This window comes from Limanda limanda, chromosome 3 (assembly GCF_963576545.1).
Source record: "Limanda limanda chromosome 3, fLimLim1.1, whole genome shotgun sequence".
NCBI classification, from domain to species: domain Eukaryota; kingdom Metazoa; phylum Chordata; class Actinopteri; order Pleuronectiformes; family Pleuronectidae; genus Limanda; species Limanda limanda.
Genome location: NC_083638.1, coordinates 53597 through 123725, shown reverse-complemented (window position 1 = coordinate 123725; position 70129 = coordinate 53597). Strand labels below are relative to the sequence as shown.

Sequence of the window (70129 nt, the reverse complement as noted above, 5' to 3'; positions counted from 1 at the left end):
GTCGTGCAGCAGAGCAGCCTGGGGGGGGGGCATGGACACTACAGTGACTATGGTCCTATTCACACCTGCTCTCAACATCTGTATCTTAACATCTGTCCTGAGAGATCTGATCCTGGGCAGCGTGTTCACTTCCTGCTCTTTATGCAAATACTCCCCACCATCGTTTGTGTTCATAAGGAACAAATAATGTTTTTACAAAGTTTAGTTTACAGATGTGTCTAATGATAATGTGTGTGTGTGTGTGTGTGTCAGCAGTGGGTGAGAGAGGAATAAACGAATGAAGTAGAAAGACTTCACCAATTCAATATGTGTAGCAACATACCTGCAAAACCTCGATGTCTGTGACGCCTCCTTCATGGCTCAGGATTCTTGCTACTCCTTAAAGTACACACACACACACACACACACACACACACACACACACACACACACACACACACACACACACACACACACACACACACACACACACACACACACACACACACACACACACACAGACACACACACACACACACACACAGACACGCACACGCACACGATGATATGACAATGTGATGTTTCTCTCTCAGACTCTGTTTTCTGATCCGGCCAAGAATACAAACTGTAAAGTGGATCTGTGGTAAGTAAAGGCAGATGTTTTCTTTTCTAAATGTTTTAGACTTTTTTTAATGTCTGAAAAATATTATTTATTTTAAAGATATTGAGATGAAATTGAATGAAATTATAGCAAAAAGTGGATAGACACAGAACAGGAGAAAATGTAAAATTGTAACTTGTCAGCTGTAAGTGTAACTTATTACATCAGCATAGTTTTTCATGAGTCGTTAGTTTCTTTGTTCATGTTTAGTTCATCTGTGAGGAGTAAAGTTAACAGAACCCAGTGTTGAGTTCATCACCAAACATTCTGAAGGTCAGATCATCAGATCTCAGTAGCCTGGTGTCAGATGAAACGTGTTGAGTTATGGAACTTTCACACACACACGCACGCACACACACACACACGAAGAAGAGGTAAGTTTTCCTTTGATGAAGAACAGTGAGTCTCGTCCACTTTTCTCTGTTGCTCGGCAACAATCTCCTGATTCACAAGGATCATTTCAGATCTGATTTGAACTTCTACATGTTTATATTAGTTCTGAGTTGATCTCACGATTCAATCAGAAGTTGTAACTTTATTTACAGTCGATGGTCAGAACAGTGAACTTCAGGTCCAGCACCGGAGCAGCACCGGAAACAGCACCGGAAACAGCACCGGAAACAGGCCGGTTCGGAACGTACCGATGGGGTGGTTGATGTACGGAGTCTGCTCCTTGTCTTTCCGCCGCTGGTCGCGATGTTTCTCCGCAGAGAAGTGAACCGTCTCCAGCAGCAGCAGCGCGTCCGGGTTCATGATCCAAACAGGAAGTCACCACTGCGTTAAGCGCAGCACCAGCGGAAGTAGAGGGGTGCGTTGTTTTGAAGAGTCCGGGGGAAACAGCTGTGTAGTCCAGAAGCTGCTGCTCAGCTGATGTGTCAGATCTCCTCTGGGTTAGACCGGGTTAGACCGGGTTAGATCGGGTTAGATCGGGTTAGACCGGGTTAGATTAGGATCTAGGCTCGACTCCTTTGTTGTACTGGATGTGATCATGTGATGTCGGTGCACGTTGACTCTCCTCTGTGTTGTTAGCCGAGCAGCTAACCTCAGGTCCTGTGCTCTCCAGTGTTCATGTGACAGGTTAGTCTTCCTCCCATGTGACCGGTTAGTCTTCCTCCCATGTGACAGTCTTCCTCAGTGAGCAGTGGATGAGTGCCCCCCCCAGGATGGCGACCTGTGGCCGGAAGGACTCCCCGGAGCTGCCGGACTTCTCTCTGCTGAAGCGGCTGGCCCGGGACCAGCTGATCTACCTGCTGGAACAGGTACCACACACACACACACACACACCTGCTGGAACAGGTACCACACACACACACACACACACACACACACACACACACACACACACACACACACCTGCTGTACACACATCCACACACACACCTGCTGTACACACACCCACACACACACCTGCTGTACACACATCCACACACAACGTGCTCTGTACATAATGATTATATGTTTACACCTCTTTATATATTAGAGACACTCGATCACTCTGAAGTTACCAAGCAGCTCTTTTATTCTGTGTGAAGAACCAATTAGCCACAGCTGTTTGTAATGTTCCCTTATGATATGATATGATATTTAATTATATTATATAGTAAACGTGTCTGTTTGTAATGTTCTGTTCTCATATAATATGATATGATATAACATCATATTCCATTATATTTAATTATATTATATAGTAAACGTGTCTGTTTGTAATGTTCTGTTCTCATATAATATGATATGATATAACATCATATTCCATTATATTTAATTATATTATATAGTAAACGTGTCTGTTTGTAATGTTCTGTTCTCATATAATATGATATGATATAACATCATATTCCATTTTATTTAATTATATTATATAGTAAACGTGTCTGTAATGTTCTGTTCTCATATTATATCATATCCTATATCATATAACATAAACATTAAGCAGACAGAATGGTCCTCACTGTGTGGTGTCTCTCAGCTGCCGGGGAAGAAGGACCTGTTCATCGAGGCCGACCTGATGAGTCCACTGGATCGGATCGCTAACGTTTCAACTCTGAAGGTGAAAGTTGCTTTTTCATGTTGACATGAGGAAAACCACTGCGCCGCCTCAGAGGCTCATTCTAACCTTATATATATATTATATTACAGTCTATGATTCTAACCTAATATATACAATCTATGATCCTAACATCTGCTCTCGTTGGATTTCAGCAACATGAGGTTGACAAACTCTACAAAGTGGAATATAAACCCATTGTCAGCATCTCAGACCAGTGAGTACACACACACACACACACACACACACACACACACACACACACACACACACACACACACACACACACACACACACACACACACACACACACACACACACACACACACACACACACACACACCACACACACACACCACACACACACGATGATATGACAATGTGATGTTTCTCTCTCAGACTCTGTTTTCTGATCCGGCCAAGAATACAAACTGTAAAGTGGATCTGTGGTAAGTAAAGGCAGATTTTTTCTTTTTTAAATGTTTTAGACTTTTTTTAATGTCTGAAAAATATTATTTATTTTAAAGATATTGAGATGAAATTGAATGAAATTATAGCAAAAAGGTGGATAGATGTATATATGGCCAACACAGAAAACTATCTCAGGAGAAAATGTAAAATTGTAACTTGTCAGCTGTAAGTGTAACTTATTACATCAGCATAGTTTTTCATGAATCGTTAGTTTCTTTGTTCATGTTTAGTTCTGTGAGGAGTAAAGTTAACAGAACCCAGTGTTGAGTTCATCACCAAACATTCTGAAGGTCAGATCATCAGATCTCAGTAGCCTGGTGTCAGATGAAACGTGTTGAGTTATGGAACTTTCCTGTTGGCGCTGACTGCTTCTCACTATTCTGTTCCTCTATGATCTCACACTTCCTGCTCTAAAGAGTTTTATTTAGGAAACTGACACAAACCCACTGCTGCGTGTGCTCCGATCCTGAAGCTGCTGGGGTCAGGGTCAGGGTCAGGGTCAGGGTTTATCATTAGGAGTCCGTAGTGGAAACCCTGTATTCTTTGTTCCAGATGTGGCCAATGCAGACAAAGCTGCAGGAAGATTCAGAAGATACAAGATCATCTTCACCCCTCAGAAGGTATTTCCTGCTCTGCTGCTGTGATTGCTTTTGAATTAGTTTCTTGATATTTATATATGGAGCGACCGTGGCTACGGTGGTAGAGCGAATCCTCCACTAACCAGAAGGTCGGTGGTTCGATACCAATCTCCCCCTGTCCGTGTGCCGAGGTGCCCTTGGGCCAGATATTGAACCCTGAATTGCCTCTGATTGCTGTGCCGGCGTATGATTGATGTATGATGGAGGGAGTGCTGCACACGCATGCTCTGATAGAAGATCCATGTTGACCTGCCAACCATCTTGTGTCCTCCAGTTCTTTGCGTGTGAGGCGGTGCTGGAGGAGCAGGGGGTCTTTGGTGGTGAGAACCTTTGTGTCTTCACATTTAGTTCGATAAGCACTGATCAGTCTTAATGAAAAGTTCAGGAAAGTTGTTAATCTTTTTTTTTTTCGTTTTGCAGATGTGACCATTGATGAATGGGCGTTCTACCTTCTTCCACTTGACGATGACATCATCAGTCTGGAGCTGCCAGAATTCTATCGAGACAACTTCCTGGTAGAGACAGAATCTGAAAAAGAACTGAGTTGATTTGTTGATTCTCCTGAAGCTGGAGGAGTTGTGTTTTCAGTCCGTTGTGCAAAGGCCACTTTGACTCGAGGATGAACGGATTACATCTTAACCCTAGAACCCTAACGTAAAGTTAGAAACACCATCACTAACGTCGGGTACATTTTACCCGATGTAATATACCTGATAAAAAATACTTCACATCAAAATATATTAAAGTACAACAATACATGGCAATTTGAAGAACTCTTTTTTAATTTTCCCGATACAACATCTCATAAAACGAAACAAAGGTATCATGGGGGGACCAAATAAAAAGGCTAGAGCCGGGACATGTCCGGTGAAGTTACAGTCTCCCTGCATTATTTACAACTTATATCATATTCAAAAAATATTTTACCCTCTATCACTAACGTCGGGTGAAAATCACCTGCATATTGCACATTGAACAAACCAGGGATGGGAGCAGGGAAACAACCGACCTTCTGTGATGTGAGTGAGCAGACTGAAGCTTCCCAAGGACCCACAACACAGCAGCAACACAATGAAAATCCCATGACCACACTCGCTCGGGGAAAAAACGCCCAACGTTAGTGTTCTAGGGTTAATGATCAGAGGTCAAAGGTCACGGTAATTATCTCAGGAGCACCTCGAGTTAATTTCCTCAAATTCTGCAGAAACGTTCCCTGAGACTGGATGAACTGATGTAGAAGGTCGAGGGTTGCTGTGAGATCACATGTTTTCTACTATAACTCAAAAATGAATTAGCTTTTTAAGACGAAATACATTCAATAACATTTAATGATTTACGTCAAGATCTTCACTAGAATTATTCTGAGTCTGGACAGACATGGATGTAAACTGCAACTTGACTGGTTGGTAGAGGATATGATTGTAATTTTGATCATAAATTAATCTTCTAAAGCAGCCATAATAAACTTTTAAATATTAACAATATATCAAATGACAATATAAAAGGGGTGTGTTGAATAGAGGAACCGACAGAGAATAAACGGACTCTGGCTCCCTTTTCTTTACAGAGATTTAAATTCGTTTTTAATAAGATATATTTAATTTAATAAGTAATATTCTGGATCAACTGTAACTCATCTGCTTTCAGAAAGTAAACCCGGGGAAAAGTCTCTGTACCATCAGACTGCAGTGAGACCCAGTCACAACAGCTTGTGACCATTCAGCAGCTGAAGAGCCACAGATTTGACCTCAGGAGTAAAACAAAAAAAACTAAGCTAAAACAGAGCAACCGCAATTTGTAAAGTAAAAGTAATAGTTTCAACCAAGTACCAGTTAATATGAATGAACAGGTATTCAACTGTTTTTAACTGCTTCTTGATATTAAAAGTAACTGTATACTTGTGTTTTTGTAGCTTGTAGTTAGTAAACGATCCATCTTTCCTCAGGCAGGCGACCAGCGCTGGGTGAGGACCGCCGCCAGCGCTCTGCACCTCCTGCACTCGGTCTACGGCCCTTTCTCAAAGATCTACGGGATTGGAAGATGTTCCAAGGTGCGCTATGATCACAGACTAACAGGTTATCTAAAGATAATGTTCTGATGAAGGATTGAACCCTCATTCGTTGTGTCTCTGGTGCCAGATGACGTACGAGTTGTGGAGGGAGCAGGTAGAAGAGGGAGAGACAAAAACCTGTCAGGCTGAAATAGGAAAAGTGTTTCTTATCGACAGAGGTAAGAAGCTGCGCATCCTCTTCCCAGTGGACATCGTCTCGTTCTGTATTATCTAACGTCATCGGTGTGTTTTGCAGATGTGGACCTGGTCACTCCTCTGTGCTCTCAAGTGGTCTACGAAGGACTCGTGGATGATATATTTAGAATCAAATGTGGTGGGACTCACTCACACTCATTTTACTCCTTTAACTTATTTTCAAATACAGATTTATCCTTTTTATGTCTAACCTTTTTTTAACCTCCTTTTTTTGTTGTTTATGCTATTTGATTTTATATAGTTTGATTTAGTCTGTTGTTTTCAACATCTCTCTACAGTGTGTGAGATGTGCTTTATAAATAAAACTGCCTTGCTTTGCAGGATGTGTGGACTTTGGAGCTGATGTTACTTCCTCTGATAAAAGTTTGAAGGTCATGCTGAACTCTAAGGATAAGGTACGAGCGCCACTGGATCACATCTCTGATCATGTTGAGCAGGATGATTGAAAGTTAAAAGTTCTCTGAACTCGCGTAGGTCTTCAACGAAATCAGAAACGAGCATTTCTCCAACGTCTTTGGTTTTCTAAGTCAGAAGGCCAGAAATCTCCAGACTGCTTATGATGTGAGTAAATGTTCCTTCCCATCATCAGACTTTGTGACTCACCCGAGGAAACTGACTCGTATTCTTCATCCTTCTACAGAAGCGTCGGGGGATGGACATCAAGCAGATGAAGACCTTTGTGTCAGAAGACTTAAAAGGTTTAAAACAGGAGCATCGACTGCTAAGCCTGCGTGAGTATGACTTTCACTGTACATGTGTACTACTGTTACATAATGTTACTGTACATGTGTACTACTGTTACATAATGCTACTGTACATGTGTACTACTGTTACATAATGTTACTGTACACGCATACTTCTACTGTTACATAATGCTACTGTACATGTGTACTACTGTTACATAATGTTACTGTACATGTGTACTACTGTTACATAATGTTACTGTACATGTGTACTTCTACTGTTACATAATGTAACTGTACATGTGTACTACTGTTACATAATGTTACTGTACACGCATACTTCTACTGTTACATAATGCTACTGTACATGTGTACTACTGTTACATAATGTTACTGTACATGTGTACTTCTACTGTTACATAATGCTACTGTACATGTGTACTACTGTTACATAATGCTACTGTACATGTGTACTACTGTTACATAATGTTACTGTACATGCATACTTCTACTGTTACATAATGTTACTGTACATGTGTACTACTGTTACATAATGTTACTGTACATGTGTACTTCTACTGTTACATAATGCTACTGTACATGTGTACTACTGTTACATAATGTTACTGTACATGTGTACTTCTACTGTGTCACATGATTTCACTGTACATGTGTACTTCTACTGTGTCACATCATTTTACTGTACATGTGTACTTCTACTGTGTCACATCATTTCACTGTACATGTGTACTTCTACTGTTACATAATGTTACTGTACATGTGTACTTCTACTGTTACATAATGTTACTGTACATGTGTACTTCTACTGTGTCACATCATTTTACTGTACATGTGTACTTCTACTGTGTCACATCATTTTACTGTACATGTGTACTTCTACTGTTACATAATGTTACTGTACATGTGTACTTCTACTGTGTCACATCATTTTACTGTACATGTGTACCTGTACTGTGTCACATCATTTTACTGTACATGTGTACTTCTAATGTGTTACATCGTTTTACTGTACATGTGTACTTCTACTGTGTTGCATCGTTTTTCTGTACATGTGTACTTCTACTGTGTTACATCGTTTTACTGTACATGTGTACTTCTACAGTGATACATCATTTGACTGTACATGTGTACTTCTACAGTGATACATCATTTGACTGTACATGTGTACTTCTACTGTGTCACATTGTTTTACTGTACATGTGTACTTCTACAGTGATACATCATTTGACTGTACATGTGTACTTCTACTGTGTTACATCGTTTTACTGTACATGTGTACCTGTACTGTGTCACATCATTTGACTGTACATGTGTACTTCTACTGTGTCACATTGTTTTACTGTACATGTGTACTTCTACTGTGTGATGTATTTGAAAGCTGCAGTGCTGAAGTGCACCTTCTCTCTTCCAGATATCGGTGCGAGTGAATCAATCATGAAGAAAAAGACCAAGCAGGATTTCCAGGAGCTGCTGAAAACCGAACACTGTAAGTAAACCCTCAGAGTTTAGTTAAACGTATTCATGATGATTATTCCCACAATATATTATTCGTTGGGTTTTATTTTTGTTTATTCCTTGTTTTCTCTTCCAGCTTTACTTGAAGGATTTGAAATCCGTGAATGTATTTCTTTCATAGAGGAGCATATCAACAGACAGGTGCTTTTACCTAAACACAGAATTGTAAACAGGTTCAAAAATCATTTTAACAATATTTTAGTAAACCTTATTTATTTCATTTTTTAAAGGTCTCCATGATAGAGAGTCTCAGGCTACTTTGTCTTCTATCCATCACAGAAAATGGTGAGTTTTCTTTTGATAAACAAAAAACAAATGTAAATGTAATTATTTCCATGTAGTGTTGATAACTGTGATTTGTTATTTTCTCTCAGGACTCCTGCCAAAAGATTACCGCTCGTTAAAATCACAGTATCTACAGGTGAGCCTCAATAAGAGAAGCTGCTGACAAATGTTTTGAAAATCACCAAAAACTAGACATAGTTTAAGGAAACATCTACATTTCATATTTCATTTGTGGTATTTATACTTCTAGATGTTAATTTCAATTGCATTTTTTTTTTGGAATATCGTCCTTTTGGGGGCGGGGTCATTGTGTCTTTGATTTAATAAAAGTCTTAAGGGTACAGAATCTATTGAGCGAACAGATTTAAATAACTTGACTGTCTGACGGCCGCGCTAAATGACAGTAGCTGCTGTTATTGTTGAGCCTATTTAGTAATGCATATATCATAACCCTCTTTAATGTGTGTTGACCTGCTCCTGAGCAAGTTCAGTAAATACAGGAAGAAAGTTCTCTTTAGAACAAGAAAAGGGAATCAACCCTCAGTTGAAAATAGTTCCCAGCTAATTATTTATTTCTTTAACATTTGATAAAGTGCCCAGCTGTTTTTTCAAACACTTCTGTTTTCAGTCGATGGAATGAGTTTCTTACGGAGAGCCACAGACAGGCCAGAGTCCGACGTCAGAGAGAGGCAGATGAACTCATCTGTTCTGGTCTTTTTATTTATTGACAAAGAGAAAATTATAGAATATGGCCATATGCTTTAAACCTGCCCTGATGTGAAGGCGAACCCCGTGTCAGGAGCCTCCTTTGTGTAACGCTGTGTGTGCTGGACGTCCTCAGAGCTACGGAGTGGAACACCTGCTCACATTCGCCAACCTGCGTCAGGCCGGGCTGCTGGTGGAGCAGCAGCCGGGGGAGACCCTGACTGTCATGGAGAGCAAAGTGGGGAAGCTGGTCAACGACAAAGCTGCAGGTGAAACCGCTTCTTCCTCATCACAGTCACTGCGTCTCTGGCTGCTGGATATGACTGAATGATTTTGTGTAACTCTCCTGATCCTTATCATCCTTTTCTAAATGATTTTTCCCAGGAAAGCTGACTGACGCCTTCTCCTCTCTGGCGAAGAAGAGTAATTTCAGAGCCTTGAGCAAAAAGCTGAACCTGGTAAATCATGATCCTATTTACTAGTTTGACTCCCAAGAATCTTAATTCATACCACTGACGTTTTGTGTTGAACATGCTGTAAATATACCAGATCAGAAACTGGATTCTCATATTTTGTGTGAAGGTGCCCAAGTCAGATGAAGAATATGACCTGCGTGTTCCACGGGACATGGCTTACATCTTCAGCGGAGCCTACGTCCCGATGAGCTGCAAGGTCATCGAGCAGGCGAGTGAATCAGCAGCATGAGCTGTGGCTCAGGGGGTTGAGCGGGTCGTCCACTCACCAGAAGGTCGTCGGTTTGAACCCCGGCTCCTCCAGTCTGCTACACAATTGTTGTGCTGACAGTGTATGAGTGATGGACTAACTGAGACAATAACATGAGGAAAGTGTGTAATGTGTTGTCGTATGCATGTCATGGTAATGCTGTCTCCTCATGTGTGTTGTGTAGGTGCTTGAGCGAGATGGATGGGCGGGGCTTGAAGAAGTCACCAAGCTGCTGAATGGACATGACTTTTCTGTTACAGGTTCATTCACTAGGAGAAATGAGGAGTCAAGTTGATGGAGATATTCAAAATGAATCATTTTTAAATCTGTTGAAGTTGCCTCTCGCTGTTACGTGTTCAGAACTTCAAGTCAAATTTAGACCCATTTGGGCTGTAAAGGAAAAATGAATCAAGAGGAAAATAATCATAGCTTGCATCACTCGTTGTAGTTAAACACAAGGATGTAGTCACCAGTCAGTGCAGAAGAATGGAATGTGTTATCTGATTAACCCGAGGTGACCTGATTTCTCTGGGAAACCTGGATGTAAACGAACAGCAGGACTCAAGTGTTTGAGTGAATGAGTGATGGAGGTTTTCTGTCTCCTCAGGGAGCAACGGAGCAGATTCCAGAGCAAAGACCGATGCTCAGCGCATCGTGCTGGTCATGTTCCTCGGAGGCTGCACCTTCTCTGAGATCTCAGCCTTACGCTTCCTCGGCAGAGAGAGAGGTAAACATGTTCCCTAGCTTCCTCAGAGCGCGACTCGTATATTACTTTGATCAACCTGTCACACACATGGAGGTATTGATGTATATGATGACCAATACGCACCTGTATGAAAACTTTTTAAAATAACATGAATGAGAGAGAAGCATTTAAAGGTTATTTAGTGAAAACACAGAGTCAGATGAACATAAACCATTAAACTACAAATGGACCAACAACCTACAGTGTGTTTGATTATAACAATATAAAATGACACACTGATATATCCACAAGCTTGTGTTGCTTTGGGTGACTCATTTTAAGTAAACATTGTTTTCTGGTTTCAGGTTATAAGTTCATTGTGGTAACAACTGCGATCACCAACAGTTCGAGGCTAATTGAAGCTTTGCTCAACCATGAGTGAGACGTGTCATCATGACGGACAGGAAGCACACGTCTGAGTGACCTCATCGGACAGGAAGCACACGTCTGAGTGACCTCATCGGACAGGAAGCACACGTCTGAGTGACCTCATCGTGCTTCGTGTCCTCCAGCTCCGACAGAGAGAACGTTTCCGCTCTGATTCCGTGAGGACAGATGTAAAGATGTGTCATGTAAATACAGTGAATGTTTTTAACAAAAGTTGAAGCTTGTCCTTTCTGTCTCAATTCCTAAATATATAAAACAGATTGGCTTGTTGTTGTGTCATATGATTAGAATAAAAGACACAATGTCAATTCCAAATCGTGTATAAAGAATTATCTCATGCATATTACAGCATTTCTGTTTTCTGAGTTTGTGACAGAGGTGAGCTACTCACAACCTGTCAGTAGGTGTGTTGTTCCATCACCATATTACATGACATGACACATGATTTATTACATCACATATGACACACACAGGAATTATTACATCACATACATGAAACACACATGAATTATAACATCACACATGATATTACATGACATAAATGACACATGATTTATTACATCACATATGACACACACAGGAATTATTACATCACATATGACCCACACACATGAATTATAACATCACACATGATATTACATGACAAATTACATGATTTATTACATCATGTGATTTTTTACATCACATACATGACACACAGAATTTATTACATGACAAATGACAAATGATTTATGACATCACATACATGACAAACAAACATTATTAAAGTGACGCTTTCAGTTTAAAATGTCACCCGGAAACCGGTGTGAGTTTGTGTGTCACTCACCGAGTCTCTCCGTGAGGGGCGGGTACATGCCATGGTGGAAGACTATGCCACTGATGATGACGTAGCAACAGCTGTGATCCGCAAAAACTTGAAAAACAAATGGCGAAGCTACAAGCCCAAAGCTTCTTTGAAAGCATCTTTAAGCTCAAGCCAAGCGTCTGCTAGGCCAGGTCAGAAACAGAAGGCTAAGCCCAAAGCCCCTGTTGAAGAACATCCTTCGCTTTCTCCAGAACCAAAACTTATCAACAAGAGGCCCCGCCCATGGTACTGCTTCAGGTGCGGCGAGGATGGCCATATCGCGCCTTCCTGTGACAATGAGGCAAATCCTGAGTTGGTTGAAAAGAAGCGCAGAGAGCTAAAGCAAAAACAAGAAGTCTGGGAACAGAATTTAAACTGAATGCAGTTCCTGTCGGGGGACTACCACGAACTGCAGCTGGAAATCACAGTCCCAATCTCAAATCTACAACAGAAGCATCCATTCGATCCCACAAAGCAGAGCCCCAAGCTAAACTTCCTGGAGGGCTCGTAGGACAGAAGTGTATAGCAGATGTTAGTGTATCAGGGGTTGATACTAGGTGTCTCCTGGATTCAGGGTCCCAGGTGACCACAGTAACTGCTTCTTTTTCCAAAACTCACCTGTCAGAGCACCCCATCCAGCCCTTCCAAGCCCTAAATGTAGAAGGTGCTAACGGTCAAAATGTTCCCTATTTAGGTTATGTACCCATCACTCTCAAGTTCCCAAAAGAGTTTGTTGAAGCTGAGCCTGAAGTTTCGACCTTAGCCCTAGTGGTACCAGACCGCTATAGTAATTGTGACTTACCTGTACTCATTGGCACGAATGCACTCGACATTTTATATGCAGAGAATCAGAGTTAGAGTCATGTGATGAATATGAATAATTGAAATCTATTGTCTGCACCACGCGTGTAGATTGGTTTTTGATAGATTGATCAGAATTCTGAACCCTTGGTGGTTCAGTGGCGAGCCAGGCGATGGAGATCGGGATCCACTCCGAAGACCAAAGACACAGATTCACTTGAATACAGATAAGAACGTTCACCATAAAACCTACCCGGGTAGTAGAACTAACACAGGGTTGAAACCAAATCTTCTGATATAGAAGAAAGGACACTTTTCTTTGAACTTTATTTTATTATTTTCTTATTTTATTGAAAGAGCTCTATTGTTGTTTTTGTTCCTAATTCTATGCACTGTTGAATAATAATTGTTTGTGAGGCAATAAATGATCACTGTTCAATTTCCAGTCAGAGTCCGACTTTCTGAACCTAGAGGAATGTGAGTTGCGGCGGGTACATGTGGATGATCTCAGCTGCTGGAGCTCCCCGCCCGGGCGGGACACGGCAGTGAACCTAACGAGCGCTCCCGCTCCCGCAGCCAATCACAGAGCAGAGGGCGCGGATTTGAACAACAGACCAACGGGTGAAGAGAAACTTCGCTGCTCAGAAACTACCGAGTTGTTTTCAACCGATAAACTCAGAGTTTAACCAGAACTCAACTGGAACCAGAACTACCAGAACTACCGAGGTTCACCAGAACTCAACTGGAACCAGAACTACCAGAACTACCGAGGTTCACCAGAACTCAACTGGAACCAGAACTACCAGAACTACCGAGGTTACCCGAGGTTCACCAGAACTACCAGAACTACCGAGCTTCACCAGAGCTCAACTGGAACCAGAACTACCCGAGCTTCACCCACAAGTTCAACCACGACGCGAGCTGAGGTCCACGATGAGAAAGAGGTAAAACCAACTGTCTTCTTACAGGCGGTGTCACGTCATTGTATTAACTCAACCAGGTTAGTTAAACCAGGTTAGTTAAACCACGTTAACTCAACCAGGTTAGTTAAACCACGTTAACTCAACCAGGTTAGTTAAACCACGTTAACTCAACCAGGTTAGTTAAACCACGTTAACTTAACCAGGTTAGTTAAACCACGTTAACTCAACCAGGTTAGTTAAACCACGTTAACTCAACCAGGTTAGTTAAACCACGTTAACTCAACCAGGTTAGTTAAACTCAGAGAGTTGCTCTAACGTCTGTCTGCTCAATCCAAAGACTGGATTCTGTTTGATTCAGAACTTTCCAGCTGGTTAGTTGATGACGTGTTAGTGACGTGTTAGTGACGTGTTAGTGACGTGTTAGTGAGGCTGGTTAGTTGATGACGTGTTAGTGACGTGTTAGTGACGTGTTAGTGAGGCTGGTTAGTTGATGACGTGTTAGTGACGTGTTAGTGAGGCTGGTTAGTTGTTAACGATGGTTATCTAATAAACATGTTTAGTTGTGGTCTGGAGCCGTGTGTCAGCTGTTAATCTAGTTGACAGGTGTTTGTGTTATTTCGATGTGTCCTGTGTTGTGTGTCTCCTCAGTGAATGTTGTGTGTCTCCTCAGTGAATGTTGTGTCTCCTCAGTGAATGTTGTGTCTCCTCAGTGAATGTTGTGTGTCTCCTCGGTGAATGTTGTGTCTCCTCAGTGAATGTTGTGTGTCTCCTCAGTGAATGTTGTGTGTCTCCTCGGTGAATGTTGTGTCTCCTCAGTGAATGTTGTGTGTCTCCTCAGTGAATGTTGTGTGTCTCCTCGGTGAATGTTGTGTCTCCTCAGTGAATGTTGTGTGTCTCCTCAGTGAATGTTGTGTGTCTCCTCGGTGAATGTTGTGTCTCCTCAGTGAATGTTGTGTCTCCTCAGTGAATGTTGTGTCTCCTCAGTGAATGTTGTGTGTCTCCTCAGTGAATGTTGTGTGTCTCCTCAGTGAATGTTGCGTGTCTCCTCAGTGAATGTTGTGTCTCCTCAGTGAATGTTGTGTGTCTCCTCAGTGAATGTTGTGTGTCTCCTCAGTGAATGTTGTGTCTCCTCAGTGAATGTTGTGTCTCCTCAGTGAATGTTGTGTGTCTCCTCAGTGAATGTTGTGTGTCTCCTCAGTGAATGTTGTGTGTCTCCTCAGTGAGGTGCTGGCAGCAGAGGCGGTGACCTGCCTGAACAAAGCTCTGTGTCTCCTCAGTGAATGTTGTGTGTCTCCTCAGTGAATGTTGTGTCTCCTCGGTGAATGTTGTGTGTTCTCCTCAGTGAATGTTGTGTCTCCTCAGTGAATGTTGTGTGTCTCCTCAGTGAATGTTGTGTGTCTCCTCAGTGAATGTTGTGTGTCTCCTCGGTGAATGTTGTGTGTCTCCTCAGTGAATGTTGTGTGTCTCCTCAGTGAATGTTGTGTCTCCTCAGTGAATGTTGTGTGTCTCCTCAGTGAATGTTGTGTGTCTCCTCAGTGAATGTTGTGTCTCCTCAGTGAATGTTGTGTGTCTCCTCAGTGAATGTTGTGTCTCCTCAGTGAATGTTGTGTCTCCTCAGTGAATGTTGTGTGTCTCCTCAGTGAATGTTGTCTGTCTCCTCAGTGAATGTTGTGTGTCTCCTCAGTGAATGTTGTGTGTCTCCTCAGTGAATGTTGTGTGTCTCCTCAGTGAATGTTGTGTGTCTCCTCAGTGAATGTTGTGTGTCTCCTCAGTGAATGTTGTGTGTCTCCTCAGTGAGGTCCTGGCAGCAGAGGCGGTGACCTGCCTGAACAAAGCTCTGTGTCTCCTCAGTGAATGTTGTGTGTCTCCTCAGTGAATGTTGTGTGTCTCCTCAGTGAATGTTGTGTGTCTCCTCAGTGAATGTTGTGTCTCCTCAGTGAATGTTGTGTCTCCTCGGTGAATGTTGTGTGTCTCCTCAGTGAATGTTGTGTGTCTCCTCAGTGAATGTTGTGTGTCTCCTCAGTGAATGTTGTGTCTCCTCAGTGAATGTTGTGTCTCCTCGGTGAATGTTGTGTGTCTCCTCAGTGAATGTTGTGTGTCTCCTCAGTGAATGTTGTGTGTCTCCTCAGTGAATGTTGTGTCTCCTCAGTGAATGTTGTGTCTCCTCGGTGAATGTTGTGTGTCTCCTCACTGAATGTTGTGTCTCCTCAGTGAATGTTGTGTGTCTCCTCAGTGAATGTTGTGTGTCTCCTCAGTGAGGTGCTGGCAGCAGAGGCGGTGACCTGCCTGAACAAAGCTCTGTGTCACCTGAAGGACATCTGGGAGGAGATCGGGATCCCGGAGGACCAGAGACTACAGAGAACTAATGTGGTGAAGAACCACATCAAGGTAACACACAGACAAGATGGTGTCTGGAAGGAACCAAATCAGCAAACATGTTATCACTATGAGAATTGTAAATATCGATCGGTACCGATAATTATCATGACAGATATCACATCATTCAAGTTAGGGCTGCATAAACTAATTATTTTGATTTTGTAATCGATTGGTCGGGTCTGTTATAATGCAGGTTACACATGATGTCTCCTCGGGGGGGTGGGGGCAGTCCCAGCCAATCACGGGCCTTCTGTAGCTCGTGTGATGATCTGTTCTCTGGAGGAAACATTTAAATGACGTTGATTGTTTCACAGAGTTTTCGTTGTAAAGCACACAAACATCCTGTTAATGTTGCACTGCTGAGTTGAGTGTAAATACAGACGTGAGTTCAGCTGCTCTGCTGTGAGAGAACCTTCAGAAATATTCTCCTTCCTGAGAACTACTGCTTGACCCCATGTCCTGATGGTGATAATGAAGCAGCCTTTTTAGAATTCTACATCTGCACCAAGGACCAGAACTTCTGTACAACTGTGTTACACCTTTGCTCAGGGTGTAACAAGAACCACAGACAGCCACAAAGGCAAAACACCAACCTGTCCACACTGGGACACTGCACAAAATCCTCCATGGTAGCCATCGTTTCCAAAGGCCCACCTCAGATAACTTTTTTTTTAAATTTAATTTATATACATTTCATCACCTTTGGAATACCTCTCCCCTGACCATCTGCCTAACCAATGCTAACTACCTTCTCTGGACCCTAGTCTTCATGCATTTCATGACAGGTGTTTTAAACACAAAACCAAACCCGAGAGAGATACTGTTGCTTATTCCTACCAGGAAAGGTAACTCCAAAGGTGAATCCCTCTAATTAGTTATCACTCACTCTGAGCAACCAGTACACTATTACTTTCTCACTACAGAAAAGAGTGAGAAACAAACCTGAACCTGGATTTCGGACGAGCCCCCACTTGTTACACCTTTGCTCAGGGTGCAACAAGAACCACAGACAGCCACAAAGTTCTGTAGTGTGAGAGAGAGAGAGAGAGAGAGAGAGAGAGAGAGAGAGAGAGAGAGAGAGAGAGAGAGAGAGAGAGAGAGAGAGAGAGAGAGAGAGAGAGAGAGAGAGAGAGAGAGAGAGAGAGAGAGAGAGAGAGAGAGAGAGAGAGAGAGAGAGAGAGAGAGAGAGAGAGAGAGAGAGAGAGAGAGAGAGAGAGAGAGAGAGAGAGAGAGAGAGAGAGAGAGAGAGAGAGAGAGAGAGAGAGAGAGAGAGAGAGAGAGAGAGAGAGAGAGACTGTACTTTATTGAAACTAGATGCTGTGTATGATTACAACACATTAAAACATCTGCATCCATGATCCCCAGAATGATCATTGACTGGATATTTTGATATCAACATCATTTTGCGGTATTATATATATATATAATACTTGTATGTATATCCACCAGGGCTTACTAGAAATGATGATCAAAGAAGAGGAGAGTCTGAAGAAGAGGCTGGTGAGCAGCATCCACAGCTGCAGGACCGAGATGGAGACACTCTGCCTGGAGCTTCAGCTGCTTGTGTTTGAGGTAACAACGTTTTCAGTGAATTCAACTTTACTTACACACTCCACTACAGATCGTCCGTGACAGAAGCATCATTGAGTATCATATGTCTCAAACAGTATTAACCTGCTTACTGTTCATTTGATTCCCAAACCATTTGTAACATAAGTTAATATAAAATACTAGTTCTGATCCTGAAGATCAGCTTCACTAACTGTAAGGGGGGGGTTAGGGTTGAGAAGGAGAAAACGTCTAAAGAAGTGAATTTGTTCTCTGCATATTCAGGAAGAGGAGGGCGTTAGCATGCTCCAGCAGGAGAAGAACATCCGCACGCAGGTGGAGGCCCTGGCGAAGGAGAGGACTCGGAGGATGCAGCAGCTGAAGGATCTGCTGGAGCAGGACCAGGAGCTGTGCGACATCTTGTGCTCACTGCCGTACGGCATCGCTCCAGAATCTGTGCCGTCCCCGGAGCAACTGGAGAACTTCCACCAGCACATCACCAGTCAGAGCGCAGAGAAGGTGGGAGCTGCTTGTTGGACATGTTCGTCTCCGGAGTCAGCTGAGGGACACGATAATCTTCTCTGGGACTCACAACATCATTCCTCTCTTTTCTTATTTCACATACCATCCTCTTCTAAATAGAAACTGTTTGACCACCTAGACGATGAGAACACTTCCTCATGGTAGTTGATGCCTCATGATTTTCTGCAGGCCAAGTGATGAGATGGTAGACTGAACATGAAACACATATAGTCCTGAATGGTAGACACCTGAAAGTTATTTGTTGACATTTCACAGAAACGGAAAAGGTCACAGTTCCACCTGTCATGTTTTCAGGCGAAGCGTTATGCTGAGTTCATGGACCTGAAGAAGCAGATCATCTCACACATGGAGGAGCTGGAGCGCCTCCCTGACTCCAGCTTTGAGAAAGACGTGGTCTGTGAGGACCAGGACTCCTTTTGTCTTTCCAGAGACAATATCACAGCGCTCAAGCTGCTGCTTTGTCAGGTACTATTATTTTTTGTAAACAGTATTTGTCTTAATATACTTTTACAAACTGCTGTAGGTGATATTACTTCTATAAAATGTCTTACTTTCAGTTAATAATGTTCCTAAAGTTTATCCATCTGTTTCCTTCCTCCTTCCTTTATCCAGATTGATATATAATATAGTTATGCATTTTGTTGGTAATAATAATATTAGTTTTATAGAAATGAGAGAACTCTGTGTCTCATATCTGGAGAACTATGAGCTTCATACTTGTAATGTGCGTTGTGTTGAACGAGATATGTTCAATATGAATAAAAACTAAATAACGAGATGAGCAGTGCTCTGTAGCAGCAGCAGCTGGGACTGACCTCACTCTGCAGCCGAAGGTTCTGCAGCTCTATTACCTACTATTGGTTTAAAGGTTTCATTCAAACCCGGTGGACATGGTCGCTGTCAAAGCTGCAGAGTAACGACCCGATGACACTTTTCTGCCATTTTGCTGCAGCTGGAGGAACGGAAGGCAGAGAATGAGGCGATGTGTGAGACTCACAGGGAGAAGATCCAGCAGCTGTGGGAGCGACTGCAGGTTCCTCCGGAGGAGCGAGGTGCCTTCACTGAGCATATGGTCACATCCAAGAAGAAGAACCTCGAGGCGGTGAGAGGACTTTTAGTTCCTTGGTTTGTCAAACTCCAGCTGTGGTCGTCAGGACTGTGGCGGCTCTCTGTCAACACTTTAGTTTTCTGTTTCAGCTACAAGCAGAAGTTCAGCGTCTGGAGGAACTCAAACTGTTGAACATCCGCAGCGTCACAGAAGCCGTCCGCTCGGAGATGGCTGTGATGTGGGAGAAGTGCTTCTTCAGCACCGACCAGCGACAGGACTTCGCACCATATTTCAGTGGTGGGTTCACGTCTTGTTTTTAGCCACTTTAAATCGAATGATGCTTAAATTTGTATCAGTGTTGACATTTAAGGTGAACTCGATTGTTGTAGAGGATTTTACTGAGGAGCTGTTGTATCTGCACGATGCTGAGATCCAGCGCTTGAAGCAGCATTATGAAGATCACAAAGAGCTTTTTGATGGAGTTCAACAATGGGAAGAAAGCTGGAGACTCTTCCAAGAGCTGGAGGTGAGGAGGCCACAACAGTCACAGGAATCATTTAGATGACAAAGTTTATACGGATAAAGAATTTACACACGTAGCAGCAGTTCAAGTGAGAGAGGAGTGCCTCATGTTGTGTGTCCTTCATCTTTCTGGTTGTCAGAAAAAAGCCACAGATCCGGCAAGATTCACAAATAGAGGAGGGAATCTTCTCAAAGAGGAGAAGCAGAGGTCTGAGCTGCATAAAAATCTGCCCAAGGTAAGAACCTGTTCTCATCGTCCAGACTCAAAATATCTTCTCACATTTCGTAAGAATTTGACAGTGTGTGTGTGTGGTTTTGTAGCTTGAAAAGAAATTAAAAGCCCAGATGGATGCGTGGGAGAGTGAACAGGGTCGGGAGTTTCTGGTCAACGGACAGAAGTTTCTGCAGTATGTGGAGGAACAGTGGGAACTGCACCGACTAGAGAAAGAAAAGGAGAAAGAAGAAAGGGTGAGCAAGCTATTTTGTATTAAAGATTTTGAGCGTACGTTGCCTTAGAAATTGGTTGACACTTCTTTACGAACCCTCAACAGCATTTAAAGAAGAGCAAACAGACGGAGGAGGACATGCTGTATGGAACCGCCGTGAGAACTCCCACCAAACGCAGGCTCCTGGGCAGCACCACACCAAACAATAAATCACGAAAGGTTATGAGCTCTATTTGTTCTTTGTGCTGATTGATCCGATTCACATTAATCCAGTGACGTATGTCTGTCAGCACTGACACCCCCCCCTCTGTCTCTGTCAACAGTTCAATGCCACTGCCAGTGTTTCCAGTGCCGGCTCCAACAGCACCATGCGCTCCGTCCACGGTGGAACTGTCTGTCGCTCCCCGGTGCCCCCCCGCCCACCTCTCTCAGCAAACAAGGTGGCTTCCACATTAAAGACAGAACAAGTCAAATTATAGTGCTTCTCCCTGGATATGCAAAGCGTCCTTGGGTCCCTTGAGACGTGCTATGAACATTTAACTGTAAAAAAGTTATTATTTTGAGGAGGAAGACTGTTGAGTTGTAGTTAGTTTGAGCAATCATTAGCAGTTATGTACATAACCCAGGGTTAGAGTTCACAACCTCAAAAGAAAGATTGAACTCATTAAGAAAAGAATCGGTCCTTATGTGGTGATCAGTGTTGATATTGTGACGTAACTTCAGACAAATCAACATTTAGATAAGCTACAAAAATCCTTTAATATCTTTAATTCATTATGTAGAGCAGCAGGGCTCTGTCTGATTGTCCAGGTTCATTGACACGCAGATCGTGAATGTAGGGCACATGGAACCGATCTATCACATATCACACATGAGATACAGAAAATGCATATTCAGCACATTCTCCAGAGGTAATGTCTGAAAACACCTTTCGTCTTGTGTTGAACTCTGAAAAGACTTTTCTGTACGCTGTTGTTTAGGAGGTCCCACTTGTCTCACCTGTTTTCTCTGCTGTTGTCTAGTGTCCAGCGGCACGAACACCAGGGGGCGGTAGACCCCCCCATCCCAGACTCCAGGGCTGTAACAAGGAGAACGAGGCTCAGTTGAAGGGCCCCCCCGCTAGTCCACAGCCAAACTTCAGCTTAGCTTCTGTTGCCAGCACCTACTCAGAGTTTGTGGTAATTTACACTTTTGTCTCTAATTTCTTTGCTCTGCTTCTATTTCCTCATTTCTGTGTCAAAACACATTGAAGTTTCTGATTGAAGTTTCATGTTTAATGATATAAATTTATGTTTTAGAGGGACTTGGTCAACATTGAATCTGTTCAGTCAAGGTGTGTTTGGAGTTTTAAATCATCATGTGTGATGCTCACTAATCTCTCATCTTAACTGCATGTCTCTTATCAAAGGACCGATTTCCATTTATGAACAACATTATGTTTTGACTTGAATAGGAACAGTTACATAACAACTGACACTCCCATTGATTATTGCTTTAGTGTGTGTGTGCTTCATTTGAGACGTGGACACCAGCTGGAGATTTCAGGGAGCCGTGCTCCACTTAGATGAAGCTGTGCACGGAGGGCGCCCCTCCATTTCCTCCGGATCTCCATACATTGTGTAACATTCTGTGGTTTTTACCCAGTGTGAGTTTACACACGTATCCGATAACACTTGCCCCATCACACCTGATCTTAACATGTGGTTTTCAAGGGGACAGCTCTAAGTTCAGGTGTGAACCAATCAGATATAGATCCGATCACATCAGACCACATTCAGAGGTGGTCCGAGCCGCATGGGTCCACATTCTGTTATCATTTTAAAAAACTGGTCCAGGGCCGTCTCTGAGCAGTTTCACTAAGAATCTGACATATTTTATCTTCTTGTTGATTTGTTTGTAACCAGCTACACAATATCAACACTGATCTACACATAATGATCCACACTCTCCTTAAATTGGTAAATTCTTCCTTACAGCTGTCTACCTATCTTTCACTTGCTATTTCAACACACACAGACACACACAGAAAGTGACATCGGACACATCTGTAAACTCAGTTAATTTGCATGTAGGGTTTAGGTTGAGCAAGGGAAATAAGATCTGATCACAGGAGAGACACTCAGGATTCAAACCAGGTCCGAGCACACGTACATAACGCTGGCCACTTGTGATCGAATCGCTCAGGAGGGATTAATACCAGGTGTGTGCGTGTGCGTGTGCGTGTGCGTGTGCGTGTGCGTGTGCGTGTGCGTGTGCGTGTGTGTGTGTGTGTGTGTGTGTGTGTGTGTGTGTGTGTGTGTGTGTGTGTGCTATCATGCATGGTGTGTGTGTGTGTCAGCAAAAGAGAGAAGTGTGTGGCGCTGTTACCTTTCTCTCAGGTTCCGTGACTTACAGAAGCTAGTAAGTTATTTTTTAGTGATCACTTTAAGATGTTTCCACTGAACGAGAATTTGTTTGGAGACAACACAAAGTTTCACGGAGGCGTCGCCTCACAATTCTCTCTGCAGGAAAAACTCTGACTAATCAACAGCTAAAACAATCTCTGTCCACTGGAGCGTTTTGTTTCCGTATCCGTTTTATTGTCCGTTCAACTGACCTGAAAATGCAAATCACGTGTCAGTGTAAACATTGTGTAGCATAACATCTGTATCATTGTCAAATACAGAACTGATCTGAACAGCAGCTGTTAGCAAAGAGAACAGGGTTAGGGTTAAGGTTAAGGTTAGGGTTAAGGTTAAGGTTAAGGTTAGGGTTAAGGTTAAGGTTAAGGTTAAGGTTAAGGTTAGGGTTAAGGTTAAGGTTAAGGTTAAGGTTAAGGTTAAGGTTAAGGTTAGGGTCAGCAGCACTTTGATTCTCCACCTCGGGTCCTGGGAGCGGAGGCTGGTGGTTTTCTACCTGAAGGGGTCAGTCCGGGAATAATCAAAGTTGGAAACTTTCAATGGGAATTAACGGGAATATACAGGAAATATTGGGGTAATTTATATTAACTGTATTTACCTTGTCATATGTAGACAAAATATAAACATTTTGTTTTGTCATAAGCTGACATGCATGCAAACATTTCTAATACAAATTTTAAAAATGACATTTTTGACTTAATCCATTTGTGGGTAGAACTTTAATGGATTCTTTTAATTGAACAACAAAAACATGAATATTGAATAAAATGAATGCATTCCCATTCTGAATGTGAAATGAAAGCATTGAGTCAAGCCTCTGGTTTTAGTGTTTTGCTGTGAAGGAGGAACGCACAGTGCAGGGTTGAGATTCAACTGAATCTGCAGTAAATCAGGTTGTTTAACCAGATCGTGCTGTGAGATCTAGAACTGCTAACGTTAGCCACTGGCCAGCGAGACGGTTCTGATCCCGTGGACTATACGTTCAGTCGCTTGTCTGCGTTGTAATGGATTTGTATTTATATAGTGTATATATATATATATATATATATATATATATATATATATATATATATATATATATATATATTATATAGTTGTCAATCCATCATGGATACCGCATGCTTCCTCGGACAAGAGGACTTAAGTTCTGACTTTCATTTGATGCATTTGATCATGTTGGGTTGAGAGAAAAATAAAACAAAAATCCATTCGTTCTGTCAATTGGATCACTTCCACTTGAGGCTCAGGCTGTTCCACCAACACAAATTAGGCGGGTGGTCTAATCAAGGCTGGTTCTACCCAGGCTTTAATAAACCAGGCTTTAATCCACCAGGCTTTAATAAACCAGGCTTTAACAAAAGAGCTTAAGCATTACAAAAACTTTGGGCAAACGTTTCTTTGGACCAACTTGTTTCCACTGATATAGTTTGAGACAGAACTGAACAGAGCTCGTCTCCTGGTACGGAGCAGCTAGCTCTGAAGAATACGTTTCTGTTGTATCTGAGCAAGAATTCATTTAAGACAGATTTATGAACGGATCTCTCACTTAAATAGGCCCAACTTATCAAAGTAAGCCAGGATAAGCGTTCATCTTTTCACTAATTGACACTAACAGCCGTCACAGTTTGATCAGAAACAGATAAAGATCTTGATTGTTGAGTTGTTTGTTTCGTATTGTGACGTATAAACAAGGACACAGATTTAACGGGCGTCTGTTCTGCTTCCACAGCGAGATCTGTCCAAGGTCCAGCACAACATCCTGAACTCCACCGGCAGCGACCTTTGACCCCTCCACGCTGATGTGACTGCAGCATTCAAACACAGCTCAATGAAGTTTTGTTGAAGATGGATCACTACCTTTCACTGTTATCTGCTATTTTATATTTAAATGAAGGTAATAATATATTTAGTGTTAAGTCAGTGATAGACAAGAGTCTCTGTAAAAGGACTAAAGTTTGTATGATCATTTAAACTAACACTCTTTTCTCTCTGAGGTTTTTCTATTACCAGATGTAAAATCTGTCGTCTGCACATTTTTAAAAACATATAAAAGAAATTTAAGCTTTCTGAGCTTCAATGCAATCTGGGGTCACAGGCCAAATGCATTATGAGTACATTGCACTTTTAAAAAATATATATTGCAGCGCATCTAGTAAATAAAAAAACACTAGTCCTTCCTAAACCTTATTTTCTACATGCATGTATCTGTATGTATATATATATATATATATATTTCCGTTCCTGTTGTAATAAATGTTTGTTAAAGATGGTTTCTGTCATTTCAGGTTGTTCTTATCACAATGATTTTCATATTCAGCTGCTTTACCAACCATCTAAAAACTCAAAGAACAACTTGTTCTGTTGACCAATGAGGAGTCTTCATCCTCACGTGTTTCAAGTATTTCATTAATCTAATTCAACAGCTTTTACAGTCTAACATGTGACTTTCTGCTTTAAAAAAACGTATTGAAAGGCAGAAGTTCAATGAAAAATACAAAATACTGTCTTTAAAAGGTGGCAAATTATTTTTAATTGATGAAAATAAAACTTGTCTCGATCAACTTGTGATTCCCCTGATGGAAGTGAGTGATTTACTCACTGGAGTGTGATCGGCACTGTATTCAAAATGAAGCTCAGAGAGATTCATCAAGTCAAATCCAATCAGATTAACGTTTCACAATCTTCACATCATCGTACACAGCCGCTGCAGAAACAAGAGGAATGTGTCTGAGCTGTCAGTGAGAGAAGCGACACAGTTCTGCCCGGTCCAAGTCCGTCTGAAGCTCCTGGTTCCTCATCGTCCCATCTGAGAAGAATGTTTGAAGTTTAGAGAATAAGATGAAGTGTTTAAGGTTTAGAGAATAAGATAAAGTGTTTAAGGTTTAGAGAATAAGATAAAGTGTTTAAGGTTTAGAGAATAAGATAAAGTGTTTAAAGTTAAGAGCGTAAGATAAAGTGTTTAAAGTTAAGAGAATAAGATAAAGTGTTTAAAGTTAAGAGAATAAGATAAAGTGTTTAAAGTTTAGAGAATAAGATGAAGTGTTTAAGGTTTAGAGAATAAGATAAAGTGTTTAAGGTTTAGAGAATAAGATAAAGTGTTTAAAGTTAAGAGCGTAAGATGAAGTGTTTAAGGTTTAGAGAATAAGATGAAGTGTTTAAGGTTTAGAGAATAAGATAAAGTGTTTAAAGTTTAGAGAATAAGATGAAGTGTTTAAGGTTTAGAGAATAAGATGCAGTGTTTAAGGTTTAGAGAATAAGATAAAGTGTTTAAAGTTTAGAGAATAAGATGAAGTGTTTAAAGTTTAGAGAATAAGATGAAGTGTTTAAGGTTTAGAGAATAAGATAAAGTGTTTAAGGTTTAGAGAATAAGATGAAGTGTTTAAAGTTTGGAGAATAAGATGAAGTGTTTAAGGTTTAGAGAATAAGATAAAGTGTTTAAGGTTTAGAGAATAAGATGAAGTGTTTAAGGTTTAAATATGAGTAACATTCCCTCTTAAATTAATAATTCAAATAGAAAAAAGTCAAGCTTGTATTTGTGAAGGATTTCCACCGGAACTTGCGTCACAAGCGGAAAAGGAAGTGTCTCCAGTGACGGACACTTGTTGGTGTTACACCTCCGGTGTGATTCAGAGACTCGGAGAAGACGTCATAAGAAACTAACTTTATCTTTAACTTGACTTCCTCTCCCCGGAGCTGCGTCATGTCCGGCGCGGTGGCGCGGCTGCTCTTCCTCCCGACGCTCGGATACAATCTGCTGATGGAGAAAGTTTCCCGCCGCCGCTGGTTCGACCGGGTGGACGAGACCGTGGTCCTGGGGGCACTTCCGTTCAGGTCCATGACGTCACAGGTGAGTGTGTCCCGGCCTGAGGGTCCGTGAGGACCGGTGAGCTCCCGGTGAGCTCCTGGTGAGTTCCCGGTGAGCTCCCGGTGAGCTCCCGGTGAGCTCCCGGTGAGCAGCCAGTGTGCAGCCGGTGAGCTCCCGGTGAGCAGCCGGTGAGCTCCCGGTGAGCTCCCGGTGAGCAGCCGGTGAGCATCCGACCGGTGAGCTCCCGGTGAGCAGCCGGTGAGCAGCCGGTGAGCTCCCGGTGAGCTCCCGGTGAGCTCCCGGTGAGCAGCCGGTGAGCAGCCGGTGAGCAGCCGGTGAGTTCCCGGTGAGCTCCCGGTGAGCTCCCGGTGAGTTCCCGGTGAGCTCCCGGTGAGCAGCCAGTGTGCAGCCGGGCCAGTGTGCAGCCGGTGAGCAGCCGGTGAGCTCCCGGTGAGCAGCCGGTGAGCATCCGACCGGTGAGCTGCCGGTGTGCTCCCGGTGTGCTCCCGGTGTGCTCCCGGTGAGCTCCCGGTGAGCTCCCGGTGAGCAGCCGGTGAGCTCCCGGTGAGCTCCCGGTGAGCAGCCGGTGAGCTGCCGGTGAGCAGCCGGTGAGCAGCCGGTGAGCAGCCGTTGAGCTCCCGGTGAGCTCCCGGTGAGCAGCCGGTGAGCTCCCGGTGAGCTCCCGGTGAGCAGCCGGTGAGCAGCCGGTGAGCTCCCGGTGAGCAGCCGGTGGTCGGTGGATTCTTCTCCTGTCTAGTTTGTGAATTATGGAATCTTGGGAATTTTGCTAAATAAATATGTAGAAGTTTTTATATTAACGTTTGTAGTAATATAGAAATATGTTCATGTCTCAAACCAAACGCTTGAGTCCAGTTCCTGAAGAAGCAGTGAAGCTGATTCAACCAGAGTTTAAACGTGTTTCATTAATGTGATTTGTACAAAGTCTCCGTTTAATATCTTTAAGTTACTGTAAAGTTTTCATATTTTCTTGTCAAGCTGTTTGACCTTTGACCTTGAGACTTTAGAAAGCAACACTTCTCAGTATTTGTGTCTAAATGATAAATTGATAAAACATTGAAACAATGGGAAATGTTTTGCTCAGGATGATTTAATGAATTCAAGTTGCTGATTGTAAACTATTCAAACTTCAGGCGGTGTGTTGTGTGTTGTTGTGTGATGTTGTGTGTTGTTGTGTGCTGTTGTGTGATGTTGTGTGTTGTTGTGTGCTGTTGTGTGTTGTGTGTTGTTGTGTGATGTTGTGTGTTGTTGTGTGATGTTGTGTGTTGTTGTGTGATGTTGTGTGTTGTTGTGTGCTGTTGTGTGTTGTGGTGTGGTTGTGTGTTGTTGTGTGCTGTTGTGTGTTGTTGTGTGTTGTTGTGTGCTGTTGTGTGTTGTTGTGTGATGTTGTGTGTTGTTGTGTGATGTTGTGTGCTGTTGTGTGTTGTGGTGTGGTTGTGTGTTGTTGTGTGCTGTTGTGTGTTGTTGTGTGTTGTTGTGTGCTGTTGTGTGTTGTTGTGTGATGTTGTGTGTTGTGTGTTGTTGTGTGATGTTGTGTGCTGTTGTGTGTTGTTGTGTGTTGTGTGCTGTTGTGTGTTGTTGTGTGATGTTGTGTGATGTTGTGTGATGTTGTGTGTTGTGTGTTGTTGTGTGATGTTGTGTGCTGTTGTGTGTTGTTGTGTGTTGTGTGCTGTTGTGTGTTGTTGTGTGATGTTGTGTGATGTTGTGTGTTGTTGTGTTGCAGCTCGTAGAAACAGAAAACATCCGAGGAGTCGTCACCATGAACGAGGAATATGAGACCAAGTATCTGTGTAACTCTGCGGAGGTGAGTTCACTCGTCTTCTCGTCTGGAGACGATTCAAAGTGACGAGACTGTTTCACATTAAGTTCATTTTAATATTGTGAATTTCACGGTACTTTTCACATGTAAAGATCCGGTGGATCTGAGCTGAACGGTTGTAGTGTGTCGTGCTGCTGGCTGATTCTAACAGGCTGTGCTCCTTTCTCCCTGATGATGGCGCCTGGTGAAGGAGTGGCGTGCAGCCGGCGTGGAGCAGCTGAGGCTGAGCACGGTCGACCTCACCGGCGTCCCCAGTCTGCAGAACCTGCACCGGGGCGTGGCCTTCGCCCTGCAGCACCGGCAGCAGGGAACCAGCGTGTACATCCACTGCAAGGCGGGTCGCTCGCGCAGCGCCACGCTGGCCGCCGCCTACCTCATCAGGGTCAGTACAGAACTGGGGGGGGGGGGGGCAGAGTTGTAGATGGTTGATCAACTGAACTGGCAAAAGAGAAGCATCTCTACAGTAAAATGCAACATGATATAAAATCCCTGCAGTAAATAATATACATTTTAGTCAAACTTAAAACAGTATTTCCGTGAGTAGTAGAAATACAGTGAAAGGTTTGTTGCTGGTGGAAGTTCCTCCTGCTGGCTGAATGAGGAACTGCACTCGTCTCCTGCTGGCTGGATGAGGAACTGCACTCGTCTCCTGCTGGCTGGATGAGGAACTGCACTCGTCTGTGTGGGAGGAAACCAGGGAGTGACTCTGATTTGAAGAATATTTCTGATCAGGATTGAACAAAGCTCTTGAGATTCTGTTGAGGTGTTGAGTGTCATGTTGGTTGTTAGAGATCCAAGCTGCAGGCGGAGAACCAAACCTGATCCAGTTTCCTGTTTCCTGTTTCCTGCTCACAGCTCCACCGCTGGACTCCAGAAGAGGCCGTTCGGAGGCTGGCGGCGGTTCGACCCCACGTGCTGGTGCGTGCCGCTCAGCTGCAGATGCTGCAGACGTTCTACCAGCAGGTGTGTGAACAGTCCAGCTGAGAGCCGGGCAACGTGTGGGCGCCATCGTGTGGACGCCATCGTGTGGGCGCCAGCGTGTTCCCAGCAGCTGGACTCAGTGGAGCCAGAGACATGAAACGAAGCTGCTGGTGAATGAATGAATCCTTCACATCTTAATGTGAAAGATAGAAACACACCCAATGTTTAAATCAATTAGCAAGAGTTTTATTGGTAAATATCAGATTTCACTTGTTACTTCATGACACTTCAGTGAGAAGAAATTATAGTTTCTAAATTCATAACCCTCTCATTTCATAAAACGCCAAACTAAAAACATCTCTACTCTCTGGTTTTATCACCTGGAGCTAAAACAGATTATTTCCGCTTCCTGTTAGTGTCCGACTTTCAGAATAAAATGTTTGTGTTGTAACATTAAAAGTGTCACATGATGTGGATGTTTAACCTTTTCTTTCAAGTCATACATTTTTCCTCTGATGCCTCATAACTTATAAAAAAATAAATATGTCAAATAAATATTTGAGATGAATTCATACTAATGGGGTTTCTGCACCTTTTATTTTGAGCAAGTAGGTGTTAAAGACCTTTAAATCTATACGAAATATAATTTCTCAGTCACCACGTTGTCAACCAGAAGAGGAGAGAGAGAAGAAGGGAGGAGAGAGAGAGGGGAGGAGAGAGAAGAGGGTAGGAGAGAAGAGAGAAGAAGGGAGGAGAGAGAGGGGAGGAGAGAGAAGAGGGGAGGAGAGAGAAGAGGAGAAGAGAGAGAAGAGGGGAGGAGAGAGAAGAAGGGAGGAGAGAGAAGAGGGTAGGAGAGAAGAGAGAAGAAGGGAGGAGAGAGAAGAAGGGAGGAGAGAGAAGGGAGAAGAGGGGAGGAGAGAAGAAGGGAGGAGAGAGAAGAGAGAGAAGAAGGGAGAAGAGAAAGAGAGGTAGAGAGAGAAGAGGGGAGGAGAGAAGTAGGGAGAAGAGAAAGAGGGGAGGAGAGAGAAGAGAGAGAAGAAGGGAGGAAATAGAAGAGAGAGAAGAAGGGAGAAGAGAAAGAGAGGTAGAAAGAGAAGAGGGGAGAAGAGAAAGGGGAGGAGAGAAGAAGGCAGAAGAGAAAGAGGGGAGGAGAGAAGAAGGGAGGAGAGAGAGAAGAAGGGAGGATAGAGAAGAGGGGAGGAGAGAAGAGGAGAGAGAGAAGAAGGGAGAAGAGAAATAGGGGGAGAGAGGTAGAGAGAGAAGAGGGGAGGAGAGAAGAAGGGAGAAGAGAAAGAGGGGAGGAGAGAAGAAGGGAGGAGAGAGAAGAGGGGAGGAGAGAAGAGAGAGAAGAAGGGAGAAGAGAAGAGGGGAGAAGAGAAGAGAGAGAAGAGGGGAGGAGAGAGAGACCAGGAACAGCATCAGGTTTCAGATCTGACTAGTTGTAATGAAAACAATAAGAGTGTAAAGATGGTATTATTGAGGATTATTGATGTTATTATTGAGGATTATTGATGTTATTATTGAGGATTATTGATGTTATTATTGAGGATTATTGATGTCATTATTGAGGATTATTGATGTTATTATTGATAACAGCAACATATAATAATAGTGATAATAACCCTGCGTCTGAGGGAGGAAAATAATCTAATATCAAATAAAGCAAAAAGTGGAAAGTCAGAAATATGAAGAGAAAAGGAGCAGCTGAGGAAACGAGTTCCACCTAAAGAATCTGTTCAGTATTGACAGAGGGAAATATTAATGTTAAGTTTTTAAAAGAAACCTGATCAATGGAGGATTTAATGTTTTTAATATGTGTGTATTTCCACAGCAGGGGGCGCTTTACTGCTTCAAACGCAGATTAGTCCTCCGTCCACCAGGGGGCGACGGAGCGCGCACAGCGCCGTGTTCCTGCAGAGACAAACAAACATGGCGGCGTCGCTGGTGCGGTTTGTCCGCGGAGGCTTCGGGAGAAGTTTGAACCGTAAGTCGATCACAAACCGACTTCATCGGACTCGCAATGATCGATTAGTTTCGAGTCTGTTTCACGGCATCGAAAAAGAAACCGACTCCGTTTCACCGGTCAGATGTTTCCGGTTTGACCTTCGAGCTAATGACAGCTAATGCTAACGCTAGCCTGCAGAACATGGACTCTTGTTCTTTCTAACTAATGAGTTTAAACCCACTTGTCTCTTTTTAACTTTGTTGATACGAAACGTTTCAGAATCAACGAGCCTTCGTTTTCATTCTTGTTTCTCTGCTTCTGCTTCTGCTTCTGCTCAGTGGATTCAGGAGGATTTGATCTCAGGGTGGATTTAGTTTCAGGGTTGATTTGATCTCAGGGTTGATTTAGTTTCAGGGTGGATTTGATCTCAGGGTTGAGTTGATCTCAGGGTGGACTTGATCTCAGGGTGGATTTGATCTCAGGGTGGATTTGATCTCAGGGTGGATTTGATCTCAGGGTGGATTTAGTTTCAGGGTTGATTGTGAACTCTCGTCTTCTGCTCTTCTCTCAGTTGCGAGGAGTTCGTGTCTCCAGCAGCAGATCCGACCTCAGAGCTCCACCACTGAAACCAGTCGTGAGTACAAAGTCAAACCACATGGCTGAACTGCTGATGTGGTGAAACCACAGTTCATGCTCCTCATCGTCATCAGGGTTGAACCAACAGACCAAAGAGTTCTTACTGAATGAAACAGAGAAGCTTTGTTCTGATCGACCTCTGTGCTTCCTGCAGCCACCACCAGGCCGGCGGACGCCATCACTCACAACCAGCTGGCAGCGTTTGGAGAGTATGTGGCTGAGATGATGCCCAAGTACATCCAGCAGGTCCAGGTGAGAAGACTCCGTTCACACCTGACGTCCACATCTGTCCTGAGTGACTGCAAGTGGTTCAGGTCTGAACCTCTTGCAGTCACTAGATGATCCGACATCATCGATTAATTACTAAATACATGTGACTATCAGTGTGAAGAGGGACACACACAAACACACACACACACACACCCAAACACACACAAACACACACCCAAACACACACAGACACACTCCTGCAGATTAGGACTTAACGCTGTGTTTTACCTTCAGTGTTGCAGAAGAAGCGTCACCTTGTTTATCCAGAAACATAAATATGAATTCAGCAGGTTTTTATAGAGATGATGACGGTGAAAAGGCGTCAAGTTCATAGTTATTTAATTCATTGAGTCAATGCATTAGTAAATTATTATTATATAAAGCAACTATTGCTGTTTATCTACTACTTTTATTTAAATAAATGGAGGTTTAAAACAATCTAGTTTGTTTTGCCCATGTCTCCCGAACCCGGGTGACAGCCATGGAAAGAGGGAGATGTTTTCAGGTTGTCCAGACTTCCAGAGCTCGTCCTTCAACATGTCCTAACCCTAACCCAACATGTCCTAACCCTAACCCAACATGTCGTAACCCTAACCCAACATGTCCTAACCCTAACCCAACATGTCGTAACCCTAACCCAACATGTCCTAACTAACCCTATCCTTCAAGTCAACATGTCCTAACCCTAACCCAACATGTCCTAACTAACCCTATCCTTCAAGTCAACATGTCCTAACCCTAACCCAACATGTCCTAACTAACCCTACCCTTCAAATCAACATGTCCTAACCCTAACCCAACATGTCCTAACCCTAACCCAACATGTCTTAACCCTAACCCTTACCCTAACCCTATCCTTATCCTTCAAGTCAACATGTCCTAACCCTAACCCAACATGTCCTAACTAACCCTATCCTTCAAGTCAACATGTCCTAACCCTAACCCAACATGTCCTAACCCTAACCCTAACCCTATCCTTCAAGTCAACATGTCCTAACCCTTACCCTTACCCTTACCCTAAGAAATGTCTTCAGCGACTTGCATGAATGATCTTTTGGAGCTTTTTTGAGTCATCTGGTGTCTTTACTTGTCTCAGTGAAAGAAACTAAACAGAAAACATGAAATGTAGATTTCAGAAACATGTAGATGGCTTGAGGATGTCCATGTATGTGTTTGAGTGACGTGTGTCTTTGTGTGTGTAGGTGACCTGTTTCAACGAGCTGGAGGTGATGATCCACCCTGATGGAGTGATCCCAGTGCTCACCTTCCTCAGGGACCACACCAACGCCCAGTACAGGAACATGATCGACCTGACTGCTGTCGACGTCCCCACACGGCAGAACCGCTTTGAGGTAGTTTGTCTCAATACACACACACACACACACACACACACACACACACACACACACACACACACACACACACACACACACACACACACACGCACACGTGCACATTTCATTCTAACCATGTCTCTGCTGGTCTACAGATCGTGTACAACCTGCTGTCGCTGCGCTACAACTCTCGTATCCGTGTGAAGACGTACACGGACGAGTTGTCGGCGCTGGACTCGGCGGTGCCCGTCCACAAAGCCGCCAACTGGTACGAGAGGGAGGTGAGTCGCACCTGCAGAGGAGGAAATAACTGATTCCCATATTTGGAGATAAAGTGTCTTGAGGACATTGATGATGTCATGAGACATAGACGGAATGAATTTTCCATCCAGAAGACAGGGATGGATGGATGTGCCAACATTTTTGCTGTGTAGTTTATTTGTGGTCAGAGGTCAGAAGGTTTGCTGCTGCTCGTCAGTGTGACAACTTAATGTGTCTTATCCTCATTCTGTATTTTAACGTCTCAGATCTCAGTGTTGGGTTCATACTGACACTGAGCAGAATGAATGAAAGAGTGTTTGTGTGTCTTCAGGTGTGGGACATGTTCGGTGTGTTCTTTTCCAACCACCCAGACCTGAGGCGTATCCTCACAGACTACGGCTTCGAGGGACATCCCTTCAGAAAGGACTTCCCTCTGTCGGGATACGTTGAGGTGAGATCAGCTTCATTCATCCACGTGGGATTCATGTGTTTCCTTCAAAAGATAAATGTAGGAGGACGTCAGCGAGACATAATGAATCCAGGGTTTCCACATTCTTTGAAATCCTTCAGATTCTGTAGTGAAAGAATATTTGTTGTGTGGATTATTGATTTTTAACAGTATCTTAAAGATATTTATCTCTGTCTGAGAGAAAACACTTCACATCGTGATGTTTTAAAATTCATCATGATATCGAGACTAAAATCCTCTCACATATTATTTTTGTATTTTCCTACAAGACCCATAACCCTTTGAAATTCATCAACCATGAAACATTGAAACTCTGAATGCGATGTGCAGGTGCGCTACGATGACGAGGTGAAGCGGGTGGTGGCCGAGCCCGTGGAGCTGGCGCAGGAGTTCAGGAAGTTTGACCTGAACACGCCGTGGGAGGTGTTCCCCGCCCACCGAGAGCCCAAAGCCTCCGCCCCCAAGCTGGAGGCCGGTGTGCCCCCCCCCGAGAAGAAGTGACGTCCTTCTGTGTAGCCTGAGGAAACGCACAAATTCTCTCACACACACACACACCATGCTCTGTTTGTGTCATTGTGGGACTCGATACCCTGAACAACCTGAAATATTTATGTAAATAATAATAAAACGATCTTTAAATGAATGTGTTGGAGCCGTGGTCTGTATCAACAAATACTAGTGAGATTTTCTGCCAGTTGCTGGGAGCATTATGTTGTGAGGTTTTCCAGATGTCTCTGTTCTGACCTCAATCAGCCACTGGAACCTCTTTTATTGTGAAGGCCTGCTCACAGCTGGAGGCGTGCTGCTGGTAGATCACCACGGATGACATCAAGATAAAAGAAGTCAGTGGTAAATACCTAACGTAGGACAACACGTTGTCGAGAGCCAAGAGGGACGTTCGGGACACGTTTGGTTTTAACAGACGGAGATTCGTCAATGGCTGCGCTGCTTGTTAACGCTGCAGCTGAGTGAAGGCAACACAACTTCTGTAAAGTACGTTAACGTTGTGTCACTGCATTAACAACAAGTGGGAGCTGACTGAGCGAGTGAAGACCTCAGACCAGCTGTGATGAACGAGTTCTCTGAACTGGAGGATGTGACTGACAGGTGGGGGGGGGCCTCACTCGTCCTGAACACGGCTTCATACCTCAGCTGCAGAAGATGATGTCTTTATCTTCCCTGTTGGAGTCTGTGACCTACTTTAAGCTATCTTTGTCCAAAATGGCAAAATTGAATTGAAGCAGATTTCACTGTCAGTTGTACAAATCTACCAGCAGGTGGCACTGTAGCACAACATAACATCAAAGAACTGACGCTAAACAGCCCAGGATGTTTCTACTATTTTATTCTGGCAAATATTTTTACATGTAAGAAATACTCAACACATTTCAAAGAGTCAACGTGAGCCAGAAAACTGAAAAGGTCCAAAGGTTTGATTTGTTGAGGGAAACAAAACAGCCACATTTGGACCCACGTCTGCTCGTCAAAGTTCACAATTTACACATTTTCATGGTGATCAGAAGAAAGAAGCACAGACCAGAAACATCTGACATATTATCACTGCACAGATAGAATTCACTGACCAATAAAAACACAGGTAACAGGCTGGGCCTGTGGAAGCTGTTCAGCAATCATCATTTTTACTTTATTGTATTTTCAGTTACATGCATGCATCACACACGTGCGTCAGAGTGTCGCTGAGCTGGAGCCGTTTCACACTCCAGGAGTTTTTCACTGCTTATTAACAGGAATTGATCTTGATTCAAAGAACTGTGTCGGGGCTATTTTTGATTTAAAGTGAGACAGTCACACGGAGAACAGATCAAACACATCTGGATGAAGTGATCTCTGGTTTCCTGCTGAACGTCTGAGCAGCCGAACCAAAGAGAAAGCTTCCGTCCGAGATCACTCACTACAGTGAGTTTGACATTTTGTGGTCTGAATGTTTACGATTTAGATGCTCTTATAGTGCACTCATTGTTTCCCACAATGCATCATGAAAAGATGTGAACAACCGCTGCTCACTAACCGAGTGATATCTACCATCATGCATTGCACTTGGGGTGGAGAGACATCCCGACCTGTCGTACGAATGTTACTACGTCACAGCACAAAGTTTGATTCTACATTCTTTTTTTTATCTTAAAGTATTAATACGAAGTGTCTCAGGTGTACAGCAACATCTCTGATTGGTGGAGATGCTGTTACCATGGAAATGTAATGATGTGGGCTTTGATTGGATGGTTACATCACGTTGAGAGAAACCAGTGTCGATCACGATGGATTATGGGATGTGTAGTATTTTTTTGCTAAGACTCCAATGTTTCATAATTCATCTCGTAACCGACTGAAACTCTTTTATAAGGATTTTATGAGACAAATGAAAAATAAGAAATTTACTTCCTGAACCAGAGCCTTTCTAAAAGTGTGTCATCACTGTTACTATTACAATATCTTCTGCAAATTACATTATTACCACACGTTGGCAGCGTTTGTATATGAGCTATTTTGGTTTTATTTCTAGATGAAGTGGAAACGCGTCTTCCATCTTTATTTTACAATCTGTGTGATGAAGCCAAACACTGAAAGATGCTCGGCGCTCTGTGCAGTCCGGTGAGGATTGTCTGTCAGCTGCTCCAGTGTTTAACCAACAAACTGATCAAAGTAATGTCTTTTGAATCTGTTAAATTCAAACGCATTACAATGTGTTTTTTATTTAAGTGGCAGCAGAACTAACTCCTTTCAAACCGAGCTCTCTCTCTCTTTCAGTGATGTTTTCAGACCATCAGTGTTCAGTCAAGTCTCACGTCACGTGGAGCCTCTTCATCCGAGAAGGTCACTTTCATTTCATCACAACATGAACCACGTCATCTCCTTCCCGGCGCCGTGAAATTAAACAGACATGCATGATACAGACCCCCCCCCCCCCCACAGGGCTCGCCATCTGGACAAATGAATTAAACGCTGCTCGGATCAGAAGTTAAATTATGGTCTGGATTCCCTCGGGCTCAGAATTGGCATGAGGTTAAAAGTCAGATGGAAACTGAGTCCTGACTTTTCGGTCGTGTTGTCCTTTGATCCCGAAGCTCCAAAATGAAGAAAAGACTCATTTTGACAAAAACACACAGTTAATAATCACAACGTTTTCACTTGTGTCGAAAAACATAAAGTCAAGTTTTTACAAACAAGCAGAAACAACAAGTCTTTGACGAGAACAAATTCACTAAACAGAACATTTCACTGAAAAACAGTTTTCTCCTCATTTCTGTGTCTTTTAATATCCACGGATCATATGAAGTTATTGAGTGTTTTTTACAGTTTAACAATGAGGATAAAATGTGCATGAATCTTCATTAGGCCGATGAGACAAATTGTGATTTGTGAATATGGGTTATACAAATACAATTTGATTGATTGATTAATAATCAGACAGAATTAGCAATATGCTAGCTCTAATATTATATATTTCCTTATTTATTATGGAATATTTACCCCTGAGATGAGGTGGGGCAGAAGTTTTAATTTGCAAATAAAGTTAAGTAAAATTTGTCTTTGAGATCTAGACTTAATTTTCTTTCCATGATTTGACGGTGGTTGGTTGTGGAGGTGGCACGAAGTCTAACGAGAGTTTAAAGGACACAGAGCTGAGCAGGAAATGACAGAGTTTTCATTATGAAGTGAAATATTCACATTACTGTTGGTTCCACACCAGGTGAGATGAGGTCACATCCTGGGAACTCTTGGTTGAAGCTCTGCGCTCAGTCCGAGCTCCCTGTCACTTTGTGAAGGAATTCATCTGAAGAGGAATCTCCTGCTTCCTGTGGTGGACGCACACACTTTTCCATCTTGCATGAATTCCTAACACAATGTTCAGTCCCGAGCTCATGTCCTGCAGCTAAGGCTTCTTATCTGCAGGTGATTGGCTGGCAGAGGAGGTGGGGGGGAGGTCTGGGTAAACCATGAAGCCAGTGAAGGTGATGTACTTGGCGTGGTTGCTATAGGCCCCGAAGCCGTCTCTCTGGTGCGAGTAGAGCCAGACCGTGTCCCCGGGTTTCAGCGCCAGCATCAAGCTCTGACTCTGCAGCGCCTTCTCGCCCTGGCTGTCGTCGTAGATCATCGCCTGCACCTCCAGGCGGTTCTTCATCAGCTTCACGGACAGCGTCTTCTGTGGCAGCTTGCCCACGTTGAAGGAGAAGTAGTACACGCCAGGAACACGGCAGGCGAACACGCCCTCCGAGATGTTGAAGTCCTCTCCGATGTTGACGAAAGCTGTGTCAAAGCTAACGGGCTGGTGCTGGGGCAAGCCCACCTGGTCCACTCCCACGATGCTCTGGGTGCGGCCCACCGAGAAGGCAGATCTCTGGTCGTCCTCGTCATCCTCCTCCTCCTCCTCCTCCTCCTCTTCTTTATGCTGCAGCTCCCTCTCCTCCAGCAAACCTCTGGATCCAGACCTGTCATCAGTGGCCTGGTTACTATGCAACAAGGGGAGGCGGTCCTGCTGGGGCTGCTGGGAGTTGTAGGCGGGATGCGCTTGGTGCTGGTGCGTCTGGTAGTCGTAGGTGTCTGGGTAGATGAGGTAGCCGTTGAAGGTGGTGTAATGTCCCGTGTTGCTGTAGAGGGCGTAGCGAGGGTCGCCGTGGAGGCGGAGCCAGACGGTGTCACTGAACTCCAGCTGCAGCATGACGCTCTGGCTCTGCACCTGAGGATGGAGGCAGACTTTGTTATCCCAACATAATCCCATCATCAGCTCTCGTTCAGGGGAATTCGATGTGTAATCCCTTCTGTTGTGCGTTCATTTCCCAACACAAACACACTCTGATGGAGTCACGCTGTCGAGCTCTGACACGAGGGAACAACCTGAGTAAATGTTTCCTCAGAGGAAAGAAAATCCATCTTAACAGAACTCCGCTGATTTAAGTCAACACTGCTTTCACAGCATGTGGAGTCAAGGAGAAGAGTCTGTTCAGGTTAAACATTTTACTGGTTCAAATCTGAGTTCTAGTCACTTAACCATTCACGTAAAAATCAGCACAGGAGCTGCTGGAGTCAGATCGTTCCTCATGAGGATTCCCCCTCATTAGTGGTTAACACAGATTCTGTTATTCCGTTCCTCCTGTAGCTTTTATCAAACTAAACTCAAACTTATTTATTAATAATTGATCAGGATCTATTTAAACTCTTGTTGCGACGATAATGAAGTGTTTGTCATCAGTGTGATTTTAACGGAGCCACAGAGGAATCAGAAGAAAATCAAACAAACCGAAAATATTTTTCACAAACTTTTATTTATGTTTGTTGGTTTTGTTTGTTTTCAACAGGCAAAACTTTAGTTTTTTAAAATATATTAATAATATGAATCCCTTCTTATAATACCTTATACTATATTATTTTTCTTTTAAAATAGTTTTCATTGTAATACTGTATTATATGTATGATCTTTTTCTTTCTACATTTAATTGGGTTAATCCTTAATCAAAGCTTTAGCTAAAACAGAATCATTTTATCAGCAGATGTTTCCTGTGTAGACGAACTCGTACCTTCCTCTCCTCGCCGGCGTTCTCCTCGTAGACGATGGCCTGCACCTCGTTCCTGTTCTTCATCAGCATCACTGACAGGTCTTTGTGTGGGAACTTCCCCACCGTGAAGGAGAAGTAATACGCCCCCGGGATACGACAGTGAAACACGCCCGTCTTTGGGTCGAAGTCCCCGCCGATGTTGACATAGACAGTGTCAAAGGTCACCGTCATCTTAGGTCCACCTTCCATGCTGTTGGTGCGTGCGACTGAGAAAGCCGAGCGGATTTCCACGTCGTCCGAGAGACGAGCCAAACACCATCCGCCGGCCGCATGGCCGAGGACCAGCAGGGCGACCAGCGCGTTTCCTGAGAGCAGCATCGTCTCTGTAAACATCAGACAATTAGGAATTCACTTTATTATGCCAATTTTCTAATTTCAGCGAATAAAATCAACTTCAGATGTAAAAAATAACGTTACTGACATTTTTCAGGAAACAAGTACAAGTTACGATTGTAGTGTGCTCTACCAAAACTTAACTTCAATCAATCAATCAATCAATCAATCAATCAATCAACCAATCAATCAATCAATCAATCAATCAATCAATCAATCAATCAATCCACCATCTTTCAATCACAATTCATTTGTATTGTCTCATGTTCCCAGTTTGTCTCACAGATGTTAACAAGGATCAACTTCCTGTTCTTAACTCAACACGAGTCAAACAGGAACTTAGTGATCAGTGAATAAAGCTCAGACCCATGTGAGGATCCTCTCCCAGGACACACACATGCTGATGGAACTGAACACATCAACACAACAACACAACAACACAACAACAGGATTCACTACATGAGAAGAACCAGTTTGTAACATCATGTTTAAAGTGTTTATACATCAGGTCTGATGGAGATGAAGGAGCAGATGAACTGAGGAGTTCCTGATGGTGAAGATGTGAGGAGACATGTTGTGTGTCCAGAAGTCTTCATGTGATCCTCGTCCTGGATCAGCTGACACCATCAGGATCCACTTACGTTACATTTTGAACCAGGTCTATGAAATAAGTAACTTCCCCAATAAATGAACTTAAATAAATAAACCTCTTTAACAAATATTATAAATACAAATTTAACGAATGTAAAAATAAAATAAAAACAAGCAGCTGAATAGCTGCTTGTTTTTATTTTGAATCTGAACAAAAAGTAAAAATGCTCATAAATATTATATTTGATTCCAGATGTTCAAAGACAGGCTTCGGTGCTTGATGCTACAGATACACTTGTTGTCAAAGAGACACAAACACACACATTTATAATATAATGTATTATAATATAATAGGTTGCAAGATATTTTATTAAAATATAATATAATATAGTGTTATATGTTTAAAGCGGGAACTGAACTGAACACTTCTTTTCAAGTAAGCTCAGACTTCGTCCTCTAATTATTAGTATCAGCAACATTTCACAGCATCTTATCTAATGTTGTCCACATGTTTGGATCAAAGTGGAGCGACGCTGCTTTCAGATCCCAGAACAGAGACGTGAGGAAGGAGCTGCTTGAAAGCAGCCAACTCTCTGTTGTCAGGAAATGTACTAAAAGTAGAAGTAAAAAGTTCTCCTCATTTCTAAAGACATTTCTAACATGATCTGTGCAAATCAAACTGACACTCGTGTTACATTAATATAGTTTAAAGACTATTTCACTTTAACCACTCTGACCTTAAATCAAATGACACCATATCTGCTCGTGTGATGTCATCAAGTGTCCACATTCCACTGGAAACGAGCTCGTTCAGCCTGAATGTCCTGAAGTGGAGACGCTAGGGGACGGAATGCACCTTGTCTTCAGACATCGGAGACATTTGTGAGCTCGTTTCCAGGGGAACGTGAACCTCAGGCTTTGTGGACACTTGATGACATCACACAAGAAGTGATGGAGGCATGTTGTGTTTTTTCTGTTGTTTTAATGCGCCTGAAGTCTTGGTCACTATTGACTTCAATCGTATCGGCTTAATTGGAAATACTTCTGAAACTCCAGAAGTATTTTGTGGACTCAAACTTTGATGTTATTGACTGTTGAAAGTAATTGTTCCTGTATGTTTATTCTGAATCGACCTCTTTCAATGGAATCTAATTAGAGCGGTTACTTTAAGGCACAACTGATGCTTGGTGTCTGAATACTTGTCCAACTGCAGCAGCAGCAGGGAAACATGTTGCACTGCCAGCCAACTTTTCTTCATGAATAAGATCATTCTGTTTTTTAAATATCCTAAAATTTTAAAAAGACACGGCAGCAGTTAGACTAGTTCATGTAATGGAGGCTTTCACTGAGAAACCGTGTTTGTCTGTGCAGCAGTTTGAAGGAGTCGTGGTGATGGAGCGTCCTCCTCCTCCGAGAGTTTGATGCTCGAGGTTCAAACAACAATGAGTGGACACATCAAACCAGCCTCTTCCATAACGAGCACCGAGGGAGTTCACACAGAGCTGAACAGCAGAGGAGCCGAGTCCATGCTACTGCAAAGAAGATTTTGACTAACAGACGTTTTCCACATCAGCATGAGGTTTGCAAACACATTTTAATATAATCACATAGAAGAATGTGTTGGAGTCATTTCAGAAAATGGTATAAAAATGAGAAATCAAATGCAGTATTTTAAATTTGGTTTTAATTTAGCTTTATGTGTAAGTATCTGGTCAGCTGAACCAGGGAGAGTTCACTGGAACAGCTGAGTCCAGTTGTCCAGTTACTGTCCCCGCATTCAACTGCAGCAGAGAAAGTCATGATGGAGAAATACGAGAGACAGTAAAGAGACAGAGAGACATATGGACAGAGCTCAGCTGCAGAGTCAATTCATGTTCAGTTTTTGAATTTGTGTTGCTCGGTTAACAACAGAAAGGACGTCAAACAGTGAATGGTTTGTTTCTGGCTGCTGTTGGGAGACCCTGCTGGCAAATATTTGTCAAAGATAGTTTCTGTCATTTTAGGTAGATCTTCTCCCACTGATGTTCAAGTGTTCAGAGGAAAGTGTCCTCGTAGTGGGTGTGAGTGGAGTAATACAGCTGTGGAGGGATGGAGTCGTCCATACAGGAGCCTTCAATAAGCAAAGCTCATGCACACAGAGTGAGGGCGGGACAACTTCAATGTCATAACTACACCTGACATTTGATTGGATGGAGAACTTCTACAGACTTGTTTTAGAAGCAGTGTGAGGAGAAGAGCTGAAGCTGAGTGAAAGCTTTACAATATCTGAACTTGAAATCAATAACTCCTGCTCTGAGACTGAAAGAACACACTCTGGAATTAAGATTGGAAAAAAACATACAGGTTTGTGATCGATATCTGTAAGAAGTCGAGGACCTACTGCAAATCAGGAATTATTCCTTTTACCTAATGCAACAGTCATCTCTCCCTCCCCAGCAGGAAATTATTTCAACCATTAAATGAATCATTTTTTTGTGTGACTGTGATTATTGCAGTGATGGAATTCAGAGTCTGTTGAGGCTCAAATTGTCTCCTAAAGGTCAAGGATTATCAAGGATGTCAAAACGTGCTGTATTTTTAGGTTGACCTTGATGCAGTTTTGAAATGATACAAAGGATTGTGTTTACAGAGTCGAGGATTGTCATTTCTGCCTTAAGCCACTACCTCGTTGTTTATTTGAAAGAAAATGTAGAAATACAGTATATTCAGCCTTGGCGTGTTTCTTGTGTTTCGGGTTGGACCAGAGTGAACTAAACACACGGATCATTACTGTACAGTCTGGATCAAATCAAGCACCAACTGATGGTATCAGCTGCACCTGCGCTCTGCCTCCATCTCTCTCTCAGGTTCGCCTTCAGATCTGTTGTGTCTAAAAATAGAGGAGGAGAAATGTTTTTGTCCCAGGAGACAGATCAGGAACTGGTGACGGAGACGTGGACGAAAGGAGGAGATGGAAGGAAAGAGAAGAGAAGGAGTTGATGATAAGAAAGAAAGCTTTTTAGTGAGAGTGGATTTAGATGCAGGAACTAGTTTGGCTGCATGTGAAGGTGTGAGTGGCCTATATAACTCAGCTGTGTGGGTGGTAATGTGTGTGTTTGCGTAGTTCTTGCTGCGTGGGTTACTGTTGGTGAGTGTTTTGTGTTTCTGTGTGTGTGTCTGTGCTGATTTAAGTGTTTTCTGCATTTTTGAGTAAAGAATGTGTGTTGCTGTATGTGTCTTTGTAATGATCTGCTCTATTTCCCCCCTATGCTCATGTGTGTGTACAGTGTAGATGTGTCCGTGTAAAGCAGGACTTATTGATTTCACATTCAGATTTTGTAAAGCTTTCACTCAAAACCCTCTGCTCCAGATTCTTGTGGTATGATTTGCTCTGTTTATGCTCAAACTGTGCCCTTGCACTCAAATAAGACAGGATATATATATATATATATATACATATATAATGATATAAAGATAATTTCTTAAGTATTTATCTGGACAGGGATTGTTTTTCTTTTACAACCCTGTCTTGAAATGTAAATGTATTGATGTGGATGAAGCATAAATCCCTCATCCATGCTAGACCATCTGCTCCAGGTGATAACAAACAACCACTCTCTGAATCTCAGCGGCCCACTGAGGATTATTAGTCTAATATTACCGTATGTCTGAGAACCTGTTAATACATTTTCATATTTTCCCCTAGTGCAGCAGTGTCATCTACTGAATGTTACAGGAGTCTATTGAACCACAACCAGGGTCTGAATTCATCTCCCAGCTGCTTGAAGGAAGAGAACCATTCTCTGGGGATTTGGACCGAGAGCTTCTATCAGCCTCATTTCCAGCTTCGCAGGTGTTTGTGTCGATCCAAGATGTACGAGCTCCAGCTGTGAGTCGTATAACAGTGACAGGTTGATGGGATCAATGAATGGGACCTTTACATCCAGGACCAGTGGCATCCAAAATGTCCCCTCACATTTCACAACTCATTTTCAAACTGCATAGATTCTCCCTCCCATGAGTTCCTAAATGGATTTTCAGCACCGGTCCTGAGGCGTTTTACTAAAAGATAACTGGTCAAATTATCCATCAAGAGAATTTTCCTCTGCTTGGCTTTCCCAAAGTTGTTCTGGTCGAAGAACTGCTGAATGATGTATTGACAAATAATGCGTCATTATTTACAACCCTTTGTACAAAGTGCTTTGTCAGAAAGTGGGGAGGATATTTTTAAGCCAGCTCATGCTCTAATTTAGTTTCAACCAATAACTGTAATTTGCTCTAATATAGTTCAAGTGTTACACTTCAAAAACCCAATAGTTGAAATTCTATTGCATGGGTCTTGGGCAAGAAAATACAAAATAAGGTCTCAGAAAATCTGTTTTATTTTCAGTGCGATGCAAAGTGTAAATCCATCTCTGTTCCACGCTTCACCAGCAATCTCCCTCTGGCTCACCAGATCAAAGCTGCACAGAGAAAACGATTGTTCTGTTGGCGAGTACACAACAAGAAACACTCATCACACATATGCATAGATCCACACCCACACACACACACACACACACACACACACACACACACACACACACACACACACACACACACACATATAGATCTTCTCTCATTTACTTTTTGCTTCAAACTTCGCAATCTCCTAAAATATTAGAAGCGTAAAGAGACAATGTAAAGTTGATGGAATTTTATCTTTGCCAACGAGGTTATTATTAGTAACCACTGAACAGATCAGTAAACTTGGTACAAGGTTGTGGAGTGAATCCAATTGAAGTGAACAATTGAAGATGTAAAACTATTTCTGTAGCGTTTTGTTTGACCTCTTGGGCTGTGAACCTTGGACCAGAGGGTGGAAGTTGAAACTCCACATGTAGAGGCTGCGAGTCATCATGGGAAACGGAGCTGGAGGTGCTCGGTAACTCTGCTGCACAGCGACTCAGGTTCATCTGAGTCTGGGTGAGGACCGGTCGGCCACTGGACCGATTCACTATCTGACTCAGTCTGTTTCTGTCCTTTAAAGACAGGCGACAGAACCAAAGAAAACTAAACAACAGACTCAATAAAAGCATGATGAAAGAGTGAGAAACGCTTTTCTCTTTGAGTGTTTCTCCATCTCTGCATCTGAGAGGACAACAGACTCAACCCTAAAGCTTATTTAGATCAAAAACTAATATGGTCTATATTCATATCGTGTTTTTTTAGATTTGATGACCATGTGCTTGACAATACAGCTTTTTGCCATTCACACACATACATTCATGCAGTGCATTATTTTCCTAGGGTCAGTTTGGGGTTCAGTATCTGGCCCAAGGACACTCCAGCACGCAGATAGGAAGACTGGGATCGAACCGCTCTACCCACTCAGCCACAGGCCCCAGTCTATGACCATATGGTAGGCATGACATCATCGTTATGGCACGTAAGTCAGACGATGACATCATAGTCTATTCACTTTTGCAATCGATAAAATTAGAGACACAATCTGCATTATGATTAAATGGTTTTGTATTTATAGAGCTTTTCTAGTCTTGATGACACAAAGCTCTTTACAGTTTTACATTCACCCATTCACACACACACATTCATACAGTGAATCACAGCACTTTGTTATTCTATGGGGGGGGGGGGGCATTCAGGGTTCAGCATCTTGCCCAAGGACACTTCGGCAGCAGACGGGTCATACTGGGGATCGAACCGCCAACCTTCAGGTTGGAGGACGACCGCTCTACCCCTCAGCCACAGCTAGACAAACCATTCATCCGTCATCATATGGTGTAAGAACAACACAAGTACAACACATGCTGATGGAACTGACCACATCAACACAACACCACAACAACACAACAACACAACAACACAACAACAGGATTCACTACATGAGAAGAACCAGTTTGTAACTTCATGTTTAAAGTGTTTATACATCATGACTGATGGAGATGAAGGAGCAGATGAACTGAGGAGGTCCTGATGGTGAAGATGTGAGGAGACAAGTTGTTTATTATGAAGTCTTGTTGTGATCATAGTCCAACATCAGGATCCATCATGGTCCACCATCATGATCTGGGCCAAGACCTAAACCTGGACCAGCTCTAACTACAACTTTACCATAAGGAAGGTTTGAATCTTAAACGTACAGATGATGTCTGCCTCCAGAACTGAAGCTGAGATGATTCCACAAGGGAGGAGCTGGATAGCTGGAAGCTGGCTTATGCATCACCCCTTTAATTTACCACCTGCCATCCAGATGGAGGTCCAGAACACTTAAATGGAGAAGGGCAGGATTTCCAGCAGGAGCTTTGTCCCCTTTGCCTTTGCAGCTTGTACGTACAGGAGGAATTAGGATTTATCTTTTGTGTGTCACGTGAATTCCTGTGTTATCTGTGGGCTGCCTCTGTTGAAAGGTGTCTATCTGTGTTGATTGCACTTGAGTAAAGTCTAAACTAAAATTAAGAAGTAAAACATTTCCTGCTTTTTCTACTCAGATTCAGTCATCTATAAATTCTGTAATAAAAGCGTCAGCTAAATGAAATGTAATGTAATGTAATTTAGAAGAAATAAATACATGGATGAGCAATAATTTCCTGAAGCTTAATGAGGATAAAACTAAAGAAAAACAGCCAAAAATCCAAAAGAGAAGCGTTGTAAAATAATCTGTCAGCTGAAGCCTTGGATTAAATCAGAGGAGACAAGTCGTTTCAGACTCTGATCTGAGTTTCACATTAACGAGGAAACCAAACCTCATTTTCATCTTAGAAACAAAGCAAAGGTTCGATCATTAATCATCAGAAGCTGAGAAGCTGATTCATGCCTTCCTTTCTATTGGACTGGATTCATGCACTTTTTACAGCCTCCAATAGAAAACATGTAGATTCATTCAGAACTCTGCAGCTGGTTGAACAAGAGGAGAGAGAGAGCTGCTCTGGTTGTTCCACACAGGATTGACTTTGATGTTCTCCTCCTCACATGCAAGGTTCTGAATGGACACAGCTGCCTCTCTAGTGAACTCTGCTCCTTCTAGAACAATGAGAATATCTGCAGCAAATCTATTAGATGTTCAATCCCAAAGACCTCCTGAGATGCATCTAAACTACAAGTTGTGGAACAGAGTAGATATCAGAGAAGCTGGTTCAGTAAACCTCTTCAAAATAAACTTTAAATATTTACATGACCCTTTAACTAGATCTTACACTTGTCCTTTTTATCACTTTCTTTCTTTTCTGTTTTTATGAAGGTTCATTTTTAAAAAAAATTTAGTTAGATTATTTTTTTAAATATTTAAATGATACATTGTTTTGGTCCATGCAAGTGAAGCTCATAATTCATGTAGAGTTTGGTTCATTAGATTTGGACTGAATTTATATTTGAAAGCCAAAAATGTAACCATGCACATAATTATTGTAAATGTAGTAAAAGAAGAAGGATTGGTATCGTTTTCTGGATATGAAATTACCTCCATCAGGATATGATATTTTAGTCTTATTGCACAGCCCTAATTCATAGGAACAAATTAACCTTTAAAGTTAGCATGAAGAAATGTTGGCTGGCATGATTTGTTAAGAAATCATTATGAAATAAAACTCAGAGTCTGGTGTTATTCTGCAATAGTACACAGATACTGTGTTTTTAATTCACAGGCTGGACACAAAACTCAATATAGTTCAGTGAACTGTAGGACGCTCATGTACGCACAACCCCCCCCCTTCAGACTTCTCAACCTTTCACATCTATCGAGCGAAGCCCGAGTGGAAATCTATATGTGTTTTTTCTGCTTCTTTCAAAGGTGTTAAATGATTGAGTCCAAATCCTCCAGGACTCATTAGAAAGAGCTCGAACCAGGTCCGTCCTAATCAATGTGATGCAAAAACACTCAGATATTAATAGTGCTCACATCTACATGCAACTGCATTAACATGCATAGAAATATCGCAGCAATATGATATAACTATACTTCTGTTCTGTCTACTGTGAATACTGGAGGGCGTGGCCAAAGCTGCCTCAGCTGGCGCCCACCTGCTGGGAGGGTGAAATCAAAGTGTGGGTTTGGAAGGGAGGTTGGGTATGAAAGTACAGATGTCGTCATTATGTCCATTACCTGAATGTGCAGGTGCCCGAAATCACAAAGGGACCTTGTTCGTTTTGATGGAACAAAGGTTTCTATTGTAGGAAAATATCGTTTTTCTGCAGTGATGTTTGTATTGAGTTAATAAAAACCGGCCATGTGTGCAGACAGAAGCCCAGAAGAGTCTAACAGGGAGGAACTGGAGTTAAAAGTAAATATTTAATACTTTCCGTTCACTGCCTTGGTTTTTGATCCAGGTTCCTGAGATATATATATATATATATACGTTTATCTGGGACAGAGCAGGATTAACATTCAGCTCTGTGTTTCCTGTGCTGACAGAAGTTGTCACACTTAAGGAGATTTTGAGGAGATGACTGCATGGGGATTTCCTTCAGGGACCTGATCTGCATGTTTTCACTGCAGAACAGGTCCATGCTACGTCCATGCAACTCTCTCGATACTCCAGACACGGAGAGGCGGAGCCAGGACAGCGCCTGCCAGCCGAGGAACCAGGAGAGGAACCGGTTCCTCTGTGATGGGAGGAGCCATGTGTAGAGTGCTCATATCTATGATCAGGTGCGATTTGGTGGGAAATTATCCCATCAACAATATACGTATATTCGATATAGTGATACGTTTATTTATCTATAGTTTATTTTTGCAGAGGTACAATACAAGGAGCTTAACAATACAGATAAATCCAAACCATGCGCCAATAACACAATTAATGAAATAAATACATTAAATAAATAAAAATAAAATATAGGAGAAGATTAAATGAAAAAGTGAAAAATGAAAAAAAGGTAAGTCTTCAGATTTCTTTCGTTTACTACTCCTCTGACCATCTGTTCCGGAGGAGATGCCCCCCCCCCCACTAAAAGCCCAGTGCCACAGGATCTGAGGGAAGTGTTTGTTTTAGGGTTTCTGATGATTTCATGGTGAGAGCTACAACAAATCTGTTCTTCTCTTTCTTACTATAGATGCAGAATTAATATTATGTTTGAATTTAAAGGATAGTATATTTGAATTAGGTGAATTATATGATTTATTTATGTTAGTCATTGGTGTATTATACCTAATTTTAAACAGCTTTGTGCAGAACAAATCAGATCTGCGTTTCATGTGAACAATGTGTTATTAAATATACAAGAGATTCATTCTATAAAATATAGAGATCTAATATATTTATATGCAAAAAGAAAAATATTTAAATTGTTAACTGAATTACAGAAAACAATATCTTTACTTCAGGGTCAAGCTGAGAAATTCAAACGTCTCAACATTTCAGATGGGATTTACAGATATTTCGCTAATGAAACATTGGACATCTGTAAAATATAATAATATCACATGTAAAACATGTTTCATGCATAAATTCACATGTATGCACATGAGGTGGTCAAGTGGAATATTAAATGTCACATGTGAAGATGTTGTAAGGAAGTGACTCATTATTAGAATATTACTATAGATGATTATATGTATTTACATCTAATAATTCCATAAATCTCTGTCTGCATGTGAAATGCATATCTTATCATATCTGCTCACACTTAAGCTGATGCTGCCGTCCTCTGATTGGTCACTTTGAAACCTCCAGCCTCTTTCTTGTCAGCAGAATCAACAAAAACGAGGAAACAACTGCAACAAGATGGAAAAAAGAGGAACGTTGACCCATGTCTACAAACACATGTAAAAATCCATTTATTCAAATATGAATATTTATTGACTCATTATATACAGCTTCCTTTTGTGAGGTAATGGGATCATGTTATCTTAGTGTTTTCAACATCTGCAGCCTCATGTACAGTATCCCCCATCATTCCTCTTTGGATCTCGATTCTGCTTTCCGCGTTTTGATTGCCCCCCCCCCCCTTTACAGGTGCACAAATGGGGAAAACAAGCCGGGCTGGATAATAAGGCCCCTGCTCCCACCTCACTGGAGCAAACTGAGGATGGAGCGACCTGGTCACTTGGGACAGATATCAAAGAGAGTCGGGGGGGCTGTTATCTGGAGGTGCAGTGTCAGACCCCTGCTGCTGCTGTCCTTGTCATTAGTCTCTCTACCTCCCTCCCTCCACCGCTTCCCATCCTCCCTTCTTCAACACTTGTCACCGAGCTGTCAGCTGCCCGCTCAACTGAAGACAGATGGACAAGCCTGGGGAGCGGAGGGATGGAGGGGATGGATGAGAGAAAGAGAGACGGTAGCAAGGAAGGGCGGAAGAGAAAAAAAGATTTCCAGGTTTGCGTCAGGGTTGTCAGTGGAAGCAAACAACAGAGGAGATCTTATTCTATGAGCTCCAATCCTGTAAATGTCTTCTTCCTCCTCCTGCCACAAACTGAGTACAAAGAAAAACCTGCAGCAGAAAGCCTGAGCTCTCTCAACTCCACTGCAGTGAGACAGAGACTAACAAAGGAAACAGAAAGAGGAGAGAATGGAAGAGAAACAGCTATGGCAGCAACCTGGTGTTTCACCAGGAAACCCGGCAGGGTTCGATCCTCAGTGACAGATGAGAAATGTCAGTCACGTGAGGAGCTGCTTTGGGAATGTGGGGTTGCAGAAAAAAGAATTTTGATTGTCTTGCAGTATTTCATTCATTAGGATTTCCAGCGAACGAGGCTCTTCAACATCGAAGGTCAGGTTTTGGTGTCGGTTCCTCAGATCAAAGAGCTTCTTCGTGGAGCCGCCATTTTACTGTTACACAGATATTCAACAATCATACAGAGAGAAATCCAAATGAGGGAAGGAACAGAGTTAATACCGATTTTTTTGGTTCATCCATAATTCTCCTCTGCATTGTTTCAGCTTCTCTGATTGACTGAAGGTGTTCGGTTCATGAAGCAAATTTCCAATCCTCACAAAGAACTGTGTGTACTGAATCCCAGGATCACTGAGTGAATCAGTGCAGCTCCTGTCAATCGTGACACAATAACATGAAGTCTAAAGCAAAGCCAGCGACTCACAGAAACGCTTTGAGCAGAATCATGCAAACATAGACCCAGTAACGATGCTAACATGCTCATGTTCAGCAGCTGCTTTGTTTATTTTGAATGGTACTAGCTGTTAATCAGGCTGTAGTTCTGAGTAACTGATGAAGTAGATCTATTGTTGATGTAGAGTAAACTGTGGAAACAGCAAAACTACGACCAATACGTTTTGTTCGGACGTTCATGATCCTCAGAGGATGAATCCTACTGACTGTGACTTTTCCTATATTGCCGCAATGAAGTGAAATATTTCAATAATGATTGGACGGATCTGAATTCAAGTATCGACCCACCGTGACATCACCTATTGGATTACGAGCTGACATTTTTAAGACTCCAGTTGCCGTCTTTAATTCTTTAAACCAAAAGTAACCTCAGAAGAGTGACACTGCACAGCCACCTATTCAATGACTATTCAAATCATTTTATATCATTATAGCGAAACCAACCGTTCCCATATTGAGGAGCTCTGATGACTGAGAGAGAAAAAACTATTTATCTGGAAGAAAACTCTAGACATCTAAATGTGGACGACATATGACATATATATATATAGAGAGAGAGAGAGAGAGAGAGAGAGAGAGAGAGAGAGAGACAGAGAGAGAGAGAGAGAGAGAGCGAGAGAGAGAGAGAGAGAGAGAGAGCGAAGGGTGGAACAGAGTTTGAGAGAAGAGAAAGAGAAAGAGAGAGAGGTGGGTGGAACAGAGGAAAGAGAAGAGAGAGAGACCAGGAACAGCTGTGTAACCATCATGTTTCCGGTCTGACAGACTATTTGTTTAAATGAAAACAATAAAAGTGATAATTATAGATGTAAAGACGTTATTCATTAATTATTATAATCAACCAACGCCTGTGACAAGCACCTTGTGCTCACACGTGTGTCTATGTTTGTGTGTGTAAGTATGCATGTGTGTGTTAGTATGTGTGTGTGTTTGTATATGTAGGTGTGTGTGTGGGAGAAGAACAGGCTTATCATTTTCTGCATTTTCATATAAGTTCGAGGAGTCAAAGTTGTTTTTGAAAATAATTGCTGCTTGAATCCGAAAAACTTGTTATTCAGTCTCTTCTATAAAAAAAAATGTTTTAATTAACAGTGAAACTCACGTCCTCAGGGAAAAGTCTCCTGCAAACCGACCTTTTCAGACAAACTATTAGAAAACACAGACTGAATAACTGAAGTATTTTATTCACTCTTGGGTAAAATGTAAATAAAACTGTTGATGATCTGTGGTCTGAAATATTTGAGTAGGTTTGCTGCTCTGTTTCATTTCTTCTCACATTATTTCATCTGCATTTCTTATAACTTCACTAGAATGAAATCATGCTTTGAATATCAAACAGCCGGAAACTTGTGATTTTTTTGTCACATGTTTGCTTAACAAACAAGTTGTGATTGGTAATTTCTAAAACACCAGATCCAAGATCTGATTCGAGATCCAACTTCTCAGTTTGAAATGTACCACCGATAATATTCTCACTTAAATGGGCTTATCGATTTGTTCCATTTAAAACACAGAACTGCATTAAAGATACAGAGCTGTGCATCAGTGTCTTGAATTCCACACGGTTCATTGCACCTTATCCTGAGAGAACGAGAGCATATCACTCATCTCCATCGCTTGCTGCTCATCAATCCTCAGCATGCTTTTGATCTCTATTCTGTCCATTCATGAAACCTTTTTGTTCTGCTAAAATGTTTTCAGACATTTGAGACACTTGCTTGCTGTGAATCGACCAATTATCTCGTGCTGTATTCTCACATTGTCTCACTGGGACATTATCTGGAGTTTTTATCAAGTGGCCGGCAGGATAAAACTCCAGAGAGCGTCCACTGCAACTGACTCACACATTTGAGTTCTCACACACAGCCCGTTTAGAGATTATCTGGACTTTAGGCAGGTCTGAAAACAGCACTAGTCATATACAGATGAGTTAAACACTGAGCATGTTTCCTTCAAATACTTCCATCTAAGACGGTAGAATAGATTTATCGTATCACCTTGGGAAGTGCTGACCGTTGCCTGACAGTTTGCAGATATTGAGCTTTGTCATGCAATGCCACTCCACTGACTTCCAGTTCTTTCTTGGCACCGCTCATCCAACTCAATATGCAATGTTTTAAATATGTCAGGCATGGAAGAGATAGAAAGGTAGAGTCCTGTAATACAATTTGATCAATCAGCCCAGCCGTCCAGTTACATGTTGGTTTGTGAACGTAGCATGGAACCCAGTTATCTGGGTTAACCCACGTCAAGGTCCTCTCCTCTTCTCTCTATGCACCAACTCTCTGGGCTCTGTCATTCACTCACAGGACTTTTCCTACCACAGCTACGCAGATGACACCCAACTAATCCTCTCTTTTCCCCAATCTGAAACACAGGAAGCAGCATGAATCTCTGCCTGTCTGACTGACATCTCTCAGTGGATGAATCCCTGAGGGTCCAACTGGGAAACTTCTACGACCAACCACTGCACCACCGTGCCCCCCCATTTGAAACCATCTAACTTGGTGAATTATTCCTTTACCTGTCATCAAAGTGTGTATACGTGTGTGTGTGTGTGTGTGTGTGTCTATAAATTTGTGTGTGTGTGTGTGATATTGTGTAATTGAGACAAAGTGTAACTGCTGTTTTCTTAGGTTTGCTTTCCCTCTTCAATAAAAAAAGGCCAGAGGCAATTGGAAGGCAACACACAATCACACAGACTCTGTAAATAACGCAAGCGTAGCCCTTACAAACATTTTGCACACACACTGAGTTGGAAGATGAATGTGTAGCCTGCAGCAGCTGTGTGTTACACCGATGTAGATTACGATATCGTAGACAGAAGGAGTAAACCGACTCAGTGTACAAATCCAGTGAAAAGATAAGAGAGGTCTCATTCCGCCTCCTCCTGCCACCAGCGCTCCGGTATCTCCGGTGTCTCCGACGCAGATAATGACACAGGATATCCACCCACACTGCCTGACTGCAACCTGCTGTGGCAAGATGTTACACACAAGACAAAGCAAGTGTGGCACAACTGAGCATATAAAAGATGCAGTGCGTCCCTCATATATCAGTCCATCCGCCACATGTAATATTAACACTCTGTGCTTACAGTATTCCTCCCTCTGTCCCTGCTGAGGTATCGCTGTTTCTGGAGATCAGTGCAGATGAATAATGCACACTGCTCAGACGTGGCACGACTGCTGAACACACACAGACAGTCGAGCGCTTTCCCCACCAGCCTGCACACAGCATGCAACACTTAAGGAAAGCATCCATTAATATTAAAGCAAAACTTATCAACCCTTCTGTATTCAGTGTTCATTCTGGAAATGATCCTCTCACACTGGGATGAGATAAAAGAGAGCAGAGCACATTCTGGACTCTTTGTTGTTGATGCTGATGATGGCGTTCACCCACCAGGAGCCATCGCTGTCTCTGCTCGAGACGCATTCCTGCACACTCCTCACTGAAGCTGCGGCTGAACACCAAGTTGATTGCTCTCACGCACCATTCACCTCCATGCACCATTCACCTCCATGCTCCGAGGACGTTTTCCTTCTACACCTCAACAAAAACAGTAAAGAAGAAGAAGAGTTTTCTCACCTGTGTGTATGTGTGTGTGTGTGTTATCTCCTGTTTTGTCTGCGGTTGAAGCACAGAGATGAAACTTCACCAGCGCTGATGGAACAACCCCCCCCTCTCTCTCTCAAACGGCTCTTCCTCCTCGCTCGCCCTGCTTGCTCTTTTTTCCCCGTCACTCGCTCTTTTTTCTCCATCTGCCTCTTTCTCTCTCCTTCACTGTCTTTCCTGAACCTGCTGCTATCTCTGAAGAGCAACCCCTCCCCCTTCATTATCTACATACACATTATGTTTATATACACAGTATATATGAGGTCTATATGCACATACACACACACACATATATATATATATATATATACAAAAAAAGGTCTAATAGCTGCACTGCGTGCCGCTGCAGTAACGCTGTTGGGGAGATGCACTCACATATGATGCTCTGTTAACCTAGATCCTATTGTTTGTGTGTGTGTGTGTGTGTCTGTGTGTGTGTGTGTGTTTGTGAGTGCGAGGGCTTGTGTTTGTCACTGTGGTGTGTAAATGTTCACAGATAAATAGCAGGGGAGGAAGAGCTTTGCCATAATAAGCGTTGGGCTTCCATGTGTGGCGACTCGCTGCCAACTTCCTCCCTCCTGCTCGTTGTTGGGGCTCATTATCTCACTTCTGGGAGGGGGGGACAGCAGAGGAGGGGGGTGGTGGTCTAGAAGTGTGTGTGTGTGTGGGGGGGTGGGGGTGAAGAGATAGAGGGAGAATACATGCAATGATCTCAAATTAAAATCCATCCTACTCCTTCTCCCTTTATAATCTTATGCAAATTCCACAGTCTGTTGCTTGCTCATATTTTAATGAGCACTTCACTAACCCCCCCCCCGTGCTTTAGCTTTTCTTGGCCAGCATTTGGCAGACTGCCACGCTCTGTTGCATCGGAGCAACCCGGATGCTTCTCGGCAAACTGGCACGCTCCTTGTGTTTGGCTAAAGCACAGAAATAGAATTAACAGAGTGGGCAGCACAGCCACGCGATGAGGCTAAACACATCTACTCTCATGCTGGCAACATGCCTGAATGCTGGAGCAGTGGGCAGTGAAGCCCCTAACCCTAACCCTAACCCTAACCCTAACACTAACCCTAACACTAACACTAACACTAACACTAACCCTAACCCTAACCCTAACCCTAACCCTAACACTAACCCTAACCCTAACACTAACCCTAACCCAAACCCTAACCCTAACACTAACACTAACACTAACACTAACCCTAACACTAACACTAACCCTAACACTAACCCTAACCCAAACCCTAACCCTAACACTAACACTAACACTAACACTAACACTAACACTAACACTAACACTAACACTAACACTAACCCTAACCCAAACCCTAACCCTAACACTAACACTAACACTAACACTAACACTAACCCTAACCCTAACCCTAACCCTAACACTAACACTAACACTAACACTAACACTAACCCTAACCCTAACACTAACACTAACACTAACCCTAACACTAACACTAACACTAACCCTAACCCTAACCCTAACACTAACACTAACCCTAACCCTAACACTAACACTAACCCTAACCCTAACACTAACACTAACCCTAACCCTAACACTAACACTAACACTAACCCTAACCCTAACACTAACACTAACACTAACCCTAACACTAACACTAACCCAAACCCTAACACTAACACTAACACTAACCCTAACCCTAACACTAACACTAACCCTAACCCTAACCCTAACACTAACCCTAACACTAACACTAACCCTAACACTAACACTAACACTAACCCTAACCCTAACACTAACACTAACACTAACCCTAACACTAACACTAACCCTAACCCTAACACTAACACTAACCCTAACCCTAACCCTAACACTAACACTAGCACTAACCCTAACCCTAACACTAACACTAACACTAACCCTAACCCTAACCCTAACACTAACACTAACACTAACCCTAACACTAACACTAACACTAACCCTAACCCTAACACTGACACTAACACTAACCCTAACACTAACACTAACCCTAACCCTAACACTAACACTAACCCTAACACTAACACTAACCCTAACACTAACACTCACCCTAACCCTAACCCTAACACTTACCCTAACCCTAACCCTAACACTAACACTAACACTAACCCTAACACTAACACTAACTCTAACACTAACACTAACACTAACACTAACACTAACACTAACCCTAACACTAACACTAACCCTAACACTAACACTAACTCTGACCCTAACCCTGACACATAAAAAGCTTTCAAACATGAACTCTGCATTACCGCCGTATTTTCTCTGGAGGAGGTGCAAGTTTATAAATGTACGAGTGAGAAGCTTCCCAGTTTCTCTTTCTTCTCCTGACCTCCTGTATGAAGTATAAATCCAGTAGAGGTGTGAACAGAGCAGAGGATCCTCCACTGGATTCACTGTGTGTGTGTGAATGGGGGGGGGGGCTAATGAGCCGTCACCCACACAAAGTGATTATTCTAATCAAAGCTGTCAATTCTTTGATCTTTCTGATGTTCTCTGTTCCACGTGGCATCAGTTGGACAGTCAGGTAGTTAGTTGTGTGTGTTTGGGTTCAGAGAGATTTGCTCCAGGTTGCAGAGGCTCATTCACTGTGAGCTGCCCTAGTTTCATCATTAGCTCTGTTTTTACAGAGCAGCCTGGAAAACTAAATATAGCAGCACAGTGGGCTCAGCTGAAAGAACAAAACCTTTGCTTGTTCTTGTTGCTGCTGTTGCTGATAAATGCTGATGACGCATGAGTCAGGAGCAGGAACAATGCTTCCCTCAACTTCTACCTACTTTAAAAGAACTGAACCCCTAACACTAGCACCCATCTTATCAACACTTCCCTGTCAACTGTCTTTTCCCCTAACTCTCTTAAAGGAGGCAAGGTCAACCCTCTCCTGAAGAAACCCACCCTCAAACCGTTTGCAGTAAATAACTACAGACCTGTCTCTCTTCTTCCCTTTCTTTCCAAAGCACGAGCTATGTTTAATCAACTCTCCTCCTATCTGAACCACAATAACCTTCTTGACCCTCACATGTCTGGTTTCAAGGCCGCTCAACTGAGACTGTCCTCCTTGTCTCTGAGAAGCTGCACACTGCTAGAGCAGCCTCTCTCTCCTCTGTCCTCTCTCCTCTCTCCTCCTCTTTCCTCTCTCCTCTGTCCTCTGTCCTATGTCCTCTGTCCTCTCTCCTCTGTCCTCTGTCCTCTGTCCTTATCCTTCTAGACCTCTCTGCTGCATTTGACACAGTGAACCACCAGGTCCTGATCTCATCCCTTCAGGACCTGGGTGTCTCAGGCTCTGCTCTCTCCCTCCTCTCTCCCTGCTCTCTTCCTACCTCAATGGCCGCACTGATCGGGGAACTTGGAGAGGATCTGTTTCTAAACCTTGTCCTCTCACTACTGGGGTCCCTCAAGGTTCTGTCCTGGGTCCTTTCCTCTTCTCTCTGTCCACTAACTCTCTCGGCTCTGTCATTCACTCACAGGGCTTTTCCTACTACAGCTACGCTGATGACACCCAACTAATCCTGTCTCTTCCCCGATCTGAAACACAGGAAGCAGCAGGAGTCTCTGTCTGTCTGTGCATGTCTCTCAGTGGATGTCCGCACACCACCTGACAAATCAACCTTGATAAGACTGAACTACTTTTCCTTCCAGGGAAAGGCTCCTCCCACCCATGTAATGAATTAATGAAGTAATGAAGCTTGTTTTATTAGCTTCAAATTAAACACAAACCTATCAGGAACATGAACACTTGAACATACATCAGTGTGAAGTTTATTCACAAGTCATGAATAAAAAGTCAAAATTGAGCTGCTGCAGAACCAACATGTGAAAGAGAGGAGTCATGAAAACATTGAAAATATTCACATGGAACATGTAATCCGCTGTTTAGCATGTAAATCATGAGCTCTTCACGTGCACAGGCTCGTCCAGTGGATGCAGAGAAAGTTTTCAAATTGTTTTTTCTTTTTCATATGTTAAATTGAGAGCTGTGAGCCCTTCACACAGATCGGCTCTATTTATATAATCCTGTCAGTACGTTGATGGTGTTTCAACTGTAGATCCATGAAACATCCTCCACTCCTCCTGTCAATCAGTCAATCAAATTGTATTCGTATAGTTCATATTCACAAATCACAATTTGTATCATTGGGCTTATGTCCTACTTATTTTATATTGAATATGTGTCTGTACATTCACCTTAAAGATGCGATGAAATGCTGTGGTGGTGGGAACACAAATGTCTGTGTCTGTGTGTGTCTCTCTCTCTCTCTCTCTCTCTCTCTCTCTCTCTCTCTCTCTCTCTCTCTCTCTCTCTCTCTCTCACAGGTGTTAGTCGGTGCTGACATGACCATCTTAATCTGTCTCTACCCTCAGGCATCTATTGCAGAGCTGATTCCATTTGCTTCCATCAAAATGCAATTTCTCTGCCAATGCAGCTCCTGCTCTTCCTTTCTCCACCCCCTCCCTCCATCCTTTCCTTTCTCATCCTCAACCTCCTTCCCGTCATCTTATCTCACACCTTCTCTTTCTCGCTCTTCTCTCTCTTCCATTTACATCCGGCCTCTCGCCTCGTCTCATGTTCCTCCCCCCTTTCTTTCATCCCTCAGACCTTTCTTTCTTCCTCACAGGTTGGATAGTGATATTTCCCTGGGGGTCCCAGCCAGGCCAGCATGTATTGTTTCCCCTTGGTTGATCAGGCTGCAGTAGGAGGGGAGATGGGTGATGGCGGCAAATGCATCCCCTGGCAGGCAGCTAGATTCTCTCACATCACAGAGTGAATGATGAATGATGATTATAAAAAACCCCAGGTGGTATGAGGTTTTCACGGCCTGAAGCCTCTTTCTGGCTCTGCACTGTTACATGCCTGGAAGAGACTTTGCTGACGGCTTCATAAAATATATTGTTATGCTTGTAAAATGGTTTTAAAATGGGACAGCTCCTGCCACCAGACACATGAAAACATTTTGAATACAGAATAAATAAATAAAACACAAAACAGAATAATACTAGTGTCCGTTCACTCAGCCTGTATAGGTGCAGCAGCATTTAATTCAAAGTCAGAACATTCAGAACATAGATCACCAATAGGCGGACCACAGTCTGGATCCGGACCCGACCTATAATTCGATTGCGCAATTTTTCTCGCATTAACGGTAAGGCAATGTATGTACACAGGAAATTCCCAGAAAATGTGTGTGAATTGTAACTCATCACACGTGATGCTACTCAGCCAATCAAATCATCTATTCAGAGCAATGTTGCGAGTGGAGCGAGTGTGTGTGTGTGTCAAGATAAATAAAAGAACACAAATGCAGCCATGGTCAGGGAAACAGACATGGCTCTAAAAGGAGGAAAATAGAGAAAACAGAGCTTTTGATCCAGAATGGATGCACTCATATATATCCATACTTGCCACAGGAAGTTCAAAACCAGTTTGCCTTAGGAGACAAATCCAAGACTAGGGCAAAGAAAATAAATAATGTAAGAGCCAAATATTATCGAAATACCAGAATCCTGACACAATCATTCCCTGCCCAACATAAAAATGCTTTTACTGACTCAGGAATTGGTGGATTGCGAATCGGAGATCGTGATCATAATGTCAGATGTTTAATATTTTGCAGTTTAACCACAAAACTTTATTGAAAATTGCTATAAACAAAAATACAACTTTAATTGAGAAAATAAACATTATTTCAAAATATAAAATTAAATGCATAATGAAAAATGTCAATATGGGTCAACATTAATGGTAAATTAAGGGTTAGGCAAACCCCCACATTTTTTCAATATTCTGATGTTTGGCTACATCTATGAATCTGTTAATTACTTTTGATATTAAAGGGATTTTCATATCAGCTACATTTTTCTCCAAGACTGAACAAACACACCGATGTTGCTGAAGGCTCAAAGCGTTCAGTGACACCATCGGCAACAACCTGCTCCCACTGGACTGAGAAGTAGCTGCAGTGTGACAAGACAGAAGGGAAATTAAGAGCCAGGAATAGCTGTTGTCAGCTTGGTGGTCGGTGGTAACCCTAACCCTAACCTTGGGAAATTGTTTGAATCGTTTCCCTCACTGCTGGATTTCAACAACAAATTGACTGAATGGGAGTGGTTGTTTGTTTTCAGAAAAAAACATCTGAAATTTTGACGAGTCCAATGTGGGTTATTCAGCAATGAAGCTGTTTATACAGATACACTGAAGTTCAGATATTCTTCTGAAATGATCTAGAGGTTCTGTACGTGAGTAAAAAATGTCTGAGTTTCTTTCAGCCCCCATATAAAATGTCTAGAAAATGACAGAGCGTTTACGTGTGAGCAAACAATGTGAGCGAGTGGGCGTGTTGATGATGTTTCTATCATGTGACAGACCTGGTGTTTCAGCACAGAACTACACGTATCATCCAAACAGTATGTTTCTCCATTGCTAGTATTGCTAGCAAACAATCTCCAACTTCTTCTTTGGTAAAGACACTGGTCCAGATTTAGTCCAGAGCAGCAACGTACAGTGTGAGCAGTCTAAAGCCACACGGATCGGTCCAGCTGAAGTTATATCCAAAGTAGATGTCCAAAGAGAATTTGACCTTAAAATAGTTTAAAATGAAAGTGATTCAGTGGGAGATAAAACTCATATGGATACAGGAAAAAAATGTCAATGATTGCTCAAGGTCAGTGAAGGGTGCTCATCTCCGCTGTTAGTGGGTGAACACAGAGCTCCCAGGCTTCTCTATGAGAGGCTGGCTCACTGCCAACATGGTACCATGTGAATCAATGCTAACAAAGACGGATTACCTCAAACACCAAACAACACATGGTGCCTCTGAGTGCTGCTCGACTTTGCCAGTATGGTTCAAGAAGAACGCTGCAGGAAACACAGCTTCATATGTTTGCTACAATGGGAAAAATCATTTTTGCCTCGAGGCTGATTTCGACCAGTGGGCAAAATAAATGCAGACTTCAATATATTGTTTAAATGTAAAGTTAATATGTGCTTTGCAGAAGAAACACCGAGTCCCTGAAGCTTCAGGCAAAACAACAAAATATCTGTATGTTTTCTTGTTAGAAAGAGTGAAAGGTTGGAAGAAAATCTGTTTCATCTCTGCATGTCCAAGACAGAGATTATTTTAGGTATGTACTTGTCTCAGATCACATCTCAAAATAAAAACAGTTTCACCGGTTTCATCTGTTGACACTTGTGAGAAAGCACATCACATTTATAAAGCAACAGCATCTCTGAAGTCCTGTCCTCTGGTAAGATACTGAACCCTAAATTGCCCCTGACGGCTGTGACGCTCTCGTACATAAAGTGCTGCCTATATATGCATTGTATGAATGTGTGTGTGAATGGGTGAATGGCAATAAACTGTAAAGGGGGGTCATCAGGACCAGAAAAGCACACTAACCCATTTACTACTTTACTAAACACTTTGTTTAAATAGAGCCTTTACTCTCATTCGAATGGAGTTGAGTATTTTCAAAGTAAATGAAGTTTGTGTAACAACATATTATCGTGTTGAAACACAGACAAGTATTGTTTTTTTGTTGCTGTAGTAACCCTCATGGCACATTGCTTCCCTGATTGCCTGCATTCTGCTCCATCGCACAGATCCGAGCTGACAGGAGCATCTAAAGCTGCTGAGCCTCAACTATCCTCAACCTGCAACTATCGAGTGTTTACTGTTTTATTTAAGTGAATTTCCTTTAACCTGACTCATCTGCTGCTACATCCTCAAATAAATAGATTCCAGCATTTTGCAGGATGTTTTCCTGTTGACCTGAACACAGTGTGAACTTGTTCTGTTCGGCTGTGGGCTTTTACATCGAGGTGGAAAGAGTATCAAAATCAGAGGCGGATAACTACTCAAATGTCACTGGTGAGATTATTGTAGTCGACATGCTCTTGACAACAGATCTTGAATGTGCCCTCAATGAATTCTGTACCTTTTCCATAACCTAGTGGGAGCAGACATTTTTCCACATGTCTTTCTCCGAATCGATTTCTCCCAGTTTCATTTGGCTCCTGTCTGAAATTGTGCTTCAAGAGAAGCAACTCCGTCTTTGATACTTCAGGAACAGGCTCCAAATCCAGGGGAAGATTTAGGCCCCTGAAAACTGTTTGGTTATTACATAACAGTTGTTGTGTAAATAAGGTGGCGACACCCTCTCCTCTAAGAAATGTGTCTTATTACTGTCCTTGGACAATAAATGTATAGACCTTTAACAGTTTTGTCTCAGGGTGCACCTCCTGTATGCAAAGCCCATCAACCCTCAACCCCTCCAGGTTTTAAGGAGCTGCGCAGAGGAGGAACACTCGTCTCATTACATCCACCTCACACTCTGCTAATGACAGCTCCAGTGCCTGTCGGCCAAATAATGAGCTCAAACAAATTGTGCTCAGTTCTGTGGCAGCACTTTGTTTCCTATTATAAACCATGAATACTAAGAACAGACATTCAACCACACGGCACACTCACAGACACACAAACATGCACAAACCAGCACCACGATTCATGCCAAAACAAATTGGTTAGATTAAACAGCCATATGAATTTAATTTTAAGTGAAAGGCCGGACGTGATGGAGAGCGAGACGTTTAAACATCAAACACCTGGTGTGTTCAGTTTGTACCACAAGCTCTCACGTGTGAACCCACTCAAACATTCGCATCACGTCAAATGGAATAGACAAGACACACATGCAGTTTGTTCATAATAAATTAGCTGTGGGAAACAGAATATAATAGATTATAACTAGGGCTGGGCAACGATTAAAAGTCTTAATCACGATTAATCGCATGATTTCCCTGATTAATCACGATTAATCGCATTTGTATACGCAAAATCCAATAATGAATTAAAAAGTAGTGTATAGCACAATTTTATTTTCAATGTTCTGCCATATGAACGAAAGTGCCATAACATTTGTTGTGCAAACACTTTTAACATCAGCATTTCATACAGTAGCAGTAAAATAAAATATTCAGTGTAAATCTCAACTTAACAATGTTATCAAAGCAAATACAAAATTAAAGCTCAATGCCACTGCCAGGGCATTAATGTTATCCTCTTCGTTATGAAAAATGTATACTCCTCCCTGCGTCTAACGTAGTCTGCCGAAGCCTCGCTCCGCTCGCTGTTTCGTTGAGTGATTTGCTGATATCAACTGTGTGTTTTGCATTTAGGTGATATTTTAGACTGGAAGTTCTCCGGTGATAAGAAAATTCACCTTGGCAGTGGCTACAAATTACTTTGGTTCTGTCGATTCCGCCGTCTGGAAGAACTTTAAAATGAAAATGGCCACGTAAAAGCTCCGTACCCTTATCCATGGTTGTTTATCCGCCAATTATTTTGTTTTTTCCTGTTCCGCAGCAGTCAGCAACAGACTTTCACAAAATAAAAGCCTGACTTTCACAATAAAACAATAAATAATCAAACCTGAGTTAATGCGAGATAAAATAATTAATCGAGTTAACTCATCACTTGAGTTAACTCGATTAAAACGAGTTAACTTGCCCAGCCCTAATTATAACACATCATTTTACCTTCTGTTTGAGATTTTTAGGAATAAAATATTGTTATTTTTGGTGCAGAATTAAATATCAATCATTATTTCCTCCGTGCTACACCTGTCTGCACAGCACAATACAAGCTTCTACAATGAGCAAAAGGTTGGAACAGCACATGAACATTATGCCTTCAGGAATAAGGGCTAATTACAAGACTGTAGTATTAGACTGCTTAAGTTTAAGCTTAGTGTAAATTTGCAAGTAATAAAAGACATTTAAACAGACTGTGGGCACTTTCACACCTTGTTTGTGTCAGAGCTTCAGACTCGTCAGTTCAGAAGCTAAACTTCAGGTGTGAAAGGTTCCTCAGAGCAGGAGAGGAGTTTTGGGTCTTGATGCAACTGAACCTGAAGAGAGAGAAGAAGAAGAAGAAGAAGAAGAAGAAGAAGAAGACTTTGACTTTTAAATAACTTTATTTAAGAGACATTGTCAAATAGCTCTTAATTACTCAAAATTGTTTTGAAAAGACAAAGGGATAAAAAACATTATATATACGCACACATCATACACCAACCCTAAAATGTTAAAACCAGAGACTGGTTCTCCCCCAGTGAGCGTAGGACCTGTCCCACCCCCCACACAGCCCTGAAACCCTCCAAATTGCTAGTCAGTGTAAAATACGCATGTTCAATGCAAAGCCGAGCTGCCACAAACCCCCTCAAACATCGCAGCGGATCTGTCCAGCCTCCCCCAGCCATTTTGTTTTTTCGACTAATCCAGGTTGCCATCTTTGCATTGGAAAAAAGAAAATTCATTAAGACCATAGTGTGCTTCTTTCTTGCTGGTCCGAACACAAAGAGTGGCAAAGAGAACACCTCTCCTAAACCCCCCACCCACTCCTGCAGTTGTTTAAACATGTCAGCTAACCTGGGACAGGACACCACTAAGTGCTCCAGGGTCTCAGGCAGTGCGCAGAAAGGACACCCCCCCTCAGTGCTTAGGTCCAGGTGAGCTCTGTATCTGTTTGTAGCTAGAGCTCCATGTATAATTCTCCACTGGATGTCTGCCATCCGTTTCTCCACAGGAGGTTTATACAGGACCCGCCAGCTGCCACTAGGGGAATAGTCTGAGCCAAACACCTCAGTCCATCTGGACTCCCTGACTCCTGTGAGAGAGCGACAGTTGAGGACCTTCACGCAGCTATGGTACAGCTGTTTCCCTCAGGAGGTGTTGAAGGTACCCAGTGCTGGAGTCCTGAGGGTTAGCAGTTGGCCGCTCTCTTCTCTCCACTCCCCCACTGCAGGACTCATCTTCAGGATAGGGAACACGTATTCCTGTGTTTTGGTCCACTGGTCAGCCTGACTTTGGTTCTGGGCGAAGGTCCGCAGAGCCTGGGGCAGCGCCTGCCACACCTCGTCCACGAGGCTCCGCAGCACTCTTATGGATCTTATTCCAGTCACCTCCGCCAGCCTCTCAAGTGACGTCCGTGTCAGGTGGCCCAGCTTCACTATTCCTGCCTCCCTGAACTTGTTTTTTACCGTAGTTGAAGTGGGTGTGGATGTCAGGACTGAGGTGACCAGGAACCCGTTATCGAACAGTGGCTCCTCAAAGAGCCACATCCCAGACGCGAGGTCCGGAGGTCTCGTGAAGTTGAGTGTCCTCCAGGCATCTATCACAGAGGTATAAAACTGCGTGAGTCCAGTTAGTTTTTGCTGCGGAGAGTTCAACAGGAACAGCTGTTTGTCATAACCAAGGCCCCCGGCTCTCCAGAGCAGCAGGCGTGCCACAGCCGACCAGCACAGTGTGGGGCCGTACAGGAGCCTCTGGGCTGCCTGCAGTCTGAAGGCAGCAGTCCTGGCGATGATGTCTGTAAGTCCATGGCCCCCCTCTGCCACAGGGAGGTACAGCACGGCCGCCCGCACCCAGTGGTGATCCGACCAGAAGAAGTCGACCAGGAGCCTCTGTAGTTGCTCCATGAGTCCCGGTGGAGGAGTAAGCACATAGAGTCTGTGCCACAGGGATGCTGCAACCAGGTTATTGACTTATTATCAGACTTCTTCCCCTGTAGGACAACTGGGGTAGCAACCATTTCCATTTAGACAACTTGACCTGCACCTTTCCCAGCACTCCCTCCCAGTTCTGCCTCTCTATCTCTTCACTGCCGATATGCAAGCCGAGGACTTTTAACCCTTTTATTCCCCATGTAAGGTTCCCAGGGAGACGGGGTACTCTCCCTGCGTCCCACTGACCAATCACACAGGCCTCACTCTTACCCCAGTTCACTTTTGCTGATGAAGCCTTCGCATACAAGGACAGACTGCCCTCTAATTCTTGTATGTCTGCCTGATCCTTGACAAAGATGTTCACATCGTCCGCATAAGCTGATATTACTATTGGGGGGCTGTGAGCCAGCTCAGGCAGACGCAGGCCTTTCAGCCGAGTCCTGAGCCGACACAGGAGCGGTTCGATTGCCACACTGTAAAGTTGGCCTGAGATGGGGCATCCCTGCCTTATCCCTCTTTCAACTGGTACAGATCTGCTCAGCCCTCCCCCCACCTTCACAACACAACACGTATCATTATATAATAATTTCACCCAGGACAGAAAATGCTCCCCAACACCAAAAGCCTGCAGTGTGGCAAACAAGAATGAACGATCGACACGATCAAAAGCTTTTTCCTGGTCAATGGAAATAATGCCAATATTAGTATTATTCGTTGTACACAGATCAAAAATGTCTCTCATTAAAAACAAATTGTCCTGCATTGACCTACCTGGTACACAATAGGATTGGTCAGCACCAATAAACACTTCCATAAAAACCTTGAATCTATTTGCTAAAACCTTAGATAAAACCTTATAGTCACTACATAAAAGAGAGACGGGTCTCCAGTTTTTCAACAGGGTCAGATCCCCTTTCTTTGGCAGGAGTGATATTACAGCTCGTCTGCAGGAGGCTGGAAGAAGCCCCTTCCCAAACGACTCCTTCAAGACATCCAGCAGATCCTGTCCCATAATGTTCCAGAAATGTTTTAAAAAATCTGCCGGTAATCCATCCAAACCTGGTGACTTGCCTGCAGCCATCTGCGAAACTGCAGTGGTCAGCTCCTCCAGCGTGATGTCCGAGCTCAGGATGTCCCTCTCACCTGGACTCAGCTGTGGGAGGTCCTGCAGCAACTCGGCCACAGCTTCAGCGTCACACTCCTCTGACCCAAACAGGTCGGTATAAAACTCCACCGCGTGTCTCCTCATCTCGGCTGATTCTGCTGTTATATTCCCATCCGGCAGCCGGAGACCCACCATCTGCTTCCCCTGGGCCACCGATCTCTCCAGATTAAAAAAGAAAGTGATGGGTGCGTCTATGTCTTTTAATTTCTGGAACCGAGCTCGAACCAGAGCTCCTTTGGCCTTCTCCTGGAGGAAGGAGTTTAGTTGTTGTTTTTTTGCTTTTAATGTTGTTAGGAATTTCAAACTTTTAACTATAGGTTGTGTCTGAAAGAACTCTTAATAATAAAGCTAGAGGTAGTTTTAGCTAGATATAATGCACATACAAATTAATTTAATAACCGTTGCTGTTTAGTGCCAATAATGTATCTTTTAGTTGTCCTCATAATTAACTTCTTGGATATTAAAGCATATTTTCATTAGCTGTATTCAACATCAGACAGAATTCAAGGAGCTGTCCTTTCTGGGGCAAAGTCAGTATGACATTGTTTAGTTTTGAGGATGCGAATGTTTACACATTCACAGTCAAGATTGTTTTGATGGAGCAGACACACAATAACACAATAATAGTTTCTCAAACCATAATGGCACTGACTCTTTTCATAAAGGCGGAAGGGGAGGTAGGAGCAGTGGGTCAATAACATTACCTTATACAAATCATTATTTTCAACCTTTCGCTTATCATATTTAATATTTGGAATTTGCTAATAATGTTTGTACGTCACAAGGATGGCCAGTCTAACAGCTGTCCTGATAGGAGAGTCGAAGAGAGTTTGTTATGGTTAAGTTGGTGCAGCCGAGATGGCTGGAGCAGGACATTTTCTACTCAAGGCTAAATTACGAGACAACATCAGACTGTCAGGGTAGATAGAGTTGCCCTAGCAACCGTCAGAGTAGCGTAGGAGCATGACGGAGAGCTGCTGCTATGTCACTTCCTGGATTCGGTAACAAGAGGCGTGGGACTGCGGCTGGACCAATAAGGGAGATCCAAAGTGATTTGCGGTGACTCCCCTCCAAATATTCATAACCAATCACATCAATTCTACTGTTATAATTATACACAGCCCCTGCTGTTCGGGGCCATTTTCATCTTCCTACTGCTAACTTAATTAGCATAGGCTGTGATAATTGTCCATAGCTATGAATAACTCTTCATTGTATCTTTAAATAAAACATTTGATTGAACCAAAATCTTGGATAAACCAATAAACCAACACGCCTTAACAATGTCTCCGTGTTGGTAGGTACACTTTCCAGCTCCTTTATGTCGGCCTCTAGCTGCTCCATCGCTCTTTTAATGTTCCCTGAAGAGTACGCAGTGTATTGCTGGCAGAACACCTTAATTTGACCCTTGCCAACCTCCCACCACTGACACAGGGAGGGAAACAACTCTTTCTTTGATTCCCAGTTGGCCCAGAACAGCTTAAAATTCCCACAGAAATTTAAATCCTTTAAAAGCTTAACATTAAAATGCTAGAAGGATCCAGGCTTTCTAGCAGGAGATAAAAGTAGATCTACTAGAACTAAATGATGGTCTGTGAAGCCAACTGGGTGAATTTGACAGTTTGTCACACGGGTGATAAAAGGAGCGGATATGTAAAATCTGTCCAGCCGGGCACCATGGATCCTGCCGTCTGTTATCTATATCCAGGTCCACTGCCTGGCTGAAGGATGTTGCCTCCTCCACGGGTCCACTAGATCTGCCTCCTTGACTGTCTGGCCCAGGAAAGAGGAGGACTGAGGATGGAGCTCCTGTCCTGTTCGGTCCAACTTGACATCTGTGCAGCAGTTCCAATCCCCCCCCATTACAATACATTCCCCTTGACCAACAATACCCAACATGTTTTTTAATAATTTAAAAAGAGTAACCCGTTCAGGACCTTGGTTGTGTGCATACACGTTGATTAAATTAAAAATAATACTGTGTATTTCCACTCTTATAGTCAGCAACCTGCCTGCCACGCTCTCTGTGCTGGATAGAATTGTCATGTTTAATGAGGGAGAAAATAACACAGCGACTCCTGCGCTCAGGTTAGAGCCATGGCTGAGTACGTGCTGCCCCCCCCACCATACTCCCCAGTCTGTCTCATTCAGGCAATCACTGTGAGTCTCCTGTAAAAAAAGGACATCCAGCTTTTTTACTTTAAAAAGTTCTGATACTAAAAACCTTTTCTGAG

The 70129-nt window shown here is 42.8% G+C and overlaps 6 protein-coding genes across 6 annotated transcripts in view; 4 read left to right on the top strand and 2 right to left on the bottom strand.

The window, feature by feature from the left end:
- The window catches only part of hddc3 (HD domain containing 3), a 2029-nt gene extending 579 nt beyond the window's left edge, over nucleotides 1–1450 (bottom strand). The window contains exons 1-3 of the mRNA XM_061067624.1: nucleotides 1282–1450; nucleotides 323–378; nucleotides 1–18 (exon numbers count right to left, since the gene is read on the bottom strand). The exon at nucleotides 1–18 is cut by the window's left edge and continues 223 nt beyond it. Coding sequence (XP_060923607.1) covers nucleotides 1–18; nucleotides 323–378; nucleotides 1282–1393 — 186 coding nt within the window. The 5' untranslated portion in view covers nucleotides 1394–1450. The remainder of the gene's footprint in view (nucleotides 19–322; nucleotides 379–1281) is intronic.
- Nucleotides 1451–1476: 26 nt separating this feature from the next.
- vps33b (VPS33B late endosome and lysosome associated) lies at nucleotides 1477–11464 on the top strand. Its single transcript, XM_061067620.1, has 24 exons — nucleotides 1477–1717; nucleotides 1766–1899; nucleotides 2607–2687; nucleotides 2840–2901; nucleotides 3084–3133; nucleotides 3708–3775; nucleotides 4068–4113; nucleotides 4214–4308; nucleotides 5739–5843; nucleotides 5932–6022; nucleotides 6100–6177; nucleotides 6381–6454; nucleotides 6534–6620; nucleotides 6700–6790; nucleotides 8175–8249; nucleotides 8355–8419; nucleotides 8509–8563; nucleotides 8653–8699; nucleotides 9405–9537; nucleotides 9653–9726; nucleotides 9851–9952; nucleotides 10176–10251; nucleotides 10599–10718; nucleotides 11042–11464. The coding sequence occupies exons 2-24, from the start codon at nucleotides 1786–1788 to the stop codon at nucleotides 11116–11118; spliced, it is 1866 nt and encodes a 621-aa protein (XP_060923603.1). The 5' UTR covers nucleotides 1477–1717; nucleotides 1766–1785; the 3' UTR covers nucleotides 11119–11464.
- Nucleotides 11465–13701: 2237 nt separating this feature from the next.
- Nucleotides 13702–24748, top strand: prc1b (protein regulator of cytokinesis 1b). Its single transcript, XM_061068491.1, has 15 exons — nucleotides 13702–13712; nucleotides 15947–16079; nucleotides 17520–17642; nucleotides 17904–18137; nucleotides 18456–18626; nucleotides 19114–19263; nucleotides 19359–19506; nucleotides 19599–19735; nucleotides 19872–19967; nucleotides 20053–20199; nucleotides 20283–20396; nucleotides 20501–20617; nucleotides 21200–21355; nucleotides 21476–21510; nucleotides 24306–24748. Exons 1-15 carry the CDS (start codon nucleotides 13702–13704, stop codon nucleotides 24337–24339), a joined length of 1806 nt encoding a protein of 601 aa, XP_060924474.1. The 3' UTR covers nucleotides 24340–24748.
- Nucleotides 24749–26178: 1430 nt separating this feature from the next.
- On the top strand, nucleotides 26179–29611 carry ptpmt1 (protein tyrosine phosphatase mitochondrial 1). Its single transcript, XM_061068339.1, has 4 exons — nucleotides 26179–26423; nucleotides 28123–28203; nucleotides 28409–28600; nucleotides 29074–29611. Exons 1-4 carry the CDS (start codon nucleotides 26277–26279, stop codon nucleotides 29200–29202), a joined length of 549 nt encoding a protein of 182 aa, XP_060924322.1. The 5' UTR covers nucleotides 26179–26276; the 3' UTR covers nucleotides 29203–29611.
- Nucleotides 29612–31043: 1432 nt separating this feature from the next.
- ndufs3 (NADH:ubiquinone oxidoreductase core subunit S3) lies at nucleotides 31044–34697 on the top strand. Its single transcript, XM_061068101.1, has 7 exons — nucleotides 31044–31123; nucleotides 31656–31718; nucleotides 31875–31972; nucleotides 33193–33342; nucleotides 33480–33605; nucleotides 33917–34036; nucleotides 34385–34697. The coding sequence occupies exons 1-7, from the start codon at nucleotides 31069–31071 to the stop codon at nucleotides 34553–34555; spliced, it is 783 nt and encodes a 260-aa protein (XP_060924084.1). The 5' UTR covers nucleotides 31044–31068; the 3' UTR covers nucleotides 34556–34697.
- Nucleotides 34698–37949: 3252 nt separating this feature from the next.
- c1qtnf4 (C1q and TNF related 4) lies at nucleotides 37950–39873 on the bottom strand. Its single transcript, XM_061068894.1, has 2 exons — nucleotides 39592–39873; nucleotides 37950–38753 (listed from the first exon to the last, which is right to left on the bottom strand). Exons 1-2 carry the CDS (start codon nucleotides 39817–39819, stop codon nucleotides 37950–37952), a joined length of 1032 nt encoding a protein of 343 aa, XP_060924877.1. The 5' UTR covers nucleotides 39820–39873.
- Between the last annotated feature and the right edge of the window lie 30256 nt (nucleotides 39874–70129).

What these genes read in the sequence shown, in the direction of transcription:
- ndufs3 (XM_061068101.1), top strand. Translation starts at nt 31,069, where the DNA reads ATGGCGGCGTCGCTGGTGCGGTTTGTCCGCGGAGGCTTCGGGAGAAGT. An exon ending in CACGGCAGAACCGCTTTGAG is followed by an intron (nt 33,343 to 33,479) that starts GTAGTTTGTCTC and finishes GCTGGTCTACAG; the next exon opens with ATCGTGTACAACCTGCTGTC. An exon ending in CTCTGTCGGGATACGTTGAG is followed by an intron (nt 34,037 to 34,384) that starts GTGAGATCAGCT and finishes TGCGATGTGCAG; the next exon opens with GTGCGCTACGATGACGAGGT.
- vps33b (XM_061067620.1), top strand. Translation starts at nt 1,786, where the DNA reads ATGAGTGCCCCCCCCAGGATGGCGACCTGTGGCCGGAAGGACTCCCCG. An exon ending in CTAACGTTTCAACTCTGAAG is followed by an intron (nt 2,688 to 2,839) that starts GTGAAAGTTGCT and finishes GTTGGATTTCAG; the next exon opens with CAACATGAGGTTGACAAACT. An exon ending in TCTATCGAGACAACTTCCTG is followed by an intron (nt 4,309 to 5,738) that starts GTAGAGACAGAA and finishes ATCTTTCCTCAG; the next exon opens with GCAGGCGACCAGCGCTGGGT.
- c1qtnf4 (XM_061068894.1), bottom strand. Translation starts at nt 39,819, where the DNA reads ATGGAAGGTGGACCTAAGATGACGGTGACCTTTGACACTGTCTATGTC. An exon ending in ACGCCGGCGAGGAGAGGAAG is followed by an intron (nt 38,754 to 39,591) that starts GTACGAGTTCGT and finishes CTCCATCCTCAG; the next exon opens with GTGCAGAGCCAGAGCGTCAT.
- prc1b (XM_061068491.1), top strand. An exon ending in AGAAGAAGAACCTCGAGGCG is followed by an intron (nt 19,264 to 19,358) that starts GTGAGAGGACTT and finishes TTTCTGTTTCAG; the next exon opens with CTACAAGCAGAAGTTCAGCG. An exon ending in CACCTCTCTCAGCAAACAAG is followed by an intron (nt 20,618 to 21,199) that starts GTGGCTTCCACA and finishes GCTGTTGTCTAG; the next exon opens with TGTCCAGCGGCACGAACACC.
- ptpmt1 (XM_061068339.1), top strand. Translation starts at nt 26,277, where the DNA reads ATGTCCGGCGCGGTGGCGCGGCTGCTCTTCCTCCCGACGCTCGGATAC. An exon ending in TCAGGTCCATGACGTCACAG is followed by an intron (nt 26,424 to 28,122) that starts GTGAGTGTGTCC and finishes GTTGTGTTGCAG; the next exon opens with CTCGTAGAAACAGAAAACAT. An exon ending in CCGCCGCCTACCTCATCAGG is followed by an intron (nt 28,601 to 29,073) that starts GTCAGTACAGAA and finishes TCCTGCTCACAG; the next exon opens with CTCCACCGCTGGACTCCAGA.